We start from the raw sequence: 71,919 nt of genomic DNA, 5'->3' as shown, positions 1-71,919 counted from the left end.
ACTGTATGTATATGTTTTTTTTGCAGAAAAAACCCTGTCATCAGACAAACCCGACTAAACTATATTTGACGTGTACAGTAGGTGATTGTTAGTATGTGTAGGTATATTTAGTAAGGGTGTATGCAGAATAGGGTGAGATCAGGTATGATGTATATTAAAGGGAGCCTCAATCAAAGTCTTAGGTCTTAAAATGAAAAGTCCCATTTTGTGTTTATTAAACATAAACAAGTTTAAATACACCATATGAAAAGCACACACGTCTCAACAAAAAATCTGCATAAACTTCAAACTGCATTTTCTCATTAAAAGTGTCTTGTGGTCCTCTGTAGCTCAGCTGGTAGAGCACGGTGCTTGTAACCCCAAGGTATTGGGTTCGATCCCCGGGACCACCCATACATAAAAATGTATGCACACATGACTAAGTTGCTTTGGATAAAAGCGTCTGCTAAATGGCATATTATTATTATTATTATTATTGTGGAAAAAATTAAGTAGTTGAATGGAAGTAATGAAATAGGCATTTTCTGAACATCATATACAGTGCCTTCAGAAAGTATTTTATACCCCTTGACTTATTCCACATTTTTTTGTTCTATAGCCTGTATTCAAAATGGATTAAATATATATTTTTTCGACACACAAAGGGTTAGAGAGGCTGGTTGGGATTTGGATGGTGTAGTGTGGGGAGGGAAGTAGTGTCTAGGGCTCACACTCCAGTACAGTAGGTGGCAGTGTATGCACCTTAAAAGTTGGACGTGATCCACCAACCCAATCTCAATGAAGAAGAAGTGTATGTCAGAGCATAAACTATAACATGAAGTCCAACGAACTGTCCGTAGAGCTCAGAGTTAGAACTGCGATGAGGCATATATCTGGGGAAGGGTATAAAACAATTTCTAGAGTGTTGAAAGTTTCCAAGAGCATAGTGGTCTCCATCATTGGGAAAATGAAAAAATATGGAACTACCCAGACTCTGCCTAGAGCTGGCTGTCCGACCAAACTGGCAAGAAGCACCTTGGTCAGGGAGGTGACCAAGAATCCAATGACCACTCTGACAGAACTACACTGCTCAAAAAAAGAAAGGGAACACTTAAACAACACAATGTAACTCCAAGTCAATCACACTTCTGTGAAATCAAACTGTCCACTTAGGAAGCAACACTGATTGACAATACATTTCACATGCTGTTGTGCAAATAGAATAGACAACAGGTGGAAATTATAGGCAATTAGCAAGTCACCCCCAATAAAGGACTGGTTTTGCAGGTGGTGACCACAGACCACTTCTTAGTTCCTATGCTTCCTGGCTGATGTTTTGGTCACTTGAATGCTGGCGGTGCTTTCACTCTAGTGGTAGCATGAGACGGAGTCTACAACCCACACAAGTGGCTCAGGTAGTGCAGCTCATCCAGGATGGCACATCAATGCGAGTTGTGGCAAGAAGGTTTGCTGTGTCTGTCAGCGTAGTGTCCAGAGCATGGAGGCACTACCAGGAGACAGGCCAGTACATCAGGAGACGTGGAGGAGGCCGTAGGAGGGCAACAACCCAGCAGCAGGACTGCTACCTCCGCCTTTGTGCAAGGAGGAGCAGGAGGAGCACTGCCAGAGCCCTGCAAAATGACCTCCAGCAGGCCACAAATGTGCATGTGTCTGCTGAAACGGTCAGAAACAGACTCCATGAGGGTGGTATGAGGGCCCGACATCCACAGGTGGGGGTTGTGCTTACAGCCCAACACCGTGCAGGACGTTTGGCATTTGCCAGAGAACACCAAGATTGGCAAATTCGCCACTGGCACCCTGTGCTCTTCACAGATGAAAGCAGGTTCACACTGAGCACATGTGACAGACGTGACAGAGTCTGGAGACGCCGTGGAGAATGTTCTGCTGCCTGCAACATCCTCCAGCATGACCGGTTTGGCGGTGGGTCAGTCATGGTGTGGGGTGGCATTTCTTTGGGGGGCCGCATAGCCCTCCATGTGCTCGCCAGAGGTAGCCTGACTGCCATTAGGTACCGAGATGAGATCCTCAGACCCCTTGTGAGACCATATGCTGGTGCGGTTGGCCCTGGGTTCCTCCTAATGCAAGACAATGCTAGACCTCATGTGGCTGGAGTGTGTCAGCAGTTCCTGCAAGAGGAAGCCATTGATGCTATGGACTGGCCCGCCCGTTCCCAGACCTGAATCCAATTAAGCACATCTGAGACATCATGTCTCGCTCCATCCACCAACACCACGTTGCACCACAGACTGTCCAGGAGTTGGTGGATGCTTTAGTCCAGGTCTGGGAGGAGATCCTCAGGAGACCATCCGCCACCTCATCAGGAGCATGCCCAGGCGTTGTAGGGAGGTCATACAGGCACGTGGAGGCCACACACTACGGAGCCTCATTTTGACTTGTTTTAAGGACATTACATCAAAGCTGGATCAGCCTGTAGTGTGGTTTTCCACTTTAATTTTGAGGGTGACTCCAAATCCAGACCTCCATGGGTTGATAAATTTGATTTCCATTGATAATTTTTGTGTGATTTTGTTGTCAGCACATTCAACTATGTAAAGAAAAAAGTATTTAATAAGATTATTTCATTCATTCAGATCTAGGATGTGTTATTTTAGTGTTCCCTTTAGTTTTTTGAGCAGTGTACATAGTTCCTTGGCTGAGATGGGAGAACCTGCCAGAAGGACAACAATCTCTACAGCACTTAACCAATATTGGCTTTATGGGAGAGTGGCCAGACGGAAGCCACTCCTGAGAACAAGGCACATGACAGACAGCAAGCCTGGAGTTTGCAAAAAGGCACGTGAAAGACTCCGACCATAAGGAAAAAGATTCTGTGGTCTGATGAGACAAACATTTTACTATTTTGCCTGAATGCAAAGCGCTATGTCTGGAGAAAACCATACCTACTGTGAAGCATTGTGGTGGTAGCATCATGCTATGGGGATGCTTTTTAGTGGCAGGGACTGAGAGACAGGTAAGGACAGAGGCAACAATGAATGGAGCCAACAAAGGCTTCAGAGAGAAAACAACCTTAGACTGGGGCAAAGATGTATGTTCCAACAGGACAGTGACCCCAAGCATACAGCCAAACCAACTCTGGAATGGCTTCAGAACAAGAATGTGAAAGTTCTTGAGTGGCCCAGCCAAAGCCCAGACTTGAATCCCATTGAAAATCTGTGGAAAGACCAAGATTGCTGTTCACCGCCGCTTCCCATCTAACTTAACAGAGCGTGAGAAGGAAATGTGCAAAGCTGATAGACATACCCAAGACAACTCAAAGCTGTAATTGCCACCAAGGTTGCTTCTACAAAGTATTGACTCAGGGGTGTGAATACTTATGTAAATTCGATATTTCCGTATTTCATTTTCAATCAATTTGAAAAAATGTCAAAAATATGTTTTCACTTTGTGATTATGGGGTATTGTGTGTAGGTGGGTGAGAAAAAAATGTTTAATCCATTTTGAATTCAGGCTGTAAACACAACAAAATGTGGAATAAATCAAGGGGTATGAATACTTTCTGAAGGCACTGTAGCCTACACAGTACAAACACACTATTTAAGACTTTTTAAGCTTCATATGCCTTATACACTGAGTATACAAAACATTAAGAACATCTGCTCTTTCCATGACAGACTGACCAGGTGAAAGTTATGATCCCTTATTGATGTCACCTGTTAAATCCACTTCAATCAGTGTAGATGAAGGAGAGGAGACAGGTTAAATAAGTATTTTTAAGCCTTTAGACAATTGAGACATGGATTGTATATGTGTGCCATTCAGATGGTGAATGGGCAAAATATTCAAGTGTCGTGCCAGGCGCACCAGTTTGTGTCAAGAACTGCAAAGCTGCTGGGTTTTCCACGCTCAACAGTTTGCTGTGTATCAAGAGTGGTCCACCAACCAAAAGACGTCCAGCCAACTTGACACAACTGTGTGAAGCATTGGAGTCAACATGGGTCAGCATCCCTGTCGAATACTCAGTGTATATCACACAATGCCTGGATGCAATATTCTACCCAGGAACTCTGAAATCTGTTACTCTCGTTATTCCAAATGCATCTTTGGATCTTTTCTGCTCATAACAATGAAAATCAATATTTGTCTTTAATGCAGGGTTTGATCTAAATGTCAAACTATCGAGTGGAATGGTTACTTTCTTTAACCTTTTTCATGTGGAGTAACAATTTCCAATGTATCTTACCATTTCTACCGGTCTGCGTGCAAGTTATGATTTTCATATGCACATTTTCGTGGAACAGTTTAATTTCAAATATAATAACATCTTAAAATCATTGTCATGTGGTTAATCTAAATTATATCTAAATTGAAATTAAAATGATACAAATCTAAAAGTTAAAATGAATCTAACGCAAGAGCGCCTGCCTCTGGCAAATGGACACATTGTATGATACATGTGGGCCATTGACAGCTAAAGAACTTAGCGCGGAATGCAGAGATAGGCCTATATACCAATGCAAGTAACTTCTAATGATAACTAGTTAAAAATAGCCTACATAAAGCCAACAAATAAAAACATTGCAGGTAGAATATATCCTGATAAAAATAAGTATCCTATAAATCACATTGGCTACGGATGGATAGCAGTTTGTTCATGTTCTTTCAATCGCATTAATCTCTCTACTCCGCCTGTCTGCAATGATCTTGAAACATTGTATCAACTATCAACTGGGTCCGGCCCGATGCTCCAGCTTGCAAACTTGCAGCATTGTATCAACTATTCTGGGCCCTCAGTTTCTCGCGCCAGTGAGTTCCGGACAGAGCCAGCTGTATTTGCGAAAGGGATAAGAAGTAATCAGTTATTTGATGACATTGTCACTGGATCAGAGCATGACATTTTTCACTTTCACGCATATGCTCGGTGGTTATCGAAAGGGAGAGCGCTGGAAAGACTTTTCAAATACATTAGCTAGGTTTCCATCCAATTGGTGACAGATTTTCATTTGAATATTCTAAAATCTGCATAAAAACAATATGCAATTTTTTCCACCAGAGGGGAGTTACCAGTTTCCAGTTTTAATGTCACGTGCACAAGTACAGTTAAATGCCTCTTGTTGCAGATAAAAGGCTGTGTGTGATGAGGTAGTGCACATAAAAATAACTTTTGCGGTTAAATTCCCATGTGCCGATAAATTGGTTTCCATCGCATTTTCAACTCTACTAATTGTTTTGTCGTTAACAATGTTGCGTTATATAGCGAATGTGCCCACTCTGGTCTTGGCACGTGCGCTCTAGCCAACAACTCGCAGATACAGTGCGGGTGTATAATCTACGTGATAAGATTATTATGGACAAAAGAGCAAGATTATTTGTATCTGTTAAACGGCAGCCAAGCATTGATCATTATGTCACCAGAATAAGACCCTCAATATTTATTGAAAAGGAGCTTCAAGCTCATCACCGTGAACTTTCACCACCCTGTGAAGTTCATCATAACTTATTTAATCTGTAGCCTAATAAACTGCATGCTTTCCCGAGTTGTAGTGGGAGGACCACACAACATATCATTGCGTGACTCCAAGTTTACTTCAATATGATGATTATTATATCAATAGTTGCGCATAAAAGCGTTTCCACTGCCATTTCTCTCATTATTAATTTTACTGACACAAAGATCCCACCTTGTTTAGCGTATTTGGTTTTGTCGACATTTGGAAAGTCTACCGACAAAATTGCTGTTTCCATCAGGCCTGTGGTGAAAATATTGATCCGTCATAATAATAATAATAAGCCATTTAGCAGACGCTTTTATCCAAAGCGACTTACAGTTATGTGTGCATACATTTTTACGTATGGGTGGTCCCGGGGATCGAACCCACTACCCTGGCGTTACAAGCGCCATGCTCTACCAATTGAGCTACAGAGGACCATGTACTTTACTCACATAAAAAGGTTGGATGGTTATTGAGGAACTACTGTCATTCTCAATGGATGTAAAAACAGACTTTGTTTAGGCTACTTGCTGTTTGAGGTGAAACATTTTTTTTTGTTGAGAAGCTCCACAGCTCATTAGTGGTGGTGAGTTAAGACAATCAGAAATAGTATCAGACATCCCCAAATCGGCACATTTATACATTTTGCGCAGGCCAGGTAGCCTAGGCCTACTTCTACGTGTAATCAGGTGAGCGTCCTTACTCAACATTGACAGAAGCGCTCCAAACAAAACACAATTAATAAATAGCCATTAGTGGAAAACCAATGCAATTTCACTGATTTCCTCCATTTTATCAAATTGCTTGGCGTGCCTTACCTTGCCAATGCCTGGTCTATGTTATAGAGTGGAATGTTTTTTCTGCTGGTGTATCCTGAGGTAGCTCCTCTCTGAGAACCTCTTGCGTACAAACAAACTGCCTTTCTCCATTGTGGACCTTCAGATGCATCTTCAGCTGGTGCTGGTGGGAAAAGCTCTTCTCACACTGGGGGCAGCTGTAGGATTTCTCCCCTGTGTGGACCCTCTGGTGCCTCTTCAGGCTGGATGAGTGGGAGAAGCGCATGTGACACTGGGTACAGCTGAAGGGTTTCACCCCTGTGTGGACCCTCTGGTGCCTCTTCAGGTTGCAAGCCTGGGCAAAGCGCATGTGACACTGGGTACAGCTATAGGGTTTCACCCCTGTGTGGACCCTCTGGTGGATCTCCACCTTCTGGGGGCAGCTGAAGCCTTTGTTACAGAACATACAGAGGAACCGTTTCTCTTTACTACTTCCTGATGTGGCTCCCCGTCCCTGAGCCTGGGCTCTAGCCCGGTCGTTTGAGTTCAATACTTGATTGAAAAGGATGCAGCCGTGTGAATCGGAAGGCCCCATCGACGTGGACACTGCGTCGCGATCCCTGAGTGTGTGTAAAGGGGAGTGGGTCGCGATATTTGGATTTGTCTCTAAGCTTTTCCTGTAATCTAAGAAATCTCTGCCTTGTGAGTGTCCTTCTCCTAAGTGAGTCTCGTCTACATTCCATGTCTGAGGAGCATCGCGCTCCACTTTCACAGTCACCTCATCTACGACTATAACCTCCCCTTTCTTAGCTAGGTAAGCTTCAGAGTATACACTACTACTGTACCGGTTCCAGTCCCCTCTAGATAGATCAGTCTGTGTCTCTAAACCCAAAGGCATGTTGCCAGGGTCCTTCTCTGTAGTGTAAGAACAAGACGGATTATTGCCAGTTTCTAACGCATCACCTGAGTCCCGATTGGAATGAACCGTCCTCGGGCTTAGGTTACCGTAAAGTAAATACTCTGATCCGGGAGCAGGACAGACCAGTGGCCCCAGCTCCAGTCTCTCTGGGTCTGGCCTGTGGTCAGATCCTGTGTGTAAGAGCCTTTGTGTTTCTGTGACTGTCTCTGACTTGAGGACGGCATCCGGCTTTCCACTGACCTCCGTGATGCTAGCATCGGGTCCTGGACTGGAGCGTGGCACCAGTGGCGAGGTCTTCCATGGATACAGGGGGCACCACTCCAGCCGCTGCTCCAGTCTGGATGTCTGTGCTGTGTCGTGGGTCCTCTACTTCAGTCTTCTCCTGCTTGACTCCAGGACCTGCAGCCTCTGCATCTGCAGACTGACACAAGAAGAGGGGACATTACCGGAACATGAGTTGAATTGGATAACAATGTTGTAGGGAAGTCTCACAATCTCCCCTATGGCAGATAATGTAAGCAAATAAATAGGTGAGGATAGTCTTTCTGAAATAAACAGGCCACATTTCACGTAGTTTTGATGTAATACTATTACACTTGCCTCTATCACGATAACATGCTGGGTTGAGGTTCCACTCCCCTCATCAACAGTGATTGGTTGGTCATCTCTCCATGTATTGTGTCCCGCTAGCTTCACAAGGCTCAAGTGGCCTCCAGTGAGATGTCCTTCACCTGAGAGAGTGATTGGGGGAAAAGAGGTGGTTAGGTTTGGTACTGTCAATGCTCAACGGTATATTGTACACTATTTACAGTATAGGAAATGCAGTAAATCAAGAAATTGGTTAGAATATAATGCGTCTTAGTAATCAGGTGAATTATTGCATACTATAGAAAAACTGATTGAGACCGAATTCTGGGTAACACATCTGAACACATGTGCAGAGGGGAACGGAAATGTACCTCTTGCCATTCCTCTGTATCGGTCGAGGATCTTGACACTACTGGGCCGACTGGCGAGGACGCGCTCCCGTGCCACCTTCAGTTCCAGTAGCTGTAGTTTCCTCCGCAATGCCCTGTTTTCTTTCTGGCTTTGAGTTATTTCCAAACGAAACACTGCATAGTCGTCGTCTACGAGTTTACAGATCTCTGCCACGGCCGCATTCGCTAGCACCTCCATGATGGAGGCTATTTGAGTGTGAAAAACCATACAGTTAGCCATTGTTAGCTTTACCTAAATAACATCTATCAACAAAGTCCTGTCTCCAACGCGAATTAAAGTCTACATGGGGTAAGTAAGTGATGCTGTGCAGTTAAATTAGTCATATTTTGAGTTCCATGGTGTTAATGAATGTCTAAATAAAAAGGCTAACGTGAAAATTGTTCTTCTTGGTCATTGTTTACTTCCGTTTACACTGAAGAGAAAGGATGTTATTGGTAGGCGTCATTGTTGGGTGTGGCTAAATGAAACGTTATGCGCGCTGCGCGCTGTTCTTTGAAGTACGGTACTGCTTTTACGTTACACATCAAACCTATTCATGATCAGTATCTTGAAGTGGTCGTCACTAACTCCCACAGTCATAATTATGGCAAAATCCCGCCTATTTAAATAATAAAAAAATTTAAAAAATGTATCTTCTTAACCCTCCCGTTGTCCTAGGGTCAAAATGACCCGCCACTGTGTTGAACCAACTTTATTTAAAGGAAAGGTTCACCCATTTCGAATGTTATATTGTTTTTGTGCATCTCTGAGTGATGTTCTAGCGATTCGCTGGGCCATTTCATGTTTTCGTGTGAATCTGAGTTATTGGCGTTCAAGCAGGCAGAAATCCGGACGGTATGAAGTAGCACCGTGTTAAAATCTCTCTCAATACACTGGAAGTTAATATGAATACGACTTTTAGATCGCGAAAACATCTATCATATATGTCAGATTTCAATACTGTGAGGATGTTTTCCCTCGAATGAGCAATTGATCATATTTTTTGCGATATTCCTACCTCGAGAAATTTGTAATTTAATGGAGGGTCTATCACATTTTTCCTATTTGTCTGCCTCTGTAGTCCAGGGTGCATTGCATGGTGCAGTTGCCAGAGACATTATAGAAAGGAGATCGGAATCCAATGAATGAATGAAGGAACGTATAACGCCCCACCCAGCAGACAGAATGCACCGCATGGCCCATTGACATAGCATAGGGAACGTTTCCCATCTCCTCATAAGTATGTCTGCTATTGCGAATGTTAGACTCCACTCTGTGAGGCACATCGATCTGCAGGTTGAACATGGTGAGATTGTAGACTCGTAAATTGATAGTGCAATTTGTTTAGGCGATTTTACAGCTATCTAGCTACTTTACATATTGATATTGTCTTCGGTATTATTGTGTGTAGCCCTATATTTTCTAGCTAGCTAGCCAGCCCATATAAAGAGCGTTGCATTGTGGATTTTGTAGTCGATTTGAGCTGCAACAGATTTCCACAACGACTTTCCATGTTGCTACCAACCTTATTATAAAGCCAAAATGAAACATTTGTTCACAAAAAATATTGTTCTCACATACTAGTGTTATTTAACACTGTAAATTGAAGGAATGAGTGGTTTTGGGTGGATCTTTCCTTTAACATTTGATTTTAAACCTAACTTTAACCACATGCCTATCCTAACCTTAAATTAAGACCAAAAAGCAACTTTTTACGATATAGCCAATTTTGACTTTGTGGCTGTGGAATCTAGTGGAAACCCTTTTCAAGCTCAGAGCAGATTTGTTTAGAAAGATTACCGTAAATTACCTAAAATATTCCATTGGTGGCATGGACAGAAACATATTAGGTGGTGGGCCGAAGCCGAAAAACCTGAAGTTGATCGATCCCCGTATATGACAGTAAAACATTCTTATAATGACGATAACATTTGTTGGTACTTTCAATTCTTGCACATTTTCTCATAAAAAGTATATTTCAACACTGTCTGCTCACACAAATTTGTCGAACTGCAAAACTTGGAACCAGTCAGAACTCCCATATATACCCCTCGTGATGAAGGTAGCCAATTGCCGGCTTCTATCTAAGATGTAAACAGCCTCCCGTGAAAACTCGAGCTGCTCCCAGTCTCCCAAAAACTGAAATATAAATATCTGTTTTTGAGTGCACTTGAAATATGCAGCATGCAATACGAATTGCCTTGATTGTATTAAACGGTAACTCAGTTGACGATTTAGCCAATTAATTGAAAGCTAACCAATGTTACAGTTTGACTAGCCTAGCCAGCTACTGTTTACATTTTTACATTTTAGTAGACGTTGCAAACGCCATGCTCTACCAACTTAATTTAAAAAAAAATGTAATTAAAAATGTTTTGGGATGATTATGTCTCATTTCAAGTAACTAGCTGCAGGCTTAAAGAAACATTCAATCATATAGAATGGAGGTTTAAAAACTACAGCTGCATATGCATATTAGCCAACACAGCATATCCTACACATACTGTATAGCATACCTTGCAATACAATCTTCTCAAAAAACAGCTGGGCAAAATGTATACAATGTGCTCTAGAATAAGATGACCAGAGATTGATTTCTAAACCAGATGAGTCCTCAAATGTCAGCAGCTGCCCAATGCCATGGTGGGCATGCATAATGTTGGATGCATTGGAATATACCGTATGGAGAATGATAGTCTGCAGGGTTATAGAAAAAGCAGTTGGGAAATTAATGTTTGAGTTTTCTACTAAATGTTCAGTTAATGTGAATATATTTAGGTGGTTTAAATGATTAGCCTAACTTTCCTACTAACCTTTTAAAAGTTGACGGTGCCAAATTCTTGCCAATCCATATTCTACTACTAACTATGATTGAGTGTGAGGAATGTTTTCCATAATGTACATTTCATGCATATACATTCAAATAAAGAACACTATCACATTTACTGTTTCACCATTTATTAAGTACGAAGACAAATAGCAAAAGGTGTCTCAGGCAGTATTTGAAGTATCTAAATATAGTGTAACCTACCAATCAATGTATATATAGAGAGAAGTGCCATAGGAGGCACGATCTTACAATGTTGCAGACCAGAAATGAGAGCTTCACCATCTGTCAAAATCCTGAGCTTCTGATGGAGACTGTAGAACTGTAATCAATGCATGCTTCAGTATTCCCCCTCTCTCTAGGAGCATTTGTGTACCCAGGCCCCATAGGTGTATCAAAAGGATCCCAACCTAGTCACTAATGTAGCCAACCGATGTAGAGCGAGTGAAGTGCCTTAGCGGAATACAATCTTAAGATCGCGTTGTCCAGCAACGAGAACTCTACCATCTACGGCAAAAGCCTGGGCTCCTGACGGGGACAATATAATTCTTATCACTGCATGTTACAATAGTAAAACATAATCTGTCACCACGTCAAACTGATTCTATATTGAATTTAGTCTTTGAGATGCTCTAACAAGCATGTGTATCTGTAATTGGTGCTCTTCAACTCTAAAATGCACAACAGGCAAATGCATATGTGGTCTCAATGTCTAATAGTGATGGCAGGGCTAGTGCAAACTGCAGTAGGATGGTTCTCCTCACAGGTGAGTGAATCAGCTGAGCCCACGCTTGGTGAATAGCACTTGGTTTATTTCTGGGAGCAGGACACATGGGAGGAGAGCTGAATAGATCATGAGAGACAACTGAGATAAGAATGAATCAAATAAATCATCACAGCAAAGGATTGTAGTTTATGAGCTAGAAATGAACATCCTGACAGTCAAAAAAAATTACAACTAGGATAAGGACAGAGGCAGGGTACTCTGCATCCTACTCCAACTTAGCTACAGATTGTACACCAGATAATGTGATATAACCAAAGATTTTTGGTATCCATTACTGGATGTTACAGGTTTGCCTATACAAAACACAGCCATAGATTCTTCAACTAACCTGGTGTTGGCGATACTCTCTTTGTTTTCGATTCTGGAAAACGGTTATCTTATAAATGTCAGTGTCCAGTTGCAGGTGGTTCTACAAACACCAGAGAAAACTCAAAGATGGTAAATCCATGTTTTGTACCACGCGAGGAGGTTCCTCGCCATCATAGCTGCCGCACATCTAGAATTTCCCAGCATCTTTGCTGGAACTAGTCGTTTCTATGCGACGCAGCCGCGGCCACTTTCAGAAGTAGATGACAGCGCGTCACAGTGCTACCAAAATAAAGATCTACACACACATGCAAGAGGCATCTCACTCTATATATTTTTTAAAATATAAGATAACTTTTCCAGAATCAAGAACAAAGAGAGTATCGCCAATACCAGGTTAGTTGAATAATCTATGGCGGTGTTTTTTAATATAGTATAGTGATAATTTTCCACATCAGTTGACAAAACGGTTTATCACTCTGTCATACAGGCTAGGCTACTTGGCTAAAATGCTTGCTCGCTAGCCTAACTTCCATTCATGGGCAACGTTAGCTAGTTAACACTAGCCTTCTACATTTAGCTACATATTGAACTTCCATCTTCTCAGGCCAGGGGCACAACAATGTATGAATTAATGGTTGGATCAGAATCGCCGTTATAATCATTGGCCAGTATGGAGAATTAAGTAAAACAAGAAGTCCAAATCTCTATTTCCATCCATGGCTAATTTAGGAAAGTGACAACAACACAACGAGATGCAACAATTCAAGTGTTTCTGTCAAGGACATATGCTCTCAATGGGATTTGATAGGAGGGACGCCTAAATCCAAGCTGGCTTCACTTGACACTTTTATTTGGAGCACCAGGACCATTCACAGTTGAGCTCGGCCAGTTTAGCACCAAGGCTGATTGGCAAATGTTATACTTTTTTTTTTTTTATCAAGGGAGGCCAAGTGCACGCTGGCTTCCCTTGCCTTCAATGCTACCGGTGGCAACAATGTCATAATCGTTTAGACCAGACAGCATCAGACAGATGACCTACACGTAGAGAGACAGAGGGGTGCTGTTTCGCTTGCTCGGCTGCTTTCTCCTGTGAGATACATTCAGCGTCTTGCGAGTTGAAGGACATTTTTGAAACAGAGAGACATACATTTATTGAAAAAAAAAAGTAAAGTATTGGTAAAAAATTTTTGGAAGCCTGGCTTCCCTTGGCATCCATTAATACACACCACTGTTTGTTAGTATGAATGAAATTAGTGAGTCCTGCCTTGATGACTATTAGCTTCACAATACTTGTCCTATAGATTTTTGTAGTATTAAACTATTACTTGAATAATGATAGCTAAAGCTCCATGTCCCAGAATGACATGCTAGTGATAAAGCTATCTGCTCAGGTCTACTTGTTGGAGCTAGCTAGCTTCATTTCTAAGGTTGCTGTGCTCTAAGTAAAGTTGGTAGTTATTTTACAGCTTGCATTGATGGTATCATGTTTCTATAACTAGCAAGCTAAATATACGTAATATTTTACCCCAGGACACTTCACATGATAACTATAATATTTCAGCTAAAGAATGGTTCCCAGATATCCCCGGTGTACATCTCAAGCCACACTGCTATGATTTCTCCCCATTGTGGACATTCTTAGGTCTCATGAGGTTACTCAGGAAGGAGAAGCTCTTGTAACATAAGCCACGTTTTATACCTGGTTCTAACTTGCGTCCTTTGTCCTGATCTTGTCCACATTCTGATTGTGTCCACATTTTTAGATAGGTGTAGCCATAAAACCATGCGTTCATATAATCATACTGGAGACATCAGATGATACAGGGTCCCATTAAGCGAAATAGGCAGGTACTAAAGTAAACAATCCCAGAAGTCCTTTCACTTGTAATCTTATGGTCTGGACCTGTTGCATTGACATATGGCTTGCTTTTGTACTTTCTGTCCCTGGGACATCAACTAGTCAAAATATGAAACCTGTTGTTTAACAAATCTGCTAGGGCCTGCAAAAAATAGGTGCCGGTTTATCAGCACTTTTTTTCCCCACAACCCTTGTACTAAAAACATTTATTTGAATCTATTTACTTCAATTTTGGACAGTTCCATGGACTGGAAACAGATTACTTTTATATGAAATTACCTTTTTACTTAAATCACTGATGTTATTCAAACTATCGAATTGAGAAATAATAATTGGAAATCGTCATGTCAGATTGACAAAAACTTATCCTATTCAATTATTTAAAACAGAACATTTTCACATATCAACATGGCTGCTTTCCCATCTTGTTTTCCCTACCCAAAACTCCAACCATTCGCCTGGCTGGCCGTTCATGTCCCACCACTCTTTCTACATTTTAGCACGTGTTTAAGAATGTTTAATTTAACCTTGCGTAATACCCTAGATGCAGTAGCACCCCTAAAAACAAAAAACATTTGTCACAAGAAACTAGCTCCTTGGCATACAGAAAATACCAGAGCCCTGAAGCAAGCTTCCAGAAAACTGGAATGGCAATGGCGCTCCACCAAACTGGAAGTCTTCCTACTAGCTTGAAAGAAAGTACAGTGCAATATCGAAGAGCCCTCACTGCTGCTCGATAGTCCTATTTTTCCAACCTAATTGAAGAGAATAAGAACAATCCAAAATGTATATTTGATACTGCCGCAAAGATAACTAAAAAGCAGCATTCCCCAAGAGAGGATGCATTTCACTTCAGCAGTGATCAATTCATTAACCTCTTCGACGAAAAGATCATGATCATTAGAAAGCAAATGATGGACTCCTCTCCAAAGCTCAGCTGTCCTGAGTCTGCACAAAACTGCCAGGACCTAGGATCAATGAGACACTCAAGTTTTTTAATCCTATATCTCTTGACACATTCATGAAAATTGTCATGGCCTCTAAACCTTCAAGCTGCATACTGGACCCTATTCCAACTAAACTACTGAAAGAGCTACTTCCTGTGCTTGGCCCTCCTATGTTGAACATAATACATGGCTCCCTATACACTGGATGTGTACCAAACTCACTAAAAGTGGCAGTAATAAAGCCTCTCTTCAAAAAGCCATACTTTGACCCAGAAAATGTAAACTATCGGCCTATATCGAATCTCCCATTCCTCTCAAAATGTTTAGAAAAAGCTGTTTTGCAGCAACTCACTGCCTTCCTGACAACAAAAAAATTATACGAAACGCTTCAGTCTGGTTTTAGACCCCATCATAGCACTGAGACTGCACTCGTGAAGGTGGTAAATGACCTTTTAATGGCTTCAGACCAAGGCTCTGCATCTGTCCTCGTGCTCCTAGACCTTAGTGCTGCTTTTGACACCACCGATCATCACATTATTTTAGAGAGATTGGAAACCTTAATTGGTCTACACGGACAAGTTCTTGCCTGGTTTAGATCTTATCTGTCGGAAAGATATCAGTTAATCTCTGTGGATGGTTTGTCCTCTGACAAATCAATTGTAAGTTTCGGGGTTCCTCAAGGTTCCATTTTAGGACCACTATTGTTTTCACTATATATTTGACCTCTTGGTGATGTCATTTGGAAACACAATGTTAACTTTCATTGCTATGCAGACGACACACAGCTGTACATTTCGATGAAACATGGTGAAGCCCCAAAATTGCCTACCCTGGAAGCCTGTGTTTCAGACATAAGGAAGTGGATGGCGGCAAATGTTTTACTTTTAAACTCGGACAAAACAGAGATGCTAGTTCTAGATCCCAAGAAACAAAGAGATCTTCTGTTGGATCTGACAATTATAATAATATAATAATATGCCATTTAGCAGACACTTTTATCCAAAGCGACTTACAGTCATGCGTGCATACATTTTTATGTATGGGTGGTCCCGGGGATCGAAGCCACTACCTTGGCGTTACAAGCGCCGTGCTCTACCAGCTGAGCTACAGAGAACCACAATTAATCTTGATGGTTGTACAGTCGTCCCAAAAAAATAACAGTGAAGGACCTCGGCGTTACTCTGGACCCTGATCTCTCTTTTGACGAACATATCAATAATATTTGAAGGACATCATTCGTAACATTGCAAAAATCAGAAACTTTTTGTCCAAAAATGATGCAGAAACGCTAATCCATGCTTTTGTCACTTCTAGATTAGACTACTGCAATGCTCTACTCTCCGGCTACCCGGATAAAGCACTAAATAAACTTCAGTTAGTGCTAAACACGGCTGCTAGAATCTTGACTAGAACCAAAAAATGTGATCATATTACTCCAGTGCTAGCCTCTGGCTTCCTGTTAAGGCTAGGGCTGATTTCAAGGTTTTACTGCTAACCTACAAAGCATTACATTTACATTTACATTTTAGTCATTTAGCAGACGCTCTTATCCAGAGCGACTTACAGTTAGTGAATACATATATATTAATTTTTTTATACTGGCCCCCCGTGGGAATCGAACCCACAACCCTGGCGTTGCAAACGCCATGCTCGATCAACTGAGCTACATCCCTGCCGGCCATTCCCTCCCCTACCCTGGACGACGCTGGGCCAATTGTGCGCCGCCCATGAGTCTCCCGGTCGCGGCCGGCTGCGACAGAGCCTGGATTCGAACCAGGATCTCTAGTGGCAGAGTTAGCACTGCGATGCAGTGCCTTAGACCACTGCGCCACTCAGGAGTACATTTCTCCCTCTCCTTCTCACACACCCACACTAACCCACCCTTCCACCACACACTATATCCCTCTCTTTTCAAAACGTCAACCTCTTGTCAATTCAGTTAACCAAAACCTAAAAAAAAAAAAAAAAAAGCAAATGATGATTACATGGGCTTGCTCCTACCTCTCTCCGATTTGGTCCTGCCGTACATACCTATGCATACGCTATGGTCACAATACACAGGCCTCCTTATTGTCCCTAGAATTTCTAAGCGAACAGCTGGAGGCAGGGCTTTCTCCTATAGAGCTCCATTTTTATGGAATGGTCTGCCTATCCATGTGAGAGACGCAGACTCGGTCTCGACCTTTAAGTCTTTACTGAAGACTCATCTCATCTGTGAATGTCATGGATACATTAGAACTAGTAGATATATGGAGGCTTAAATATACTGATCTAGTGAGATATACATGGCGGAGACTGAATCAAGCTAGTCGTCTTGACTTCTTTCTTATCTCATTCTCGTTGGCACCAAAAGTGAAAAAAAGTGTTGATAGGGGACAGAATGCGGTCGGACCATCATATAATAGGCATATACATTACTCTTACTGAATTTCCACGTGGGCGAGGATACTGGAAATTTAATCAAAGCCTATTGGATGATAATTTATTTATAATTAGAACAAAGGAATTTATAACTGACTTTTTCCAACATAACATAGGTACAGCGAATCCCCTTATTGTATGGGACACCTTTAAATGTGCCTTTAGAGGCCATGCAATTCAGTACTCATCTCGAAAACAAAAGCAATTTAGGTCAAAAGAGTTTATACTAAGAAAGGAAATAGAAAGTCTAACAGAACAGATAGATGGCAATAAAAACTGTAACATAGAGGCTCAGAATAAATTAGAGGAAAAACTAAAAGAAATGGAGAAACTTATTCAAAAAAGATCAAGTGTAATATATTATAAAAATAAAGCAAACTGGATGGAATATGGGGAAAAATGCACAAAATTCTTTTTAATCTTCAACATAGGAATGCTACCAAAAAGAACTTAATGAAACTGGTTACAATTGACGGAGTCACCCATAATTCACCAAATGATATTTTGAAGGAAGAAACAAAGTACTTTAAGCATATGTTTTCTTTTCAGTCGCCTCCATCTCCTCTAACTGAAGCTAATTGTAGAGATGTTTTTTCTATTGATAATGTCAAATTAACAGCCACACAGAAAGACTCATATGAAGGTGAAATTACAGAGGAGGAACTTCTGGATGCAATTAAAGACTTTAAGTCTGGGAAAACTCCAGGGTTGGATGGCATACCAGTCGAGGTATACCAAACCTTTTTTGATATACTAAGAGGACCGTTATTAGCATGTTTTAACCACTCCTATGTAAATGGTAGATTATCTGACACTCAAGAAGAAGGTCTGATCTCATTATTACTGAAACAGGATACAAGTGGAAAATATAAAGATCCAGTCCATTTACAAAATTGGAGGCCCCTTACACTTCAGTGTTGTGATGCAAAAATCCTAGCAAAATGTATAGCGCATAGAATTAAAAAGGTATTGTCGGATATTATTCATTCTAATCAGACAGGTTTTTTACATGGAAGATACATTGGAGATAATATAAGGCAAGTATTGGAAACAATAGAACACTATGGAAAATATGGGAAACCAGGCCTGCTATTCATAGCAGACTTCGAAAAGGCATTTGATAAAGTTCGACTGGGGTTTATATATAAATGCCTGGAGCATTTCAATTTTGGAGAATCTCTTATAAAATGGGTCAAAATCATGTATAGTAACCCTAGGTGTAAAATAGTAAATAATGGCTATTTCTCAGAAAGTTTTAAACTGTCAAGAGGAGTGAAACAAGGTTGTCCACTATCGGCATATCTATTTATTGTGGCCATCGAGATGTTAGCTATTAAAATCAGATCCAATAATAATATCAGAGGATTAGAAATACAGGGCTTAAAAACAAAGGTGTCATTGTACGCTGATGATTCATGTTTTCTTTTAAATCCACAACTAGAATCCCTCCACAGCCTCAGAGGATCTAGATACATTTTCTAACCTCTCTGGATTACAACCAAATTATGACAAATGTACTATATTACGTATTGGATCACTAAAAAATACAATTTTTACATTACCATGTAGTTTACCAATAAAATGGTCTGATGGTGATGTGGATATACTCGGAATACATATCCCAAAGGAAATAAATGATCTCACTTCAATAAATTTTAATAGAAAGTTAGCAAAAATAGATAAGATCTTACTACCATGGAAAGGAAAATACCTGTCAATTTGTGGAAAAATCACCCTGATTAACTCTTTAGTATTATCCCAGTTTACCTATTTGCTTATGGTCTTGCCTACGCCTAGCGAACAGTTTTTTAAATGATATGAGAAAAAAATATTCAATTTTATTTGGAACGGCAAGCCAGACAAAATTAAAAGAGCATATTTATGTAATGAATATGAATTCGGAGGGCAGAAATTATTAAATATTAAAGCATTAGACCTATCACTAAAAGTTTCAGTCATACAAATACTTAAATCCGAACTGGTTCTCAAGCAAATTAGTAAGATTGTCTCACCCAATGTTCAAGAAAGGCCTTTTTCCCTTTATTCAGATTACAACCTCTCACTTTCAGTTATATGAAAAGGAAATAATCTCCCAAATGTCACTATTTCTAAAACAAGCCATAGAAAGTTGGTTGCAATTTCAATTTAATCCTCCAGAAACGACAGAACAAATAATGCAACAAATATTGTGGTTAAATTCAAATATACTAATTGACAAAAAAACTAAATTTTTTGACAGAATGTTTAAAAAAGGTATAATCTTCGTAAATGATATCATCGGTAGGACTGGTGGAGTTATGTCGCACATGCAGCTAACAAAAACATATGGAAATGTCTGCTCTACCCAAAATTACAACCAAATAATTGCAGCCTTACCGCAAAAGTGGAAGAGGAAAGTGGAAGGGGGAGAAAGTAAGGAACTTGTCTGTCGGCCTTGCATTAAAGAACATAATTGGTTAAGGAAAACTGTGATAAATAAAAAGTATATCAGTTTCACTTAAGGACCAAAGGATTGACAGCCGTCCCATATAGATTGCAAAATAGTTGGGAAGAGATAATAATATAATAATAATATGCCATTTAGCAGACGCTTTTATCCAAAGCGACTTACAGTCATGCGTGCATACATTTTTGTGTATGGGTCTTTGACGTACCGATCCTATGGCATAGTGTTTATGAACTGACACGCAAAACGACACCGGATTCAAAAATTTGAATCTTTCAATTTAAATTATTATATACAATTCTTGCTACCAATAGAATGTTATTTATATGGGGGATACAATCTTCCCAGCTCTGCAGATTTTGCTGTGAAGAGACAGAATCATTAGATCATTTGTTTTGGTTCTGTCCATTTGTAGCTTGTTTTTGGACACAGGTCCAGGAATGGCTAAAGGATTGCAATATTTACCTGGAACTAACCTTGCAGATAGCATTACTGGGTGATCTGAAAAGTCATAGTCAATCAATCAATAATATAATAATACTTTTAGCAAAAATGTTTTTTTTAATTCACAATCTGTAGAAGCAATGAGAATAGAAAGGTTCAGAACTTTTGTAAAACATCACAGTACGGTTGAAATATATATGGCAAATAGAAATCCTATATGGATGGTGTTAAGAGATAGATGGGAGGTATTGAATAGAGTTGAAGGATGGGACTAATAACAAATAACAACAAATAATAACAAAGATAGCTAATAATGTAAGCATACTGTGTCCATAATAAGTATATAGGTTGTATGTTGGGAGCTTCTGGGAAAGAGCACAGTTAGAAAGATATGGCATATAGAAGCAAACCGGATGGACATCATGAAAATGATCGGAGAGGTTGAGAGTAGAAGAAGTTCAGGAGCAAAAAAAAATATATATATATATATATATATAATATAATTATTGTAAAATTAACTCTGTCCATAAGGTGTAGATAGTAAGTATAGACCGGAAGTAGAGGCCTGGGCATTGTTGTTCACTAATTTACTCCAAGTAGGGAAAGGATGGTGGGGTTGAAAAGTAATAAAGGGGAGTATATATATATTTTTAAAAACATTTTTAAAAAACATGGGGGACTGGAAGTGATGCAGACAATTACATTGATAGAAGATACAATCTATCTGCAATATTAAGCTGATCCATTCCCCCCCAAAAAAATTAAAATAAAAGAAACAAAAAAAGATTACAAAAAGATTACAAAAAGATTAAAAAATAAAAAAAATAAAAAATAAAGACTCATCTCTTCAGTAGATCCTATGATTGAGTGTAGTCTGGCCCAGGGGTGCGAAGGTGAACGGAACCACCCTTACTGTCTGTGCCTGGCCGGTTCTCGTCTCTCCATTGGGATTCTCTGCCTCTGACCCAATTACGGTGCTTTTCATGCCTTCCCTAGGAGGGGTACGTCACTTGAGTGGGTTGAGTCACTGACGTGATCTTCCTGTCCGGTTTGTCGCCCCCTCGGGCTCGTGCAATTGAGGAGATCTTCATTTATATTTACAACCACTTTTTTATGTGCCGGGGGGGCTAGGGTCAGTCTGTTATATCTGGTGTTATTCTCCTGTCTTATCCGGTGTCCTGTGTGAATTTAAGTATGCTCCCTCTAATTCTCTCTTTCTCCATCTCAGTCCACCTGGTCGTGCTGCTGCTCCAGTTTCAACTCTTCTGCCTGCGGCTATGGAACCCTGACCTGTTCACCGGACGTGCTACCTTGTCCCAGACCTGCTGTTTTCAACTCTCTCTCTCTACCGCACCTGCTATTTCAACCTCTAAATGCCCGGCTATGAAAAGCCAAGTGACATTTACTCCTGATGTACTGACCTGTTGCAACCTCTACAACCACTGTGATTTTTATTTGACCCTGCTGGTCATCTATGAACATTTGAACATCTTGAGAATAATCTGGCCTTAATGGCCATGTACTGTTATAATCTCCCCCGGCACAGCCAGAAGGGGCCACCCCTCAGAGCCTGGTTCCTCTCTAGGTTTCTTCCTAGGTTTCTGCCTTTCTAGGGAGTTTTTCCTAGCCACCGCGCTTCTACATCTACATTGCTTGCTGTTTGGGGTTTTAGGCTGGGTTTCTGTATAGCACTTTGTGACATCTGCTGATGTAAAAAGGGCTTTATAAATACATTTCATTGATTGATTGATTGTCTCGAGAATCGATCCAAATACAACAATACATTACCAAAGAGCCCTTGCCCTTATCCTAAAGCGCTTTGCTTATTTGAAAATAACTAAGTAACTGATTACTTCAGTTGAAAAACGAAGGCGTTAAGTTACTCTTCGACAAAAAAGTAATTTGAGTACTCTACACCGAACACTGCTGAGGAATCACTTCAACATTAGGCTACTGTCTTCACTATAAACTGCAGCACCCAGCTGTCGCAACATGCACTGTTGCCTTCACCATAAATCATATGCACATAGTCAATCACACATTGCCAGCACATGCTTACCCATTTTTATCCTGCTTATATGAAATAATCAGGACAGTGCATCATCATATGGAGTTTCACCAAAAGGTCCTTCCCTCCTGCTCAGTTCATAAAAATGAAAAGTGCCATATCTGTCATTTGGAGTTTCATCTTGCTGAGACTTCAATTTAATCCTTCACTTTAGCTACCGTGATTGTATTGCAATACACTACACCCCAAAAGGTGCCAAAAGAGCTCTGTTGTGACATAAACATACAGAGAACAGACAGTCATGCAGCGTGCGCAACCCAGAAATGTATGAAGGAGACACACTTATCAATGCTTTTCACATTTACACACCAAACAGTTATCAGATTCACTTCATGTCTTTGCAATTTGTTGGGGTCACACACAGAGACAAACGTGGTCAGTACTTTTAACATTAACTTTACAGGTGAGGTGGTGCGACTATATCAAATTCATATAATTCTAAATTAATATGAAAGAGCACTCACCTCTTTTGTCACGTGGCCTCCGGTGATGAGAAGCCCACCCTGCTTGCAGCGCCATTGTTAGGAATTGAAAACTGGTCAAAGTTTGGAGAAATGCTAGATGTAAAATAACTTCTATATTTTAAAGGTCTAATAGACAAAGACAGACATATGGGAAGACAGACATGTTCCTCTAAGAGGTCAGCAGAAAATCTTCTCCCCCTCCAGTGGGGAGGGCTGACCTAAATACTCTTGCCTTATCCGTTCGCTGTTTTACCCTTCTATGCCCGGTGCCAAAGCATTAAATCAAGGTGGAGATCTTGGGGTTGAATAGAATATACATTTGAAACATCTTAATCGCTTAAGGACACCCATGAACGATTTTATAGCTCAGGGGCCCAGATACCAGTTACTGAGACCTGCTTTACGGTGACCTCTGGCCTTACAGAGGGTACCTAGAGGCCAAATTCCTGTGTAACTCAGTTGGTAGAGTACGGCACTTGCAACGCCAGGGTTGTGGGTTCGATTCCCACGGGGGACCAGTATGAAAATGTATGTACTCACTAACTGTAAGTCGCTCTGGATAAGAGCGTCTGCTAAATGACTAAAATGTCAATTCCAATAGGGAATATAACATAATATTATAAAATGTTAACCACAGTCAAGCCCATCTCTAACACAGTGAGTTTTTCCTAGCCACCATGCTTCTAAAGTTGAAGTCGGAAGTTTACATACACCTTAGCCAAATACATTTAAACTCAGTTTTTCACAATTCCTGACATTTAATCCTAGTAAAAATTCCCTGTCTTTGGTCAGTTAGGATCACCACTTTATTTTAAGAATGTGAAATGTCAGAATAATAGTAGAGAGAATGATTTATTTAAGCTTTTATTTATTTCATCACATTCCCAATGGATCAGAAGTTTACAAACACTCAATTAGTATTTGGTAGCATTGCCTATAAATTGTTTAACTTGGGTCAAACGTTTCGGGTAGCCTTCCACAATAAGTTGGGTGAATTTTGGCCCATTCCTCCTGACAGAGCTGGTGTAACTGAGTCAGGTTTGTAGGCCTCCTTGCTCGCACTCGCTTTTTCAGTTCTGCCCACACATTTTCTATAGGATGGTGTTCTTCGGCTTGCAAGCCAACCCCTTTTTCCTCCAAACATAACAATGGTTATTATGGCCAAACAGTTCTATTTTTGTTTCATCAGACCAGAGGACATTTCTCCAAAAAGTACGATCTTTGTCCCCATGTGCAGTTGGAAACCGTAGTCTGCTTTTTTATGGCGGTTTTGGAGCAGTGGCTTCTTCCTTGCTGAGTGGCCTTTCAGGTTATGACGATATAGGACTTGTTTTACTGTGGATATAGATACTTTTGTACCTGTTTCCTCCAGCATCTTCACAAGGTCCTTTGCTGTTGTTCTGGGATTGATTTGCACTTTTCGCACCAAAGTACGTTCATCTCTAGGAGACAGAACGCGTCTCCTTCCTGAGCGGTATGACGGCTACGTGGTCCCATGGTGTTTATACTTGCGTACTATTGTTTGTACAGATGAACGTGGTACCTTCAGGCATTTGGAAATTGCTCCCAAGGCTGGACCAGACTTGTGGAGGTCTACAATTTGTTTTCTGAGGTCTTGGCTGATTTCTTTTGATTTTCCCATGATGTCAAGCAAAGAGGCACTGAGTTTGAAGATAGGCCTTGAAATACATCCACAGGTACACATCCAATTGACTCAAATGATGTAAATTAGCCTATCAGAAGCTTCTAAAGCCATTACATAATTTTCTGGAATTTTCCAAGCTGTTTAAAGGCACAGTCAATTTAGTGTATGTTAATAATAATAATAAATAATATGCCATTTAGCAGACGCTTTTATCCAAAGCGACTTAGTCATGTGTGCATACATTTTTACGTATGGGTGGTCCCGGGGACCCACTGGAATTGTGAAACAGTGAATTATAAGTGAAATAATATGTCTGTAAACAATTGTTGGAAAAATTACTTGTCATGTGTAGTATCTAAACAGTTTATGACTTTGCTGACGTTTGCAAATGGTGTGTTAGAGGAAGTTGACTCAGCTTGCGGAAGCATCTGGAAAGCATTACTATAGGGGCCCCCTAAAACAGAGGAAGTCTGTTATGTGGAGGCCAGGGATTGGTTTATGGGAAAACCACCCATATCATGTTACATATTATAAATACCATGGTTGGAACAAAGGACGGGGAGGATATAACATATTAGAGATTAGGTCAGTTGTTCTCCAGATGTCTGCAGGAGTCTGTAAATTGACGCTGAAATCTTTGATGTAATAAACCATTATAATCAAGGACAGTGTCAGCGGATTTCTTGTCATCACAGCATAATTAGCATCGTTATTTCGATACCACAGAATGGCGACGAGGAACTTTGGGACGTGTTGCGTCTCTCCAGCGTTCCATTCATGAGCTACGAAGTGACTCCCGCTCAAGACGCCGGCACATAAGGTGAGATTTCTCACAATTTTGGGCGCTGGTTGGTTCGTTTGCTTATGTGGGTGTGTGCGCTGAGGAGATGTACCGTTTAAAGACTTATGTGTGCACTTTGCTGTGGGATAAGAATCCGTTCTAAATTTCTAAATTTGTTACAACAACGCAAACGGGGGAGTGTCTATAGGAATTGATAACACTGGGCACAGGGATATTTGGCTTGAATAAAATTGAAAAATAATAGAATGAAGGAATAAGGGTAGGAACTAAGGAAAAATGTATACTAATTAGGACGTCGTTGATCTACGGAAGCCCTCAAACGAGGCGATCATTAGGATGGGCCGAAAATCCTGAAAACTCACTAGGTTGATTTTTAAGGTCAGTTCTGACAAAAATAACCTAGTCAGTCAGCACAGAGTCAATTTTGTATTTAATTTCAACAAAATGGTCATACACTCACATAACATGAAGTACAATAACTTTTCTCAATATGGTAACACTTGAACTTTTCTGTAAATTTGGTACCCTTGCTTTGATCAAATTAATTTTAGAATACTTTGGAAAGTTTACATTACACACATCTTCACTACTTTATGTCAAGTAAACATGAATTAAGGCACTATAATTTCCTCATTATAAAACACCAGCATCAAAGAACAGGACAAGGTTGTCACTTTTCATCAGTGAAGCATTTTGACAGACACAATCACACCAACCATCACCATATCATCTACTCATTCTTTCCTCAGTTCACCTCATCCAGTTCCCTACTACATCCAAAACCAACATATTTATCTACAAACAAACTAACTAGTACTACATTACATGATGTAGTCCCGTGTAGCTCAGTTGGTAGAGCATGGCGTTGCAAATGCCAGGGTTGTGGGTTCGATTCCCACGGGGGGCCAGTATGATAATGTATGCACTCACTAACTGTAAGTCGCTCTGGATAAGAGCGTCTGCTAAATGACTAAAATGTAAAATGTAAATTACGTCACCATACTCTATACATGGGCGGTGTGCATTTTCTGCTGGTGTATCCTGAAGTAGCTCCTCTCTGAGAACCTCTTCCCGCAGTGCGTACAGGTGAACGGCTTCTCTCCAGTGTGGATCTTCATGTGCCTCTTCAGATGGGGCTGGTGGGAGAACCTCTTCTCACACTGGGGGCAGCTGTAGGGTTTCTCCCCTGTGTGGACCCTCTGGTGCCTCTTCAGGTTGGACGAGTCAGAGAAACTGGCCAGGCACAGGTGGCAGCCGAACGGTTTCTCCCCCGTGTGCATCCTCTGGTGGATCGCCACCTGTTTGCGGAAACTGAAGACTTTCCCACAGAACGAACACGGGAAGTGCTTCTCTTTGGCGCTGCCAGCTTTACTGATTCCATCTCTACTATTGTCATTTGTCAATGGACTTGTGTAGCCACTCAGTGTTGAGGCACTGGCATTGTCTGAGGTCTGGTTTAACATTAGGAGATTGTGAGGAGGATGAAGACCAGGGAGTGTCTGTGTTGTCGCAGGGTCCATGTTCCAGCTGATAGATCCTATAGAAGGCAGGCTGAAGGCAGCACCTGTTAGGGGGTTAACCTGAGGCGCCATCAGCCTGTCTGAATCACAACTATAGGAGCAGGACGGAGCATCGCTAGCCGAGTCTGTATCTGTTCTCTCCAGCTGCATATGGACACCTCCCCGTCCCCCCGGACCAAATCTATGTCTCGTCCTGGTCTCAGCCAGTCTGTTGTCATGGAGACTAAATTTGGTTGTTGTTTTGTGTTCAACTGTCTGTTTTTGGTTGTGGTTAACAGTGTTGTTCCCCAGCCCAGAGTTGAGGACGCTGTCCCATCCACTGACCTCCACTATGTCGCCTCTGTTCCTGGCCTGCTCGGTGATGTCATCCCCCGGGCCCTTGGCTTCACCGGTCTGGGAATCCAAGATGGCCGCCCAGTCTCCTCTGTCATCCTCCAGCCAACCACCTGCAGGAAGAGGTTACAAAATAGACTTTACAAACATGGCAGAGAAAACTCTACATATGGAGTTTTTTCTCTCTCAATTATCTGGTCAAGTTCATACATGATGTGTTTCTGTATGTAAACATAAGTTGTATTGATTAAATTTTATGAATGAAGAAAATATAATAGCCAGGCGCATCACTATTCCCATTGATAATCTATTACTGTATGTAGGCTATATGTATTTCTTCCTTACCTTGCTCCCCCATCTTTAGTCCACTCAGCAGATCAATGCTCTCTGGTCCGTCTTCTATTGTCTCCTCTTTGATGAGCAGCAGATCAGGCTTCCCATCCTCCATGTCTACTGACTGTAAGAGATACAGAGCAGGGTTTCTGTTAGGAAAGTGTGGCGCCGGACATTTGACCGGCAACATTTTAATTTAGCAGACATTTGAGAAATATACCGGACCAATATGCATTGGGTGCGTAACCTGAATAGGGCGTCCACCCACAACAGGAGGCTACTGAGGGGAGAACGGCTCATAATAATGGCCGGAATGGAGCAAATGGAATGGCATCAAATGGAAACCATGTGTTTGATGTATTTTATAACATTCCACCTATTCCGCTCCAGCCATTACCACGAGCCCCTTCTCCCCAATTAAGGAGCCACCAACCACGGTGCTCAGAATGAAATAAATCACATTTAGAATATGGTAGTTCATATTAACAGAACATGCAAGTCGAGGATGCAACGATCTGCGGTCCTTCTTACTGAATTCTGATGTGCACTTTGAACATATTAGAATAACTGTCCATATTTACTTTTCCTCAGCCAACAAGACGAGTAACAAACAGCAAATCGCTAGCCTATGTCAATCAACTGAAGTAGAAAAGTTTAGGTTACCTATTCTATTGGTCAGCTTGTCGAGAAAGAAGTAGCCTATTCCAAACAGACCCTGGGACAGTTGTGGGACGATAGATCCCAAATTCATCCAACCAGTAGAACTAGGCTACATCAAAAAAACTTTAAAAAGCAACGAGGCTGATGCAACAGATTAGAACGTTTAGCTTAAAATGTTCATAAACTATTATATCTTCATATTATAAGCGCAGCAAGGAAGTAGTCTACGCATGAATGTTCGTTCCATAATGCAATTAGCGGGAAAACACTGCTCAAAAGGGCACTTCACAAGCGAGCAGTTTCAGGTGACAGAGATGAAAATATCCGTTAGAAATGTAGAAAGAGAGGAGATCTAATATGCTACTTTCAAGCAATGTAAGCTATGCCTCATAATATGTATTAAAACGTTCAGGTTCCAAACAATTAAGTGTATGTTTTCAAAATGCATACTATTCTATTCTATTCTTCTATACTGCCTCCAGCTCATTGCAAAGTGGTGTGTGACGCAGGAAAATAATTTGCTCCAACTGGGAAAATCCATTTTGAACAGTCATCCAACTCGGAATTCCAACTCGGTCCTCTTTCTACATTTACATTTACGTCATTTAGCAGACGCTCTTATCCAGAGCGACTTACAAATTGGTGCATTCACCTTGGCTCCGACCTGAAGTTCCTAGTTGTCAGTTGTCTTGAAAGCACCACAAGATGCTGCCGCAGCAGCTCTTGCACTGTCTAATAGATTTTCCACTCAAAGACTCTGTATCTGAGCACCCTGCTATGGAGCATCTTCTGATTGGGCAATTAGTTGATTTGACACTATGCAAACGTGTTAGTACATTTGATTACTAGACACTCTTTAATGGTTTGATAATGCAAAGGCATGGTCCTACACTTTAATCACGACCTGGGCCATATCCACAAAGCATCTCAGAGTAGAAGTGCTGATTGAGGATCAGGTCACCACCTGTCTACCTACTGTAGTCTTATTCATTATGACCTTAAAGGCAGAACTGATCCTAGATCAGCACTCCTACTCTGAGAGGCTTTGTGGATACGGGCCCTGACCTAATACCATTCAGACAGTAGTTCACAGTGGGCTCACCTCAGTGAGACTGTGTGTGGTCCTGTGCTGCTCAGCTGGTTCCTCTGTGGGTTCAGGAGGAGGTGTAGTCTGGTTGTCCTCCATGATCATGGTCCTCTCAGGGTTGCCCAGACCCTCCTTACAACCCTCCTCCTTCACCAGCAGCACCTCTGGACCCTCCTCCTCCTGGAAGAGAGGGGTGATACAGATTACACAGACATACACTCCCTCAGGTACGTTACACACAGATAATAAACACACTTTAAACATTGCGGGGCCATACTTGCAAACATAAACAACTATTTACATTTAAATAGTTTCTCAGGCTCAAAATGCGTATCAGCCAATTAAAAAAGTTGATTTATTTGCACATGACAGAACGCTAAATTGTAGCACACGTCTGACAAATCCATAAGGCTCTTCAGTTTTTTTTTTCTTACGATGTACGATAAACGTACATATTGTAAGGACCTCATTTACATTTTTTCCAAGCACATGGATGTGTGGGAAAGAGAAACAAAAACGTGGGATGTTGTCTAACAGTAGTAGCTAGTAGCCTTGTCAAGGACGCATCAATACAATATTGGCACACAACATTTTGCTACAGACCATCGGAAGAAAAGCAAACCTTGAATTTGACCTATTTTAAGAAATGCCATTGGTTGGGGCAGAGGCATCATGCCCATAGAGCCCCATTGTGGAGGTGTCATAATACCCAGAAAACCTAGCGGTCAAACTGCGAAATAGTTCGTTTTTCTACTATTCATTTTTCCCATAGGGGATTTTAGAAACACTTAAAATAAGGGCTGTGTTTCGTGTAGGCTTACCCGGCGTGACGTTTTTATAACCATGTAAATCTCTCTCGGACAAGGTGACTTTTATCAATATATTTTACACTATTTACTCTCAGATTCGAAAATGCTAATTAGCATCAAAGTAGACATCATGCAAGACTACAAATCCCTGCAACTCCTGCACGCCATCTCTAGTTGACACCTTTGCTAACAGGTATTGTGTCAATTTACTTGCACGAGACAGTTCACAATTGTCCATTTAAAGAAATTTAGCCAATTTAATCATTACTAAATGTAGCTAACATTAGATAGTTAATCCAGAGAATCTTACATTTGCCTCGACTTGGTAGTCTCGTCCAGATCATCATGGCATTTGTAGTTCTTTATGATAGCCACATTAGCAGCTAATTAGCATTTCATTTTGGGGGGATAAATACAGCACAATATAATTGATAAAAGTCACCTTGTCCTAGAGAGATTTACATGGTTATCAAAGAGTCACGTCAGGTAAGGCTACATGAAACACAGCCCTTATTTTAAGTGTTTCTAAAATCCCCTATGGGAAAAATGAATGGTGGAAAAACGATTGGAACCATTTCCTTTAAAGGACTCTTTGGTCCTTTAAAAACCTGCTGTATATTGTGTGTTATGGAAAATAAATAAATGTGACTCTGGATGAAAACACAATTATGTTTGTTTTCAACATTAGGGCTGTTTTCCTAAAAAATATAAATCCGCTTCGTGTTTTGTTTCCTTGTCACGACACTAAAGAATATCGCGAAACTGGTATCGTTCCGGCCCTATTAGATATACAGAAAAATAGACATACTGTTGTTAAACCCATCATGTGGATAAAAAAAAAAGTCAGCAATGATAAGTCAAAAGTCAGACTAAACTATTTTGGCGTGTACAGTAGGTGTTTGTTAGTGTGTAGGTATATTTAGTAAGTGTATAATGGTTATAAAGCACTGTTGGGTGTATGCAGAATAGGGTGAGATCAGAAGTGATGTATATTAAAGAGAGTCTCAATGAAAGTCTTGGAATGAAAAGTCCCATTTTGTGTTTATTAACCATAAACAAGTTTTAAATACACCATATGCAAACCAGACAAACACGTCTTAACAAAATATCTGCATGAACTTGATGAACTGCATTCATTTTCTCATTAAAAGTGTAATGGGAAAACAATTAACTAGTTGAATGGAAGTAATGAAACAGGCATTTGTGAACATCATATAGCCTACACAGTACAAACACAATATGTAGGCCTAAAATACTTTTTAAGCTTATACTGTACACTGAGTATACAAACATTGATATGACGTGTTTTTTATACAGGATTTGTTAATGTCTTTGATATTGTGCTGCATAGGATTTTGAGGATGAGGACATTCCATGTATTTATATCTGTCACTGGTGGGTGCCAGAAGGTATGCGTGCCAAGGAAGACTGGGGGGCCACTGGTGCTAATCTTAGAAGAAGTATGTGATGGAATTTCATGACTAGGGTGCAAGATGATACCATATAGGGTGATACTATTGTAGTTGGGAGTGTATTCTAATAATGGTTGGAACTGTTGGGTGGAATTAGCTTGCCAAGCAGTACATAAACTGAGAGATTTTGTATGCCTATCATTCGAATAGTGAGATGAAACCCACGTGTATCTTGCTACGTTGAATCCGGTGGGGAGTTCAGATGACAAAGGGCAACGCACGTGCCGTTTGTTATACGAACCCGGTGCCGTACATTAAATACATGTATCAACTCTCCATCTAAGTGTTAAATATATTATTGTATCCTTCATTCCTTGATACCAGAGAAACTCATAACAAACATTAAGAATACCTGCTCTTTCTATGACATAGCTTTCACCTGATCAGTCTATGATCACTTGATGAATCCACTTAAAATCAGTGTAGATGATGGGGAGGAGACATGTTAAAGAAGGATTTGTAAGTCTTGAGACATGGATTGTGTATGTGTGCCATTCAGAGGGTGAATGGGCAAGATAAAATATTTAAGTGCCTTTGAACGGGGTAGTAGGTGCCAGTCGCATTGGTTTGTGTCAAGAACTGCAATGCTGCTTGGTTTTTCACGCTCAACAGTTTCCTGTGTGTATCAAGAATGGTCCACTATCCAAAAGGACATCCAGCCAATTTGACACAACTGTGGGAAGCATTGGAGTCAACATGGCCCAGCATCCCTGTGGAACACTTTCAACGCCTTGTAGAGTCCATAAACCAACGAATTGAGGCTGTTCTGAGGGCAAAGGGGGGGGGGACACACGCAATATTAAGAAGGTGTTTCTAATGTTTGGTATACTCATGCCTTATACAGTGCTTTCAGAAAGTATTCATAGCCCTTGACTTATTCCACGTCGATGACAAGCATACCCATAACATGATGCAGCCACCACCATGCTTGAAAAAAATTTGAAGAGTGGTACTCCGTGATGTTGTGTTGGATTTGCCCCAAACATAACGCTTTGTATTCAGGACATTGTATTTGCCACTTTCTTTGCAGTTTTACTTTAGTGCCTTATTGCAAACAGGATGCATGTTTTGGAATATTTTTATTCTGTACAGGCTTCCTTCTTTTCACTCTGTCATTTAGGTTAGTATTGTGGAGTAACTACAATTGTGCTGATCCATCCTCAGTTTTCTCCCATCACAGCCATTAAACTCTGTGACTGTTTTAAAGTCCCCATTGGACTCATGGTGAAATCCCTGAGCGGTTTCCTTCCTCTCCGGCAACGGAGTTAGGAAGGACACAGTGACTGGGTGTATTGATACACCATCCAAAGTGTAATTAATAACGTCACCATGCTCAAAGAGATATTCAATGCCTGCTTCTTTTTTTTTTACCCATCTACCAATAGGTGCCCTTCTTTGTGAGGTATTGGAAAAACCTCCCTGGTCTTAAAATATATATATATATATATACACACATATATATATATATATATATATATATATATATATACACTACCAGTCAAAAGTTTGGACACACCTACTCATTCAAGGGTTTTTCTTTATTTTTACTATTTTTGACATTGTAGAATAATAGTGAAGACATCAAAACTATGAAATAACACATATGGAATCATATAGCAACCAAAAAAAGTATTAAACAAATCAAAATATATTTTATTTTGAGATTCTTCAAATAGCCACCCTTTGCCTTGATGACAGCTTTGCACACTTTATGGTAGAGTGACCAGACGGAAGCCACTCCTCAGTAAAAGGCACATGACAGCCCTCTTAGAGTTTGCCAAAAGGCACCTAAAGGACTCTCAGACCATGAGAAACAAGATTCTCTGGTCTGATGAAACCAAGATTGAACTCTTTGGAATGAATTATTTCTAAAAACCAGTTTTCGCTTTGCCATTAAGGGGTATTGTTGTGTAGATGGATTAAATATTTATTTTTCTCATCAATTTTTGAATAAGGCTGTAACGTAACAAAATGTGGAAAAAGTCAAGGGGTCTGAATACTTTCCGAATGCACTGTGGGTGTATGCATATATATATATATATATATATATATATATATATATATATAACATTTTCTTTCTTTAAAACAATACAGACAACACAAAATGGCCGCTCCGAGAGGGTGCGCTTGCCCCCACCTGCCCGAGATGCCGGAACGCAAAACATACAATAATCCCATCCCCATCCCCACCCCTGATTGGAGGACCTCAAACATTTACACTGTACATTTGTGTATATATTTATTCCAACACTCATCAATTCCTTCAGACAGCCTCCTGGTCTTTGTGGTTGAATCTGTTCTTAAAATTCACTGCTCGACTGAGGGACCTTACAGATAATTGTATGTGTGGGGTACAGAGATGAGGTAGTCATTCAAAAATCATGTTAAACACTATTATTGCACACAGAGTGACTCCATGCAACTTATTACATGATTTGTTAAGCAGATTTAATTTAGTCATTATGGTGTATTGTGTGTAGGCCGGTGACACAAAATCTCAATTTAATCCATTTTAAATTCAGGCTGTAACACAACAAAATGTGGAAAAAGTAAAAGGGTGTGAATACTTTGTGAAGGCACTGTATATCCCACAATGTCTTGGCCTTGCACTACACCGCTCTTAGTTGTTGTAGAAATTGACCTACTCCTGAGGTTTACTTTGTGCATCTATGTCATCTCGCTGAGTCTAGCTTTCATGCAGGGTTTGATCTAAATGTCAGAAGCTATCAAGTGGAATGGTTACTTTATGTTATAGAGTGGAATGTTTTTTCTGCTGGTGTATCCTGAGGTATCTCCTCTCTGAGAACCTCTTCCCGCAGAGCACACAGGCAAACGGCCTCTCCCCTGTGTGGACCCTCTGATGCCTCTTCAGGTCACCAGCCTGAGCGAAGCGCATGTGACACTGGGTACAGCTGAAGGGTTTCACCCCTGTGTGGACCCTCTGGTGCCTCTTCAGGGTGCCAGCCTGGGTGAAGCGCATGTTACACTGGGTACAGCTGAAGGGTTTCACTCCTGTGTGGACCCTCTGGTGGATCTCCACCTTCTGGAGGCAGCTGAAGCCTTTGTTACAGAACATGCAGAGGAACCGTTTCTCTTTATTGTTGCCAGATGTGTCTCCCCCTCTCTGTGCCTGGGCTCTAGCCCTGTCGTTTGGGTCCAATACCTGATCGAAAAGGACGCGGCCGTGTGAATCGGAAGGCCCCATCGATGTGGACACTGGGTCGCGATCCTTGAACGTGTGTAAAGGTGAGTGGGTCGGGACATTTAGATTTGTCTCTAAGCTTTCCCTGTAGTCTAAGAAGTCATTGGAGTTGCCCTGCGAGTGTCCTTCTCCTAAGTGAGTCTCGTCCGCATTCCATGTCAGAGGAGAGTCACCCTCCACTTTCACAGTCACTTCATCTACGACTATAACCGCCCCTTTCTTATCTAGGCACCCTTCAGAGTATACACTGCTACTGTACTGGTTCCAGTCCCCTCTAGACAGATCACTCTGTGTCTCTAAACCCAAGGGCATGTTGCCAGGGTCCATCTCTGTAGCGTAAGAACAAGACGGATCATCACTGCCAGAGTGTAACGCGTCACCATCACCATGGGAATGAACCGTCCTCTGGCTCTGGTGAAATACGGGTAAATACTCTGAGCCAGGAGCAGGAGGACAGCCCAGTGTCCCCAATCCCAGTCTCTCTGGGTCTGATCTGTGGTCAGATCCTGTGTGTAAGAGGCTGTGTGTTACAGTTAAAGTCTCAGTGTCTGTCTCTGACTTGAGGACGGAGTTCGCCGTTCCACTGACCTCCGTGATGCTGCGTCGGGTCCTGGGCACGGCGGCAGCGGTGTTGAGGTCCTCCGTGGCTTCAGGGGGCGCTCCAGCCGCTCCAGTCTGGATGTCTCTGCTGTGCCGTGGGTCCTCCTCTCCTTCAGTCCTCTCCTGCTTGACCCCAGGACCTGCAGCCTCTGCATCCTGACACAAGAAGAGAGGAGGTTGTTACTGGTATTGAGTTGAATTAGATAACAATGTCATAGGGAAGTCTCACAAGCTCCCCTATGGCAGATAAATAAGGATGTACATGTAAGCAAGTGAATAGCTGAGGGGAGTCTTAATGAAATAAACTGATCACATTTGATGTACTGTAATTTTAATGTAACACTATTACACTAACCTCTATCACAATAACGTGCTGGGTTGTGGTTCCACTCCCCTCATCAACAGTGATTGGTTGGTCATCTCTCCATGTAGTGTGTCCCGCTGGCTTCACAAAACTCCTGTGGCCTCCAGTGTGATGTCCTTCACCTGAGAGAGTGATTGGGGGAAAAGAGGTGGTTAGGTTCGGTACTGTCAATGCTCAACGCTATATTGTACACTATTGACACTGCCTAGCATTGGCAAGAATGTAAGGTAACACAAGCTATTTATTGATCAATACATTATGTTCCATGTATCACATTGTTTTCATTGAGTAAATAATAGGAAATGCAGTAAATCAAGAATTTGGTTAAGTTATATTGTGGCTTTGCGCAAGATAGCTAGCTAAGTAATCAGATGAATTATTGCATACCACCTATCCAAAAACTGACCAAGACCCAATTCTGGTTAAACATATATGTGGTTAACGCATCTAACATGACACATGCGCAGAGAAGAACCGGCGACAGGCCCGGCATTTTTGGCCTTCTTCAAAATGTAGTTACCTCTTGCCATTCCTCTGTATCGGTCGGAGATCTTGACACTTCTTGGACGACTGGCAAGGACGCGCTCTCGCATTGTCCTTTCTGCGCGCTCCCGTGACAATTTCAGTTCAAGTAGCTGTAGATTCCTCCGCAATGCACTGTTTTCTTTCTGGCTTTGAGTTATTTCCAAACGAAACACTGCATAGTCGTCGTCTACGAGTTTACAGACCTCTGCCACGGCGGCATTCGCTAACACCTCCATTATGGAGGCTATTTGAGTGTGAAAAACCATACAGTTAGCAGCCATAACCAATTTAGCAGCTAGGTAGCGTTACCTAGATAGCTAACATATATTAACCAAGTCCTGTCTCCAACGCGGATTAAAGACTACATGGGGTAAGTATGTGATCATGTGCAGTTAAATGAGTCATACTTTGAATTCCAGGGTGTTAATAAACGTCTAAATAACAACAAAAACGCTAACGTAGAAATTATTCTTAGTTACTGTTTACTTCCGTTTATACGGAAGAGAAAGGATGTTGTAGCTCAAAGGGTGTGGCTAAATGAAAAGCGTATGCGCGCTGTTCTTTAAAATACGGTACTGCTGATCTCCTATTCATGATCAGTCTTTCATCTCCTATTCATGATCAGTCTTTCAAGCTTAGATCACTTGTTTAAAGAACAGTGTGTTAGCAGCAATAGAGTAGAATAAAATACATTACAATAGAATGACTTTATTCCATCTACATCACCTCAGTACGGTAAATATTAAACTGTCCTTTTATCTAGCCTATGTTTACTGTGTCTAAATACAGGAATTTACAAGTCTGTTTCAAATGACAAGTTAATGAGGGGTATGTGTTTAATTAGCCTCCTATAAAACCCTTTTTGATTTGAATGAAACTTTCCATACATATCTGCTCATGGTGGAAGTGGTCAGAAAGTGACTTTTTGGAACTTAATGCCAAAACAGGCGCTCAAGGTTGAACCATTTTGCATACCCCACCATGCCATGAGACATCCATGTCTTCATCACTGGAAAAGATAAACGGTTGTGTTTGATGTAATTTAAAAACGTACAAACAGTATTGTCAAACTGTTTGATAATGTCTTAAAAAATTTTTTTTACATTTAACCTTCAACTTCAATTATTTAAAACCTCGTAAACTCTTTTTTTGCATATGTTGTATCTTAGACCCAGTTTAACATAATCTGAGTTGTTTGTGTTGTGCCTGCCATCGGTTGGGACACAGCATGCTCTTGAATACAGGGTGGCTGATAAGGTACTAAAATGGGAATAACATAGAAATTTCAACTTTCAAAACGTACAACAAAGATGGTTGGAGGTCCACACATCAGAGAATGTTGAATGGGAATGGGTCATCTCAAGCCACACTGCTACGATTTCTCCCTATTGTGGACACTCCTATGTCTGATAAGGATACTCAGGAAAAAGAAGCCCTCCTTAGTCATTGAGCTTCCTCCTGGACCTCTAGCCATTGTTTGGGTGTTGTTGGGATTGTGTGCTGTGTTATAGGCTAGGTGCCTCTCGTGGTGAACACCCATCCTGACCCTGTCTGTATTGGTGGGGTAACCCTGAGGTAGCTGAGGAAGGCTAGACCCAGGCCCAGGTATTCTATGAATCCAGTCACCAGGCATTAAACGTGACGCTGAAGGAGAAGACAGACTTCCTGATAAACTACCATCAGGGGGGTCTCCCACCACTCTCTGAAGTCCAAGGTGACCTCTGTTCATCATGGATACTGTGGTGTTTGTATCATAGGAACAGGAGGGTCTATCGCTATCAGCACCAGGCCCTGCTTCATCCCTGCACTGAGACTGTGAAGAGAAGGGTCTGGGCTGCAGACTGGATCCCTGACTGGAGCCTCGGTCTCTCTGATGACCACCAGGAGAGATTGTTCACTCCACCTGTCGTGTTCTATGTTGTGGTGAAGTCTCGGTCCTTCGCGGTTGGGTCCTGGTCCCGACTCAGGAAGGAAGAGCGATGGCTCCTGATCCAGGATCAGGGTTTGTGACTAGCCACCTCAGAGGTCCACTCTCTCCCACCAGTAACACTGGATATCTACAGGTCTTCATGGACTGCAAACAAAGATTGTACAGAAAAGCATAAAGGTTAATAAGAAACTCTTTGCTGTACACACAGAAACATGACATGATGTAAAAAAAAATGCTAACCACAGTCAAGCCTATTATGGAGCCATTATTTATTTTTAAATCCATATGTGTTGATTCAAGAATTAAGTAGAATGTTTTGGTTAGACTGAGATAAGGGAAACTCAGTCCCTGCAACAATAAAAACATATCCAAGCCAGTCAGCACAGTCAATTTTGTATTTTATTTCAACAAAATGGTCATACACTAACATCATTTGAAGTACAGTACTTTTATTGCACAAAACGATACATGTCAAGTAGAATAACTTCTCACTATGTTAACACTTAACATTTTCTGTAAATCTGATACCCTCGCTTTGATCAAATACATTTTTGAATTGTTTGGAAAAGGTTAAACATTACATTACACACCTTCATTTCAAGTAAACATGAATTAAGGCACAATCCTTCTCACTATAAAACACCAGTATCTAAATTTCTTAAGTTCACCTCATCCAGTTCCCTATACATCAAAAACCAACCGAATGAACTACAAACTAACTAGTACTACATTACAATACTCTATACATGGACCGTGTGCATTTTCTGCTGGTGTATCCTGAGGAAGCTCCTCTCTGAGAACCTCTTCCCGCAGTGCGTACAGACGAACAGCCTTTCTCCCGTGTGGACCTTCAGGTGCATTTCAGCTGGTTCTGGTGGGAGAATATCTTCTCACACAAGGGGCAGCCAAACTGTTTATCCCCCGTGTGCATCCTCTAGTGGATCTCCATCTGTTTGCAGAAACTGAAGACTTTCCCACAGAATCGAACATGGGAAGCACTTCTCTTTACCACCGGATCTGCTGATAGCATCACTACCACTGTCATTTGTCAATGGGCTTGTGTAGCCATTTAGTGTTGAGGCACTGGCATTGTCTGAGGTCTGGTTTAACATTAGGAGATTGTGAGGAGCATGAAGGCCAGGGAGTGTCTGTTGTCGCAGGGTCCATGTTCCAGTTGATAGATCCTATAGAAGGCAGGCTGAAGGCAGCACCTGTTAGGGGAGTTAACCTGAGGCACCATCAGTCTCTCTGAATCACAACTATAGGAGCAGGACGGAGCATCACTAGCAGAGTCTGTGTCTGTTCTGTCGAGCCGCGTACAGACACCTCCCCGTCCTTGCAGACCAAATCTACGCCTCGCCCTGGTCTCAACCAGACTGTTATCATGGAGACTGTTTGGTTGTTGTTTTGTGTTCGACTCTCTGTTTCCCAGCACAGAGTTGAGGACCCTGTCCCATCCATTGACCTCCACTATGTCGCCTCTGGTCCTGGCCTGCTCAATGATGTCCCCTGGGCCCTTGGCTGCACCACTCTGGGTCTGGGAATCCAATATGGCTGCTCAGTCTCCTCTGTTAGCTTCCAGCCAACCACCTGCAGGAAGAGGTTACAAAATAAACTTTACAAACATGCCAGAGAACTCTACATGTGGAGTTTTAAAAACTTTGTCAATTACAAGTTCATACATTGTGTTTTTGTATTTAAACAAGTTGTATTGATTTCATTTTATGAATTAAGAAAAAAACAATAGCCAGGTGCATCACTATTCCCATTGAAGTATATCTATTATGTTCTGTATATGTATGTCTCCCTTACCTTGCTCCCCCATCTTTAGTCCACTCAGCAGGTCAATGCTCTCTGGTCCGTCTTCTATTGTCTCCTCTTTGACTAGCAGCAGATCAGGCTTCCCATCCTCCATGTCTACTGGCTGTAAGAGATACAGAGTGAGAGGATATTGGATCAAGAAATCTGATATGAGCACCCTGCTATGGAGCATCTTCTGATTGGGCAATTAGGGATGGCTATGAGTACTATGAAAATAATGTGTAATTTGATTAGTTGACACTCTTTAATGGTTTGATAATTCAAAGGCATGGCCCCACACGTAAGACAAAATGAATCAAGACCTGGGCCCGTATTCACAAAGAGTCGCAGAGTAGGAGTGCTGATCTAGGATATTTCCATATAATCTTATTCATTATGATCTAAAAGGCTAAACCGATCCTAGATCTGCACTCCTACTCTGAGAGGCTTTGTGGATACGGGCCCTGACCTAATACCATTCAGACAGTAGTTCACAGTGGGCTCACCTCAGTGAGACTGTGTGTGGTCCTGTGCTGCTCAGCTGGTTCCTCTGTGGGTTCAGGAGGAGGTGTAGTCTGGTTGTCCTCCATGACCATGGTCCCCTCAGGGTTCCCCAGACCCTCCTCACACCCCTCCTCCTTCACCAGCAGCACCTCTGGACCCTCCTCCTCCTGGAATAGACAGCTTATACTTATTACACAGACATACACTCCCTCAGGTACGTACACACAGATAATAAACACACTTTCAACATGGAGTGTTTACCCATCCCCACTACGTTTGAGTCCTATACTGTAGTTACAGAATGACTTCATTGTTGTTAAACCCATCATGGTGGACATAAATATGATGTGGGTAAAAATAAGTCCGCTATGATAAGTCAAAAGTTATCAGACAAACCTGACTAAACTATTTTGACATGAACAGTAGGTGTTTGTTAGTGTGGGTGTGTAGGTATATTTAGAAAGTCTATATTGGTTATAAAGCGCTGCTGGGTATATGCAGAATAGGGTGAGATCAGATGTATACTAAAGAGTCAATGAAAGTCTTAGAATGAAAAGTCCCATTTTGTGTTCATGAAACAAACAAGTGTTAAATACACCATATGAAAACCACACATACACGTCTCAGCTAAAAATCAGCATGAACTGCATTTATTATCTCATTAAAAGTGTCATGGGAAAAAATAAAATAGTTGAATGGAAGTAATGAAATTGGCATTTGTGAACATCATATATCCTACACAGTACAAACACAATATGTAACAGACTTTTTAGGCTTATATATCACACAATGTCTGGATGCAATATTCTACCCAAGAATATTCAACACTGAAATCTGTTACTCTCGTTATTCCAAATGCATCTGTGGATATTTTCTGCTGACAACAATGAAAATGTATCTTTGTCTTTAATGCAGGGTTTGATCTAAACTTCAGAAGCTATAGAGTGGAATGGTTCCTTTATATGTTATAGGGTGGAATGGTTTTTCTGCTGGTGTATCTTGAGGTAGCTCCTCTCTGAGAATCTCTTCCCGCAGTACGTACAGGCAAACGGCCTTTCTCCTGTGTGGACCTTGAGGTGTGTCTTCAGATGGTGCTGGTGGGAGAACTTCTTCTCACACTGGGGGGCAGCTGTAGGGTTTCTCACCTGTGTGGACCCTCTGGTGCCTCTTCAGGCTGCCAGACTGGGCGAAGCGCATGTGACACTGGGTACAGCTGTAGGGTTTCTCCCCTGTGTGGATCCTCTGGTGGACCTCCACTGTCTGGGGGCAGCTGAAGCCTTTGTTACAGAACATGCAGTGGAACCGTTTCTCTTTACTATTGCCTGATGTTGCTCCCCCTCCCTGAGCCTGGGCTCTAGCCCTGTCATTTGAGTTCAATCCCTGATCGAAAAGGATGTGGCCGTATGAATCGGAAGGCCCCATCGACATGGACACTGGGTCGCGATCCCTGAATGTGTGTAAAAGGGAGTGGGTGGCGACATTTTGATTTGTCTCTAAGCTTTCCCTGTAATCTAAGAAATCTCTTCCCTGTGAGTGTCCGTCTCCTAGGTGACTATCGGCATTCCATGTGGGAGGAACGTCGCCCTCCACTTTCACAGTCACTTCCTCTACGACCAGACCCTCCCCTTTCTTATCTAGGCACCCTTCAGAGTATACACTACTACTGTACTGGTTCCAGTCCCCTCTAGACAGATCAGTCTGTAAACCCAAGGATATATTGCCAGGGTCCATCTCTGTAGCGTAAGAACAAGACGGATCATCACCGCCAGTGTCTAACGCATCACCATCCCCACAGGAATTATCCATCCTCTGGCTCTGGTGAAATACCGGTAAATACTCTGACCCGGGAGAAGGAGGACAGCCCATTGGTCCCACCACCAGTCTCTTTGGGTCCGATATGTGGTCAGATCCTGTTTGTAAGTGCCTGTGGGTTACAGTTAAAGTCTTGGTGTCGGTCTCTGACTTGAGGACGGCGTTTGGCGTTCCACTGACCTCCGTGATGCTGCATTGGGTCCTGGGCTGCGCTGAGGCGGTGGTGGGATCCTCCGTGGCTACAGGGGGCGCTCCAGATGCTCCAGTGTGGATGTCTCTGCTGTGCCGTGGGTCCTCCTCTACTTCAGTCCTTTCGTGCTTGACCCTAGGACCTCCAGCCTGACACAAGAAGAGAGGAGGTTAGGGCTGTGGCGGTCATTACAGTTTGTCAGCCTGTGATTGTCCAGCAAATAACTGCCGGTCTCACGGTCATTGACCGTTAATCAACAAACGCATTAAGCATCTCCTGGCTTCCACGCATAGCCACTGATGCAGACTTAATATAGCCTACACCACAATAAATCCATAATTTATTTTAGACAGGTCTACAGAAACATGATATGAAGAAAATGTAGTCTATTTCAGAAGAACAGAATAGCACATTCTGAGTTGTCCATATGTTAGGTCCTGATCTGGCTATGCCATATGGCTGTGGGCCACACTAGTTCATTTAGCAGACAAGATTTGCTTAGAATTCTTGGCATTATTTAATATTATTTTATAGTATGAATAATACAATTGAACATAGCTGAATAAAATACAAAGGATATTTTCACTAAATAATTTCAGAGGGAGTGCGCACATGCGGCTATTCTGTGTTGAGCGGTTAAGACAGAAACTGGTCCTCCTATATGCTTAATTTTAGAGTTATGTATGCAACTTTAGTTGTGATACAAATGTTGGGCTATATGTTTTGATTTTTAAAAACATTCTAAGGCTGCATGAACAGAGCAAAGTACAGAGAGATCCTTGATGAAAACCTGCTCCAGAGAGCTTAGGACCTCACACTGGGGCGAAGGTTCACCTTCCAACAGGACAACGATCCTAAGCACACAGCCAAGACAACGCAGGAGTGGCTTTGCGACAAGTCTCTGAATGTCCAGCCAGAGCCCGGACTTGAACCCGATCAAACATCTCTGGAGAGACCTGAAAATAGCTGTGCAGCAACGCTCTACATCCAACCTGACAGAGCTTGAGAGCATCTGCAGAGAAGAATGGGAGAAACTCCCCAAATACAGGTGTGCCAAGCTTGTAGCGTCATACCCAAGGCGACTCGATGCTGTAATCACTTCCAAAGGTGCTTCAACAAAGTCCTGAGTAAAGTGTCTGAATACTTATGTAAATGTGATATTTCCGGGGTTTTTAAAAATATATAAATTAGCCCCAAAAAATTACAACCTGTTTTTGCTTGGCATTATGGGGTATTGTGTGTAGATTGATGAGAAAAATAATTTTATCAATTTTAGAATAAGGCTGTAACGTAACAAAATATGGAAAAAGTCAAGGGGTCTGAATACTTGCCGAAGGCACTGTACATGTAAGCAAGTGGATAGCTGAGGGGAGCCTTTCTGAAATGAACGGGCCACATTTGATTTACAAAGTACAGTGCCTTGCAAAAGTATATAGTTATGTACGCTCAAGTTCAGTTTTATTGTCTTATTTCTTGTTTGTTTCACAATAAATATTGATACAAACCCCCCAAAAATCAATTTTAATTCCAGGTTGTAAGGCAACAAAATAGGAAAAATGCCAAGGGGGGTGAATACTTTCGCAAGCCACTGTAACTGTACATTTTTATGTAACACTATTACACTAACCTCTATCATGATAACGTGCTGGGTTGAGGTTCCACTTCCCTCATCAACAGTGATTGGTTGGTCATCTCTCCATGTATTGTGTCCCGCTGGCTTCACAAAGCTCCTGTTGCCTCCAGTGAGATGTCCTTCACCTGAGAGAGTGATTGGGGAAAAAGAGGTGGTTAGGTTAGCCCTCCTGTAGCTCAGTTGGTAGAGCATGGTGCTTGCAACGCCAGGGTTGTGGGTTCGATTCCCACGGGGGTCAGTATGAAAAAATGTATGCACTCACTAACTGTAAGTCGCTCTGGATAAGAGCGTCTGCTAAATGACTAAAATGTAAAAAGTTAGCTACTGTCATGTCAAGGATGTAAGGTAACACTTCACATAACCTCTTGAACTACTATTCAGATAGATTTGATTATTATAATAATTATGTTCCATGCATCACATGGTTTTCAATGAGTAAATAATAGGAAAAGCAGTAAATAAAGAATCTGGTGAGAATATGATAGCACAAAGACACTAAGTAATCAGGGGTATTATGCATACTATCCAAAAACGGACCTAGACCCAATACTGGTTAACCGTATATGTGGTTGACACATCAAAAGTCACACATGAGAAGGGAACGGGGCGCAGCCTCGGCCTTTTGCTAAATGTACCTCTTGCCATTCCTCTGTGTCGATCGAGGATCTTGACACTACTGGGACGACTGGCGAGGACGCGCTCTCGCGTTGTCCTCTCTGCGCGCTCCCGTGCCATCTTCAGTTCCAGTAGCTGTAGTTTCCTCCGCAATCCCCTGTTTTCTTTCTGGCTTTGAGTTATTTCCAAACGAAACACTGCATAGTCGTCGTCTACGAGTTTACAGATGTCTGCCACGGCTGCATTTGCTAGCACCTCCATGATGGACGCTATTTGAGTGTGAAAAACCATACCGTTAGCCATTGTTAGCAGCTAGCTAGCGTTACCTAGATAACATCTATCAACCAAGTATTGTCTTCAACGCGAATTAAACGCTGCCTGGCGTAAGTATATGATGTAGTGCAGTTAAACGAGTAATATTTTGAGTTCCATCGTGTTAATAAACGTCTAAATTTCAACAATAAAAACGCAAACGTGGAAATTGTTCTTGGTCTCAGTTCACTTCCGTTTACACTGAAGAGAAAGGATCTTACTGGTTTGCATCGTAGCTCAAAGGGTGTGCCTAAATGAATAGTGTATGCGCGCTGTTTTTTCAATCACGGTACTGCTTATTACATTATGCATCAAATCTCATGACTTGTTTTAGACTTGTTCAGAATGAACAGTGTGTTAGCAAGAATAGAGTAGAAAATAATATAATTTATTGCATCTACATAACTTTTCTCACTATGGTACCACTTTACCATTTCTGTAAATCTGGTACCCCGCTTTGATCAAATGAATTTTAGAAAAGGTTAAACATTACATTGCACACATCTTCACTACTTTATGTCAAGTAAACATGAATTAAGGATTTTTTTACTGATGATAAAATACCAGCATCTGATCACTTTTCATCAGTGAAGTATTTTTTAGACACCATCACAACAACCATCACCATATCATCTACTCTGCCTCATCATACTCATTCTTTCCTCAGTTCACCTCATCCAGTTCCCTATACATCCAAAACCAACATAATTCATTACTAACTAAAACTACATTACATGTCATTATACATGGGCCGTGTGTATTTTCTGAGGTAGCTGCCCTCTGAGAACCTCTTCCCGCAGTTCGTACAGGCAAACGGCCTCTGTCCTGTGTGAACCGTGAACCTTCAGGTGCCTCTTTAGCTGATGCTGTTGGGAGAACCTCTTCTCACACTGGGGGCAGCTGTAGGATTTCTCCCGTGTGGACCCTCTGGTGCCTCTTCAGGTTGGATGGGTGGGAGAAACTGGCCCAGCAGAGGTGGCAGCCAAACGGTTTTACCCCAGTGTGCATCCTCTGGTGGATCTCCACCTGTTTGGGGAAACTGAAGGCTTTCCCACAGAACAAACACGGGGAGCGCTTCTCTTTGGCGCTGCCACCTAGGCTTGGGCGATTTACTGTTTATACCGTATACCAGGGTATTTCAAAATAGACTGTATTATTTTCATTACTGTTTTTTATGGGGGGGGGCTGTAGGGGTGCGTGTATAACTATAAGACATCCATCAAATAAATGATATCCAGCTCAGGGCTCCAGCTATGCATTTGGTTTGCTAACATGCTAGCTAAGTGACTAGATGTCAAGATCAAGCTTCTTGGTTACAGCAGACATTCAATCCTCTCCTGGATCCCTGTTGCCTAAATTGTTTTGTGCGTCAAAAGAATTGTGCCCCCTTGTGTGTACATCCTGTAATACCGTATACCCCGGTATGGTACAGAAACGGTTTGAAAATCTGGATACCGCCCAACTCTACTGCCACCTTTACCGATTCCGTCTCTACTACTGTCATTTGTCAATGGGCTTGCGTAGCCATTTAGTGTTGAGGTACTTGCATTTACTGAGGTCTGGTTTAACATAAGGAGAGTGTGAGGAGGACGAAGGCCAGGTAGTGTCTGTGTTGTCGCAGGGTCCATGTTCCAGTTGATAGATCCTATAGAAGACATGCTGTGGGCAGCACCTGTTAGGAGGTTAACCTGAGGCGCCATCAGTCTCTCTGAATCACAACTATAGGAGCAGGATGGAGCATCACTAGCCGAGTCTGTGTCTGTTCTCATACCGACACCTCCCCGTCCCTGAAGACCAAATCTACACCTTGCCCTATTCTCAGCCAGTCTTTTGTCATGGAGGCCAAGTTTGGATGTTGTTTTGTGTTCGACTGTCTCTTTCTGGTTGTGGTTAACAGAGTTGTTCCCCAGCTCAGAATTGAGGACGCTGTCCTATCCACTGACCTTCACTCGACCACTCTGACGTCAAAAACGACAGACCAGTATCCCTTGTCTTGTCTTTTCAAAAACACTTGAGTGTGCTGTCTCTGAACAACTCTCTCATTATCTCTAATATATAATAATAATAATAATAATATATGTCATTTAGCAGACGCTTTTATCCAAAGTGACTTAGTTATGCGTGCATACATTTTATGGATGGGTGGTCCGGGTAATCAAAACCACTACCCTGGCGTTACAAGCGCCATGCTCTACCAACTGAATTACAAAGGATCTCTCTCAGAACAATCTTGTCACTAACCAGTTAGGTTTCAAGACGGCTCACTCAACTGAGACCGCTCTTCTCTTTGTCACGGAGGCTTTCCGCTCTGCCAAAGCTGACTCTCTCTCCTCGGTTCTCATCCTCCTAGATCTATCCGCTGCCTTTGACATCGTGAACCATCAGCTCCTACTCTCCACCCTCTCAGGGCTGGGCGTCTCTGCACAGTCCTGGATTGCATCCTAACTGGCAGGTCGCTCCTATCAGGTGAAGTGTCTGCACCACGTGCTCTCACTACTGGTGTCCCCCAGGGCTCGGATCTAGGCCCTCTCCTCTTCTCTCTATACAAAGTCACTCGGCTCCATCATATCCTCACATGGTCTCTCCCATCATTGCTACGCGGATGACACTCTCCTTCCCCCCTTCTGACAACCAGGTGGCGACGCACATCTCTGTGTGCCTGGCAGACATCTGAGCTTGGATGTCGGCCCACCACCTCAAGCTCAACTTCGACAAGATAGAGCTGCTATTTCTCCCGGGGAAGGCCTGCCCGCTCCAAGACCAGTCAACGCTCTTCTCTGGCCTGGCATCCAAATGTTGGAATGAGCAGCTAGGACAGCAGAGTCCCTTGCCCATCTTCCCGAAAACGTCTGAAACCAAACCTCTTCCTGTGGCTGCGAATATGGAGTTTTCCCCCCGCGCCGCCAATCTGGAAACCTCTTTCTTAAAGCTACGGATCCAGGTCACGTTCTGCGCATGTGTTATGTATGTGGTCCTCTGTAGCTCAGCTGGTAGAGCATGGCGCTTGTAATGCCAAGATAGTGGGTTCGATCCCCGGGACCACCCATACACAAAAATGTATGCACGCATGACTGTAAGTCGCTTTGGATAAAAGCGTCTGCTAAATGGCATATTATTATATTATTATTATTATTATTATACCCACCTGAACCATGATGATGTAGCCTATGTCTCTGACTGAAAATAAAAACCCTGCAGTGATTTGAACGAGCGTTTCAAGGCCATTATGAAATGTTGTAACAGATATTGCAGTTGCAAAAGCAGGACGCAGTCCCTACACATTGCATTGGAGCAAAGAAATCTGCGTTTTGTAGGCTAATCTTTGTAGTCGCTGCCATATCTTAGCCACTAGCCAGAGTTGTTGAAAAAGAACGCTAATACTTTGACTGCCTGTCCGCATCCTAATTAGACAATGTTTGTAATGATGATTAAAAAAAGACATTAAATCGCTAATTAGACGGCATGTCTGTGTGTTGCTTGTGTTTGATATGCTGCCTTGATAGCTGCATGTAACTCCCCACTTGAGTTTTGCATTGGGGCAAAAAACTATCTGCGAGTTTGTATGAACATGTTGATCATGTCTTTTGTGTACAACATGTAAATAGCTGCATGTAGCCCAACTCCCCTCCTGAAAAAAGAACATGAAATCATCCTTATGCTTAATAGCCTATTGAGGCATGGAAAGCAAATGTCCTTTTGTGTACAACATGAAGTGTGTAAGTTACACAAGACAAAGGCGTTAATCGCTGATCAAAGCGGCAGCATAGCACTGAGCAGCAGCTACGTAGGCAGTGTAGTGAGCAGCCGCTAAAAGAATCCTGCACATACGCAGAAATCTCTATTTTTGGCCAAGGCAAATAGGGTTTCCAGAAAATACGGAATCACAGCCACTACAAAAAAATATTTGTAAAAGTTTGCGGGGAGGTGAGCATATTCTCACGTCAAATTCCATTTTTATAAATGCCAACTTTTGCGTGAAAACTGGCACACACACATTTTGTGGTATATTTTGTATATACACGGTTTATAAATGAGGCCCCTGGCCAACAGCCTGGAAGGATGAGGCCCCTTCTCTTTAAACCCCCTGTAGCTCTTCTGTTCTAAAATCTCTTACACCCCAAAATGTATCTGCTGCTGCCACTACCACATCTACAGGTAACTGCTACCTCATCTACAGGTAACTGCCAAAATAAAGGAAACACCAACACGAGCCAGAACAGCTTCAATGCACCTTGGCATAGATTCTACAAATGTCTGGAACGCTATTGGAGGGATGCGACATTCATTCATCCACAAGACATTCCATCATTTGGTGCTTTGTTGATAGTGGTGGAAAAAGTCTCCGTTGCCACTCCAGAATCTCCCATAAGTGTTCAAGTTGGTTGATATCTGGTGACTGAGATGGCCATGGCATATGGGTTACCTCATTTTCATGCTCATCAAACCATTCAGTGACCACTCGTGCCCTGTGGATAGGGGCATTGTCATCATATGGGGGCATAGCCATGGTAGCTAAAATAATGACCCTAAGTATGATGGGATGTTAATTGCTTAATTAACTCAGGAACCACACCTGTGTGGAAGCATCTGCTTTCAAAATACTTTGCATCCCTCATTTACTCAATTAGTTTGGCAGTTATCTTTATTTTCTGGGATTTACGCTCCATCAGTGCAGGACAGTTAATAACCATAGCAATACATGCAAGAAATCCTACCTTACTAACACTCATCCTCTCTGGATCTCTCTCTTCAGGCCTACTCACTCACCCTTGGGCTGTCCTCTATTCTCTTCACTTCCTCAGCATAGGACGCTTTCTGCCCCACTCGAATTCTGTCAATCTCAACCTGTCTCTCTCTCACAGGGCACACAGTTGACAGTGATTTCTCTATCCCAACTCCCAACACTCCCTCTGACTATGCCCTCCTGCACATTTCTCACATTGTGGGATCTCCCTTCTAGACACTCCTGCAACATGTCTGAATCCTTGGCACCTAAAGCACCATAGCGGGTTCGGAACATAGGCCCTCACAGAACAGCAAATATAACCTAACCTGACCTTATCATGTATAAACTCTGTGTCATACTTCAACAAGACAGATAGGGTATTCTCAGTCTTGCCATTAACACCGGGTCTACGTCTCAACAAACGGCGGGCGTCACAAACACCAGAAATAATCATTTTCATTTGATCCACTTCTACACTCAACGCTACCCCATTGATCACTCTGTTGAGCGGCGCCCTGCTCCAGAGAGCAAAGCACGACACAGGTCGATCCCAAGGCGGGTGACACAGAGCGCCGTTTCCTCTGGTCTGACGATGCACAAAAAAATCTAAGAACATTTGGCTTCTCGAAACGTACAATACAACTTTAATAATCCCAGAGAGGCAATTCATTCAGACACGACAAACACACCAAAAAGTAAGAGACAAAAAAACAACCTATTAAGGCATCAGTTAAAAGTGCATGGTGACATTTAAGTCCATGGTAGCCACAGTTCTTAATTAATGGCAGGGCTAAACTATCTCTAGAATAGTCCCTAGGTCTTCATTAATGGTCCTGTTAACCAGGCGATTCGCCTCAGGTACAAACAAGGCCCTGCGCCTAATGGTGGAACACTTGAGAAAGCACAGGCGGCGTCCCAAAGAGGAGCAGTTATAACTGCGGGTTGAGGACATGGTGCTGTCCCCCACGATGTCATAGGTTTTCCTCCTGGCCTGCTGCTCAAAGAATGAGGCCAGACTTCTGAGAGGCAGCCCGGTGATCTTTGAGCAGGTGTTCACAATGGCTTGAAGGCGGTATCTGCTCTTGACAGAGAGGGATGTATACCAGCATACGAAGGACAACACAGAATGCTCTCGATGAAAGAACTGTAAAAGGTTTGCAATATTGATTTGTTGAGACTTAATGAGTTCAGTTTCTTGAGGAAGTATTGTGTCTGCTATTTTGATGATGGCGTCTGTGTTTTGCTCAAACTTCAGGGTGTTATCAAAGATGGTACGAAGCTATTTATACTGGTCCACATTGTCCACCTCCTCTCCATGAATGAACATCGTACTGGTGGGCTTCCTCCTGAAGACGACAATAATTGTATTTCGTCTTAAAGACATTCAACTCCAGCAGCGTACTGTCACACCAGTCAATTAAGTCCTGGGTGGCTGGGCCATGGTCCAGCTCCTGAGAGGAGTGACAGGAGGACTGAGTCATCTGCAAACTTCACAAAATGGTGGTTGGCATGGGCACTCAGTCATTGGTGTAGAGAATAAAAAGGAGGGGTGACACCCTTGTGGTGAACCTGTGCAAGTGAGTAGGGTGTCTGATTGGCAACATTAGCATAGACTCTCCATAATCCACAAGATAAAGCCGTGGTCGAGATTAAACTGTCAGTCAAGTTTTTTTGGCGAGGATGGCAGGCTGCATGGTGTTAAATGCAGACGAGAGGTCCACAAATAGGAGCCTGACAGAGGCCAGATGTCTGTGGATGTGTCCATCAAGAACAGCTTGGCATCGTCCGTGAACTGGAAGGGATCCAGCATAGCACCTGACACAGATGTGATGTGGGCCTTGACCAGTTTCTCCAGGGCCTTCATCACAAGAGAGGTCAGTGCAATAGACCTATGGTCGTTGAGAAAGTGAGGCTTATCTTTCTTGGAAACGGGGATAATGTTGGACGTTTTCCATGGCTGCGGGACCAGGCACCGGTCCAGCGAGAATTATAAATGCTGGAGTAGGACTCCCTGAGCTGCTCAGCACAGTACCTGAGGGTCCTGCCACAGATACCATCTGGTCCCAGGGCTTTGTTGATTGGTGTGGATTTGAGCAGTTTCATCACATCATTTGCTTGAGGGGTGAACGTGGCACATGGCGTGAAACTCTGCTTGAGCTCCACCGCATCTCAAGAGTGAGGTCGGGCCTCTCGAAGCGAGTGTAGAACTTGTTCAGCTCGTTGAGCAGAGAGGAGTCACTGACCCCCTCCACACTCACATGCCTCTCCTTTGTGACTGTGTGTTTACAGCGGCCATGTTTTTAATACCCTGCCAGGCTGCCCTCTAGTTCCCCTGCTCGAACTTCTGCTCGTGTGATGGCTTGCTTGACTTTCTTATTAACCTATTTTCTTTACACTGTACCTGTGAAAATACCATTTTTTCCTCATTAAGAATGCCCTTGAGCTTGTCGGTCACCCAGGGTGACAAATATTAATCTGTTTCAACACAAAAAGTAATGTATTTTGATGTTAGTACTTGTTCATTTAAGCTGGATAATGACTCAAAGAACAATTCCCAATTGGTGCAGTCAAAACAGCCTTGCAGTGCATCAATACTGGGGCAGTCCGTGTTTGAACGTTTCTCACCTCCCTCTCTACACCACTGGAGTGTAGTTGGGGCGAGTAGAATGCTAATGTTATCAGCTGATCTGAGGGGGGAGTGACCTATAGGCTCCTGGAACTGTCCTTGTTCTAGCCTAGGTTTACTCTCTCTCTAAAAACAGGTATTAACCCAAGCCTGATTCAAATGACAAGTTAACAAAGGGTTAATGAGGGGTATGTGGTTAATTACCCTCTTACCCCAAGACACTTCACATGATAACTATAATATGTCAGCTAAAGAATGGTTCCCTGACATCCCCTGTGTACATCTGAAGACACACTGCTATGACGATTTCTCCCCGTTGTGGACACTCCTATGTCTGATAAGCTCTTGTAGTTTAGTTTGCACTTGAAGGGTGTGAACGGTCTGGTGCATCTTCACATAATTCACCTCAGCAAAGCACTTTCCACACGTGGGGCAGGCGTATGGCTTGTCTGTGTCCATCCTAACGCTCGGCTTCCCATGTTGTGACCCAATGACACCAGAGGAGGTAGAAGCAGGAGCCACCATCCTCAGGTGGTTAGTCTTTGTGCTCCCTCCTTGACCTCTAGCTATTGTTTGGGTGTTGTTGGGATTGTGTGCTGTGTTATAGGCTAGGTGAACGCCCATCCTGACCCTGTCTGTATTGGTGGGGTAACCATGAGACAGCTGAGGAAGGCTAGACCCAGGACCAGGCCTTCTATGAACCCAGTCACTAGGCATTAGACAAGACCCTGAAGGAGAAGACAGACTTCCTGTTAGACTCCCACCAGGGGGGTCTCCCACCACTCTCTGTGAAGGCTGAAGCCCAGGTTGACCTGCTCTGTTCATCATAGATACTGTGGTGTTTGTATCATAGGAACAGGAGGGTCTATCTCTATCAGCCCCAGGCCCTGCTTCATCCCTGCACTGAGACTGTGAAGAGAAGGGTCTGGGCTGCAGACTGGATCCCTGACTGGAGTCTCTGTCTCTCTGATGACCACCAGGACTGAGGTTGTTCAGTCCACCAGTCCACTGGTTGTGTTCTATGTAGTGGTTGTGGTGGAGTCTTTGTCCCTCGCAGTTGGGTCCTGGTTCTGACTCGGGAAGGAAGAGCGACGGCTCCTGATCCAGGGTCCTGATCCGGGGCCAGGGTTTGTGACCAGCCGCCTCAGAGGTCCAGTCTCTCCCGCCAGTAACACCAGATATCAGCAGGTCTTCATGGACTGCAGACTGCAAACAATGTTTGTACAGAAAAGCATAAATGTTTATTTAAGAAAATCTTTGCTGTACACACAAACATTACATTATATTATTAAATGTTAACCACAGTCAAGCCCATCTCTAACACTGTGATTCAAGTACCTAACAATATGGAGCCATTGGAGTTTTTTGTTGTTGATGTCCAAACTCAGTCTTTGCAATGATACAAAAATAACCAAGTCAGTCAGCACAGAGTCAATTTAGTATTTAATTTAAACAAAATGGCATTATAATCACATGTATTGCACAGAACGATACATGACAAGAATATTTTTTCTCACTATGGTACACTTTAAATTTTCTGTTAATCTGATACCCTCGCTTTGATAAAATGAATTTTAGAATACATTGGAAAAGGTTCAACAAAACATTACACACAGCTTCACTACTTCCTGTCAAGTAAACATGAATTAAGGCACTATCATTATCTCACTATAAAACACCACTGAAATATATGTTCCTTTCTAGAGGACGACGGAGTGAAGAAAAAACTGTTGGAACATTGAGTGCCTTCGACCACTTCGCACGCTATTCTCAGAATCCCTCAAGAATACCGATTGGGACACCTCTCGACCAAAATTCTGTCTGCATGGTGTTGGTCCAGTTGACGACACCCGACATTGACTCTTAGACGATCATGCCTTCACTCAACCGAGCTCGGCCCGAAAGGTGAACTCCCGAGTGGCGCAGTGGTCTAAGGCACTGCATCGCAGTGCTAGCTGTGCCACTAGAGATCCTGGTTCGAGTCCAGGCTCTGTCGCAGCCGGCCGCGACCGGGAGACCCATGTGCGGCGCACAATTGGTCCAGCGTCGTCCAAGGTAGGGGAGGGTTTGGCCGGCAGCGATGTGGGTTTGTTTCCCACGGGGGGCCAGTATGAAAAAACTAAAAGAACTAAAAAATACATGTATGCATTCACTAACTGTAAGTCGCTCTGGATAAGAGCGTCTGCTAAATGACTAAAATGTAAATGTGAACAATGGCTGACAATAAAGAGGTAAGTTCAATAGTTTTTCAGTAGAGAAACTAACCAACTACCTACCTAATCAACTATGATTTCAATATTGAAGTAGATCGTTTTTTGGTCTTCTGTTATTAAAGCAGGCTATTGATTAGGCAAACTAGGTTAAATGTCAGCTAGCTAGAATGCTAACGTTAGCTAACTATGTAGCTAGCTAACGTTTAACCAAAGATTTTTTATAACTAACCCAAGATGGACACAGACTGTCGTTTCCAATGGGAGCAGATTAATCATAGTGGGCAGAACAAGCAAGGAGGTGGGCAGAGACAAGCACGAGGTTGCGAGATCCTATTGACGCTTTCTAGTATGTATTCGCATATTTCCGTTTGGGTCCGTCTACTCTGTGAAGTGCACGTGTGCAATAGCTCAATTCGCCCTTGCACTCCTTCTAAACACCACCATTTTTAACAACTTTTTCAAAGGTAAAGTCTACAAAACTTAGTCCACTCTGTTCGTAACAGATTGTAGTTTTGGGAACAGAAACTGTATTGAGATCAAATGTTTCATCGATGAGAAAATTAGCAGAATGAATACCCAAATCCATCTTGTTCCATCTTCTCGCACTGCCGGCCACTGGGCTTCCTCTCATCACCATATTTGGTGGTGAGTGGAAATGCCAGCTGGATGCTTCAGATTTATACATCCGGTGAAACATCTGGCTCATTGTTCCATCTGTGGTTTAACCCTGTGGATTAACCAAAGATGGTTTCGTTTTATATACCGTCTCTGGTTTAACTAAGAGCATTGTAGCTAAGTCAACAACGGGTTTAGTAGAAGTGGAGGGCTAGGAAGACCAGCATAACTGGGAGGGAGTGGTAGAAGAGGGGGGAGGGGAAGGGTGAAAACAGACAGGGAAGAACCGGCCTCACTGGGGAAGAGGGCCGTGATTGAGGAGGGGGAGCCAAGAGAGGTCAGGCGCCAAACCAAATAATAGCCAATATTGTAAACCACTAACTGCATACTTTGAGATACAGTCTGATTGAAATACAGATTTGATAACTTTTACAGTCAGTTTTTGTGCAGTTACAATAAATGAGAATGAAAACCATTTCTCTCTCTCTCCATCCCTCTTTCCATGCAGGTCCACTGTCACTAATATGTGTTGGTGAAGTTGTTCTCTGCACAGTTGACAGAGACAGGAGATACAGGAGTCCATTCTGTTCCAAGTAGGTTGCCTTGGCTCTCCTCTATGCACAGCACTTTGGGGGCTTCCTGCAAGTAACCATGACATCCACCAATCAACCCCGTAACTTAATCATTAGTGGTACTGAGAGTTCCTCTAATGTCTTTGACGCTGTATGGAGGCATTGTGCATGGGACATTTGTCACGTAGAGAGGATGATGACCAGCTGCTGTTTATTGGTTAGAAACATGGTTCAATACAGAAGATGGTTCTATACTAAATGTAGGTGATAGTTATTGCTAAACAATATGAGTGGTGTAGGTAAGGGATGAAGTTAAAACCTATAGGAGGTAGCTGTCTACGAGGAGGGTTGGGCATGAAATGACAGCAAGCTGTTCAATACTGAGCCATGCGTGGATTTGTACAGCTCGGCTCAGTCCAGTCCCACATTGTGTGTTATTACTTATTTGGCTAAATGATTATCCATAGTTGCCTCCAGCCACAGGAGTCTTAAAATGGACTGTTACTTTGATTACAACATGAAGATGTTAAAACATTTAAACAGACATTTCCTGACATCTTACTTTCCTCTCTCTCTCACTCCAGTTGTTGTCAGGAGACAGGTCGGTGTGTGTAGAGAACACACGCTTAACCAGGTGGAGTCGGGCTTTTACTTCATCGCCCTGGAACACTACACAGGCAGAGGACGCCAAGTTTGGACCAGTGAGTCGCCAACTCATCTTATGCCTTACACAACTTAGTACGTCTCGCTCCACCTTCCTCCAACTCCAGTGCCCTACTTTTGTTGACCTTTTAACCAATGTCTATGGATTGTACAAGGATTTTAAGTTGGTACTTCGACTCCATACTAAAGTCCATCTCCTGTATCGTTCTGCCCTCTATAGACTCTGCTGCTGCCCTGTAAGAACCTGGAGATCTTCACTGAGGGAGGTGACGTGGCCACAAACAGTGCCTGGGACACGTTGCAGTGCTACTGCTGTCTGGAGAACAGCCAGGGGGTGGTCAAAACATCTGCCACAACTTCATCTTTAGTGTACCTGGGAGCTAAAGGTATGTCACCGCACTCCCAACAGTCATGTATGATAAAACATACTTTTATGCTAATGTATGTGTTTCTTAAAGCGACAATCAGCAGTTGAAACAATATAAAAGCAAACTCCCCGCCCACGTTTCGGTAGAAAGCTGAGGGATGGGGCTGGAGAAATCACTCTCAAATTCATAGACAGAGCTATGTATGCAAGGACTGACCATCGCACCTCCTAAAACCCCATTGGAGGAGACGACCCAAGGTTCCTTGCCTCAGACCTCCTTCAATGGGTTTTGAGAAGGATGCGAGTAGAGGAAGTGAGGAGTTGAGCAGAGATGAATTGGGACAGAGGTCATGTCATTGTTTTAGGTGGAATCTTATGTTGAATGATACATTTATTATCTGTTTGCACTTAAACCTTTGTTGTACGCATCGCCGACCCCTTCCACCCTCTCTTCCAAAGACTCCCCTCTGGCAAACGGTTCAGGTCAATCACGACCAAAACCTCCCGCCACCTGAACAGTTTCTTCCCCCGCTCCGTGGCCCTCACCAACCGGCCACCTGGTCCACGATGATCCTCACATCCATGGAATTTGCACTCTGCACTATTCATCCACAGACTATGCAGCCTGCACTATCATCCCAGAACTGCACATTTCTCTTTGCACTCTCTGCACATCTCTTACATGCATAATTTATCCTGTAGCTTATAGTTTAGTCTATAGTTTTTAGCTTCCTGCCATCCAGGATCTCTATACCAGGCGGTGTCAGAGGAAGGCCCTAAAAATTGACAAAGACTCCAACCACCCTAGTCATAGACTGTTCTCTCTGCTACCGCAAAGCAAGCGGTGCCGGAGCGCCAAGTCTAGGTCCAAAAGGCTCCTTAACAGCTTCTACCCCCAGGCCATAAGACTGCTGAACAGCTAATCAAATGGCTACCCGGACTATTTGCATTGACCCCCCCCTCCCTTTGTTTTTACGCTGCTGCTACTCGCTGTTTATGATCTATTCATAGTCACTTTACCCCTACCTACATGTAGAAATTACCTCGACTAACCTGTACCACCACACATTGACTCGGTACCGGTACCCCCCTTTAGTTTATTTAGTAAATATTTTCTTAACTCTTATTTTTCTTAAAACGGCATTGTTGGTTAAGGGCTTGTAAGTAAGCATTTCTGTTGTATTCGGGCATGTGACAAATAAAATGTGATTTGATTTGAGCTTACAGTGTTCATAGTGTACAGTCGTGGTCAAAAGTTTTGAGAATGACACAAGTATTGGTCTTCACAAAGTTCGCTGCTTCAGTGTTATGATATATTTTTGTCAGATGTTACTATGGTATACTGAAGTATAATTACAAGCATTCCAAGTGTCAAAGGCTTTTATTGACAATTACATTAAGTTTATGCAACGAGTCAATATTTGCAGTGTTGACCCTTCTTTTTCAAGACCTCTGCAATCCGCCCTGGCATGCTGTCAATTAACTTCTGGGCCACATCCTGACTGATGGCAGCCCATTCTTGCATAATCAATGCTTGGAGTTTGTCAGAATTTGTGGGTTTTTGTTTGTCCACCCGCCTCTTGAAGATCGACCACAAGTTTTCAATGGGATTAAGGTCTGGGGAGTTTCCTGGCCATGGACCCAAAATGTCGATGTTTTGTTCCCCGAGCCACTTAGTTATCAATTTTGCCTTATGGCAAGGTGCTCCATCATGCTGGCAAAGGCATTGGTCGTCACCAAACTGTTCTTGGATGGTTGGGAGAAGTTGCTCTCGGAGGATATGTTGGTACCATTCTTTATTCATGGCTGTGTTCTCTTAATTTTGAGTGAGCCCACTCCATTGGCTGAGAAGCAACCCCACACATGAATGGTCTCAGGATGCTTTCCTGTTGGCATGACACAGGACTGATGGTAGCGCTCACCTTGTCTTCTCCGGACAAGGTGTTTTCCAGATGCCCCAAACAATCGGAAAGGGGATTCATCAGAGAAAATTACTTTACCCCAGTCCTCAGCAGTCCAATCCCTGTACCTTTTGCAGAATATCAGTCTGTCCCTGATGTTTTTCCTGGAGAGAAGTGGCTTCTTTGCTGCCCTTCTTGACACCAGGCCATCCTCCAAAAGTATTTGCCTCACTGTGCGTGCAGATGCACTCACACCTGCCTGCTGCCATTCCTGAGCAAGCTCTGCACTGGTGGTGCCCCGATCCCGCAGCTGAATCAACTTTAGGAGACGGTCCTGGCGCTTGCTGGACTTTCTTGGGCGCCCTGACGCCTTCTTCATAACAATTGAACCTCTCTCCTTGAAGTTCTTGATGATCCGATAAATGGTTGATTTAGGTGCAATCTTACTAGCAGCAATATCCTTGCCTGTGAAGCCCTTTTTGTGCAAAGCAATGATGATGGCACGTGTTTCCTTGCAGGTAACCATGGTTAACAGAGGAAGAATAATGATTTCAAGCACCACCCTCCTTTTAAAGCTTCCAGTCTGTTATTCTAACTCAATCAGCATGACAGAGTGATCTCCAGCCTTGTCCTCGTCAACACTCTCACCTGTGTTAACGAGAGAATCACTGACATGATGGCAGCTGGTCCTTTTGTGGCAGGGCTGAAATGCAGTGGAAATGTTTTTTGGGGATTAAGTTCATTTTCATGGCAAAGAGGGACTGCAATTCATTGCTATTCATTTGATCACTCTTCATGACATTCTGGAGTATATGCAAATTGCCATCATCAAAACTGAGGCAGCAGACTTTGTGAAAATTAGTATTTGTGTCATTCTCAAAACTTTTTACCACGACTGTACATACTGTATGTGGATCTGTGGAAACTTTGGATCTATATATTTTGTCTGTATATTCTGTTTATTGTGGCAACACCATTTCACAGAGTCAAATTTCTGTACATGCAAATGTATTTGGCGAATAAAGCTGATTTTGACATGTTAACCTGAGTTAAGCTGGTTTATCATATTCATGTCAATTTACATTCTACTATTTCGGACTGGTTATGTACTGTATGAACCTGTAGCAGATTGTCTCTTTTGTGTCTTCATATAATTCAAAATCCCCATGTGCTGTGTGTGTGTACCCTTGGGCTTAATACCCTAAATATTAGGGGTGTAACGATCCATCTACTACATCGATGTATCGATTTATATTCCTATGATCCAACTACATCGATCTGTGCTCGGCGAGTTGGCCTTTTGGACAACATATATCAATCTAACATCGTTTTAAAATGTAATAAATCGATTGTATCGATACTAGGAAATAACCCATTGGATTTAAGCACGTCAGACTTTATATGGATGTTTTTTCTTAGCACTTTTAATGATAAAGGCTTTAAACATTACTCGATTCAGTCTGCCTATCCGTGACGTCATCGCCCGTGCACAGCAGCAGCGCAAAGGCGCAAAGACAACAAAACATAGCATGGCGGACGACAGAGGAGAAGCCGACGAGCAAGAAATTATCAAGCCACCATTGCGGTCCTTACAAGAAACAGGAATCTAGGAAACTTCACCTGCACTGTCCAGTATCCAGGTATTTATTTCAGTCACACTGGTTGAATTTTTGGCTAAAAGGTTACTGAATCGATTTCAAGTCACTGAATCGTTTCGGATCGTATCGTTCTAAATGAACCAATATCGTCCTTGAATCGTATCGACAACCACGAATCGTGATACAAATCGAATCGTTGTTAAAACGAATCGTTACACCCCTACTAAATATTGGATCCTGCCTTGAATTAGTGGACTCGTTTTATGGTGTTTGCTAGAGCTGACTGCTTTTCCTTTTACAGACGAACATTGCTGGTTAACAATTAGCTAGCTAACTTTAGCGAGTAGATTCCACTCAACTTAAGATATAGTATACCTATTTGAATTTATTTCCCAATTAATTTGGTTATCAAGCAGCTGGGTTTCCAAGTCATTTGGTGCTTACTTCTCAAGCTGTCAAGTTAGCTAAACAGACGGCGATGCAGTGCATCTCTTTGAAGGCATGCAAACAGAAGACTCAAGCTATCACGCGACAAGTTGCGTAATAGCCAATCACAACACTGGACTGGCCCAGGGCAGGAATTTGTTAGTTCGGCCATCACCCTAGTGAAAGTGACCAATCTCAAGTTTAAGCCCGCTCCCCATGAGACTGAAATCCAAACCCAAAGATGCCAAGACTTTAGAGAAAGTAATTTGAGAAATTGAGTGAAAACTTGACCATGTGTGACGATCCCGGCTGTCTGAGTCGGGTCCTGTCTGGTGACTAGTGTTCCTGCTCGTATTCTCCAGTTTCCCGAGGGTTCGGGAACGCTCCGGGGAGCGCTCTGGTTTTCCGCACCTGCATCCCATCAGCAATCTGCACACCTGGTCCTGATCATCACCCTTCTTAGGCTCTGGCCCAACATCCAGTTCCTGCCGGATCGTTAGCCATGAACAGTATGTTTGTCAGCGTATCAGCCTTTGAGTTCTAGCGTTAGTTTTGTTGTTTTGCACCTTGTTGATTTGCTGTGTACTCACCTCCGTTTTGTTCTGTCTGCAGTCTCTCACCCGGAACCTTCACCCAACCTCTGCCTGATGGTCGGCGGCTGCCGAGCCAGTACCGACCAACCACTGCACCCTCAACAACCCATCCACGCCACCCGCTCTGTTCCCTGGATTATTCAGCTTCACTCGGACTCTATAAATAAACACTCACCTTTGTCTCACGTACCGTGTCCTGGTCTGCTTCTGGGTTCTGGCTTAGTTAACCGTGACAGAACGATCCGGCCAGTAATGAACCCAGCGGACCTGGACTCTGTTCGCCATGCTATTACCCAGCAGGAGAAGATGTTGGGCTATCATAGCACGGTACTACAGGAGATCGCGTTGTCAGTTCGGAACCTTTCTACCGGTCTGACGGAGGTCCAGAACCAACGCAAGTGTCCGGTGGAGGATCCACTACCGGGTTTCACCCATCTCGCCTGCCGCTTCTGAAGCTGTGTCCATCCGTGAGCCCAAGGTTCCGACGCCGGATAAGTATGAGGGAGAGCTGGGAAGATGCCGTTCCTTCCTTATGCAGTGTGGACTAGTGTTCGATCTACAGCCCTACTCTTATGCCACAGACAAGGCTAGGATAGCCTTTGTGATTGAGTTGCTGCGTGGTCGAGCGCTGGAGTGGGCTTCAGCCGTTTGGGAACGACAGGATCCCTGCATGGCTTCATACCAGGGGTTCACGGCCGAGATGAGGAAGCTCTTCGACCATTCCGTCCGAGGGAGGGACGCAGCTAGGCGCCTGTTTTCGCCGCCAAGGAACTCGCAGCGTGGCCGACTTCGTGATCGAGTTCAAGACGTTGGCTGTGGAGAGTGGGTGGAACGAGGAGTCTCTGCAAGCGGCCTTTTACCAGGGTCTGTCGGGGCAGCTCAAGGATGAGTTGATCTCCTATCCGAGCCTAGTGACCTGGACAGCTTGGTAGCTTTGTCTATTCGGGTGGATAATCGAGTCCGAGAGCGAAGGAGGGAGAAGCAATGGGTTCCGTCCAACCGATCAGCTTCTCAGGATCCAGTCGGGTACGTCAAACTGCGCGGCTCGCTAAAGTTGGGAGGACTTTTAGCGAGCCAGTTTCGACCTCTCAATACCTCTGTCAGACCCCGTTTCCCGGCTACCCTTATGAACAGGAATCAGAGCTTAGCGATTAACGCTTTATCGATTCAGGTGCCGATGGAAGCTTTCTAGATGCCGAGTTGGTGGAACAGCTGGGGCTTTCCAAGGAGCAATTGCCGGAAGCCATTGAAGCTACCACTCTGAACGGCAGTAGTCTGGCACGTATCACGATGAGGACTGAACCGGTTAAGATGCGGTTGTCGGGGAATCATTCTGAGATGATTTCATTCTTCATTCTGCCGTCTTCCCATGTTCCTCTGGTCCTTGGATACCCCTGGCTGAAGGAACACAATCCCACGTTCGATTGGGTGACGGGCAAGGTAACGAGTTGGAGCCTTGATTGTCATGCTAACTGTCTCAAGACTGCCTGCCCCCATTCGGTTCCCAGTCAGGTGATTGAGGCTAAACCCCCAGATTTGTCCCTGGTTCCCGAGACATATCACGATTTGGGGGAAGTTTTCAGTAAGCAGAAGGCTCTGTCACTCCCCTCCCCCACCGACCATATGATTGTGCCATCAACCTGGTCCCTGGAGCTGTCTACCCCAAGGGAAGGTTATACAGTATCTCCCGACCTGAACGTGAGGCGTTGGAGACCTACATCAAGGAGTCCCTAGCTGCTGGTCTCGTTCGTCCCTCGTCATCACCCCTGGGGGCAGGATTCTTCTTTGTGGGTAAGAAGGATGGCTCTCTTCGACCGTGTATTGATTATCGGGGGTTGAATGACATCACGGTCAAGAACAAGTATCCCCTGCCCTTGATGAGTTCTGCCTTCGACTCCTTACAGGGTGCTACGGTGTTCACTAAGCTAGACCTACGCAATGCGTATCACCTGGTCCGGATCAGAGAGGGGGACGAGTGGTTGACGGGTTTCAATACACCGATGGGTCACTTCGAGTATCAGGTGATGCCGTTTGGACTGACCAATGCTCCAGCGGTATTCCAGAGTATGGTGAACGACGTCCTGAGAGATATGATCGGTCTCTTTGTGTTTGTTTACCTGGATGACATTCTGATCTTCTCGAAGGAACCTTCCGACCACGTCCAGCATGTCCGGCAGGTTCTGCAGCGCATTGTTGGAGAATCGCCTGTTTGTGAAGGCCGAGAAGTGCGAGTTTCACGCCCACACGACATCCTTTCTCGGGTACATCATCTCCAGGGGAGAGATTAGGATGGACCAGGAGAAGGTTAGAGCGGTTCTGGAATGGGCCCAGCCCGGTACGAGATTGCAGCTCCAGAGATTTTTGGGGTTTGCGAATTTCTACCGCAGATTCATCCGGGATTACAGCCGTGTGGCCGCTCCGTTAACTGCCTTGACTTCCAGCATCAGGACCTTCGAGTGGAATCCGGAGGCGGATCGAGCGTTTCTGGATTTGAAGAGGCGATTCACCAACGCACCGATTCTCTCTCAACCGACACGGCCCGTCAGTTCGATCGCTGAAGTGGACGCGTCTGATGTGGGAGTTGGCGCCATCCTGTCGCAGCGATGCTCCACGGACAGTAAACTCCATCCCTGCGCCTACTACTCGCCGCCTTTCGCCTGCGGAGAGGAATTACGATGTGGGTAACCGGGAGCTTCTCGCGGTGAAACTTGCCTTGGAGGAGTGGCGCCACTGGTTGGAGGGGCGGAGCAACCGTTTATGGTCTGGACGGACCACAAGAATCTTGCTTACGTGCAATCGGCTAAACGTCTCAACTCCCCGCCAGGCCAGGTGGGCGTTGTTTTTCGGACGATTCAAGTTTGCCCTGACGTTCCGACCTGGATCTAAGAACGGCAAGGCGGACGCCTTGTCCCGGATGTTCTCCAAGACGGAGGAGAGTGGGTCCAAGACCGAGACAATCCTCCCCCGGAACTGCGTCGTGGGAGCAGTTATGTGGAAGATTGAGGAGGAGGTGCTGGCGGCCCTTCGGACTCAGCCCGGTCCCGGTAACGGTCCACCCGGTCGGTTGTTTGTGCCTGAGTCGGTTCGTCCTGCTGTCCTCAAATGGTCCCACGCCAGCAAGATGGCTTGTCACCCTGGCGTGGCTCGGACTATGGCGTTTCTTCGCAGACGCTTTTTGGTGGCCTGCCATGGCCGAGGATACTCGGGGTTTTGTTGCTGCCTGTCCAGTGTGTGCGCAGAATAAGAGTACCAATCGGCCCAGCTCTGGACTACTTCACCCCCTTCCTATTCCCCGGCGACCATGGTCGCATCTGGCCCTGGACTTCGTCACGGGGTTGCCCGCTTCTGAGGGGAACACGGTCATTCTGACTATCGTGGACAGATTCAGCAAGTTCGCCACTTTGTGCCAATTGCCAAGCTTCCCTCTGCCTCGGAGACGTCCGAGATCCTGGTTAGGGAGGTTTTCAGGGTCCACGGGTTGCCCAGTGATATCGTTTCCGACCGTGGCCCTCAGTTTACCTCTGCTGTCTGGAAGTCCTTCTGTTTGGCCATTGGAGCTACGGTCAGTCTCACATCTGGTTTTCACCCCCAATCCAATGGTCAGGCGGAGAGAGCCAACCAGAAGATGGAATCAACGCTACGCTGTCTGGTCTCTTCCAACCCCACCTCCTGGGTCTCTCAGTTGCCTTGGGTTGAGTATGCCCACAATACTCTTCCTACATCTGCCACTGGGATGTCTCCCTTCCAGTGCCTGTATGGCTACCAACCTCCCCTGTTTCCTTCTCAGGAGAAGGAGCTCTCAGTGCCTTCTGTTCAGGCCCATATTCGGCGTTGCCACCGGACCTGGCATCGGGCCAGAAAGGCACTCCTTAGAGTTTCGGACCGGTATCAGCTCCAGGCGAATCGTCGCCGGATTCCCCGCTCCCACCTATACCATCGGAGATAGGGTTTGGTTGGCCACACGGGATCTTCCGTTACGGACTGAGTCTAGGAAGTTGTTGCCGAAGTTCATTGGTCCGTTTGTGGTGGAGAAGGTGATCAATCCAGTGGCAGTTCGACTCAAACTACCGAGGACGCTCAGAGTCCATCCCACCTTTCATGTCTCCTGCCTCAAGCCTGTCTTCCTCAGTCCTCTGTTGCCTCCTCCGCCTCCTCCTCCTCCTCCTCGGATGATCGGAGGTGGTCCTGCCTACACGGTGCGTCGCATCATGGATTCCAGACGGCGGGGCCGGGGTTTCCAGTATCTCGTGGACTGGGAGGGTATGGCCCTGAAGAGAGGAGTTGGATTCCGCGGCGACAGGTCCTAGACGCAGACCTCATCAGTGACTTCTACCGCCTCCATCCTGGCGCTCCGGGAAGTCCGCCCGGTGGCGTTCGCCGGAGGGGGGTACTGTGACGATCCCGGCTGTCTGAGTCGGGTCCTGTCTGGTGACTAGTGTTCCTGCTCGTATTCTCCAGTTTCCCGAGGGTTCGGGAACGCTCCCGGGGAGCGCTCTGGTTTTCCGCACCTGCATCCCATCAGCAATCTGCACACCTGGTCCTGATCATCACCCTTCTTAGGCTCTGGCCCAACATCCAGTTCCTGCCGGATCGTTAGCCATGAACAGTATGTTTGTCAGCGTATCAGCCTTTGAGTTCTAGCGTTAGTTTTGTTGTTTTGCACCTTGTTGATTTGCTGTGTACTCACCTCCGTTTTGTTCTGTCTGCAGTCTCTCACCCGGAACCTTCACCCAACCTCTGCCTGATGGTCGGCGGCTGCCGAGCCAGTACCGGACCAACCACTGCACCCTCAACAACCCATCCACGCCACCCGCTCTGTTCCCTGGATTATTCAGCTTCACTCGGACTCTATAAATAAACACTCACCTTTGTCTCACGTACCGTGTCCTGGTCTGCTTCTGGGTTCTGGCTTAGTTAACCGTGACACCATGACAAGTTACTATTGCTGGTGGACAATTTAATGCGTTCAAATGTATTTTTTACATGTTTGAATCACGTTTCTTTGCTTACAGATCGATATGTATTATTTAAGACATTTTTCTTTTTGATCTGTTCTGCTCGTAGGACTTGAACTTAGCTGGATACCCGATAAGCTTGCTGTTAGGTGACAACTTCATATTTAACCTAGCTAGTCAGGTATATTTGGGAAGCAAAGTAGTAAGCTACGGCCATTGCATACTGCATACTTTTTACTGAACATTACATCAAATCTACGCTTCACCCTGCTCTCAGCCAGTCTGTTGTCATGGAGACTAAGTTTGGTTGTTGTTTTGTGTTCGACTGTCTGTTTCTGGTTGTGGATATCAGTGTTGTTCCCCAGATCAGAGGTGAGGACACTGTCCCATCCACTGACCTCTATGTCGCCTCTGTTCCTGGCCTGCTCAGTGATATCGTCCTGCGGAACCTTGGCTGCACCGATCTGGGTCTGGGAATCCAAGATGGCCGCCCAGTCTCCTCTGTTAGGCTCCTGCCAACCACCTGCAGGAAGAGGTTACAAAATAGACTTTACAAACACTGCATGAGTTAATTACCTGGTCAAGTTCATACATTATAATGTGTGTTTTAGTATGTAAACATAAGTTGTATTGATTTCATTTTATGAATGAAGAGAAAATAATAGCCAGGTGCATCACTATTCCTATTGAAGTATATCTATTATGTTCTGTATATGTATTTCTCCCTTACCTTGCTCCCCCATCTTTAGTCTCTCTGGTCCGTCTTCTATTGTCTCCTCTTTGACCAGCAGCAGATCAGGCTTCCCATCCTCCATGTCTAGTGACTGTAAGAGGTAAAGAGTGAGAGGATGTTGGATCAAGAAATCTGATATGAGCACCCGCTATGAAGCATCTTCTGATTGGGCAATGAGGGATTGCTATGAGCACTATGCAAACATGTTAGTTGATTTGACTACTTGACACTCTTTAATGGTTTGATAATTGAAAGGCATGGTCCCACACTTAATCAAGACCTGGGCCTGTATCCACAAAGAATCTCAGAGTAGAAGTGCTGATCGAGGATCAGGTCCCCACCTGTCTATATAGTCTTATTCATTATTATCTAAAAGGCTAAACTGATCCTAGATCAGCACTCCTACTCTGAGACTCTTTGTGGATATGGACCCTGACCTAATACCATTCAGACAGTAGTTCACAGTGGGCTCACCTCAGTGAGACTGTGTGTGGTCCTGTGCTGCTCAGCTGGTTCCTCTGTGGGTTCAGGAGGTGGTGTAGTCTGGTTGTCCTCCATGACCATGGTCCCCTCAGGGTTCCCCAGACCCTCCTCACACCCCTCCTCATTCACCAGCAGCACCTCTGGACCCTCCTCCTCCTGGAAGAGAGAGGTGATACAAATTACACAGACATACACTCCCTCAGGTACGTACACACACAGAGATAATAAACAGTTTCAACATGGAGTGTTTACCCATCCCAATTACATTTGAGTCCTATACTGTAGTTACAGAATGACTTCGTTGTTAAACCCATCATGGTGGACATAAATATGATGATGTGGGGCCGGAGAAGATGGCTGCCGTTTTACAGCCCTCTAACCAATTGTACTATTATGTGTGTTTTTTCGCGTTATTTGTAATTTATTCTGTACATAATGTTTCTGCCACCGTCTCTTATGACCAAAAAGAGCTTCTGGATATCAGGACAGCGATTACTCACCTCGTATTGGACAAATATGTTTTTTCTTCAACGAGTCGGACGCGAAGGATATCCTACCGACAAGGCCCAAATCCCCGTCATTCGCATGAGAAAGAGACGGAGATATCGTGGGCGTAGGTCGGGCTGCCTTGTAAGGATCTGACGGCGAGCGAGAAAACTGCCTCTTCCATCAATCCTATTAGCCAATGTTCAATCATTTGAGAACAAATTGGACAACCTAAGATTACGGTTATCCTACCATTGGGACATTAAAAACTGTAATATCTTATGTTTCACAGAGTCGTGGCTGAACGACGACATGGACAGCATACAGCTGACGGGATATACGCTACATCGGCAGGATAGAACGGCTGACTCCGGTAAGACAAGGCGTGGCGGTCTGGGTATATTTGTAAACAACAGCTGGTGCACAAAATCTAATACTAAGGAAGTCTCTAGGTTTTGCTCGCCTGAGGTAGAGTATCATGATAAGCTGTAGACCACACTATTTACCAAGATACTTTTCATCTGGCATTAAGATTGCACTCAATGAGCTGTATAAGGCCATAAGTAAACAGGACAACGCTCTTCCAGAGGCAGCGCTCCTAGTGGCCGGGGACTTTAATGCAGGGAAACTTAAATCCGTTCTACCTAATTTCTACCAGCATGTTAAATGCGCAACCAGAGGGAAAAAAACTCTAGACCACCTTTACTAGACACACAGAGACGCATACAAAGCTCTCCCTCGCCCTCCATTTGGCAAATCTGACCATAACTCTATCCTCCTGATTCCTGCTTATGAGCAAAAACTAAAGCAGGAGGCACCAGTGACTCGGTTAATAAAAAAAGTGGTCAGATGATGCAGATGCTAAGCTACAGGACTGTTTTGCTAGCACACACTGGAATATGTTCCGGGATTCTTCAGATAGCATTGAGGAGTACACCACATCAGTCACTGCCTTCATCAATAAGTGCATTGATGACGTCGTCCCCACAGTGACCATACGTACATACCCCAACCAGAAGCCATGGATTACAGGCAACATCCGCACTGAGCTAAAGGGCAGAGCTGCCGCTTTCAAAGAGCGGGACTCTAACCCGGACGCTTATAAGAAATCCTGCTATGCCCTCCGACGAACCTCAAACAAGCAAAGAGTCAATACCGGACTAAGATTGAATCGTACTACACCGGCTCTGACGCTCATCGGATGTGTCAGGGCTTGAAAACTATTACAGACTACAAAGGGAAGCACAGCCGCGAGCTGCCCAGTGACACAAGCCTACCAGACGAGCTAAATCACTTCTATGCTCGCTTCGAGGCAAGCAACACTGAAGCATGCATGAGAGCACCAGCTGTTCCGGATGACTATGTGATCACGCTCTCCGTAGCCAATGTGAGTAAGACTTTTAAGCAGGTCAACATTCACAAGGCCGCGGGCCAGACGGATTACTAGGACGTGTACTCCGAGCATGTGCTGACCAACTGGCAAGTGTCTTCACTGACATTTTCAACATGTCCCTGACTGAGTCTGTAATACCAACATGTTTCAAGCAGACCGCCATCGTCCCTGTGCCCAAGGACACTAAGATAACCTGCCTAAATGACTACCGACCCGTAGCACTCACGTCTGTAGCCATGAAGTGCTTTGAAAGGCTGGTCATGGCTCACATCAACACCATTATCCCAGAAACCCTAGACCCACTTCAATTTGCATAACGCCCCAACAGATCCACAGATGATGCAATCTCTATTGCACTCCACACTGCCCTTTCCCACCTGGACAAGAGGAACACCTACGTGAGAATGCTGTTCATTGACTACAGCTCAGCGTTCAACACCATAGTGCCCTCAAAGTTCATCACTAAACTAAGGATCCTGGGACTAAACACCTCCCTCTGCAACTGGATCCTGGACTTCCTGACGGGCTGCCCCCAGGTGGTAAGGGTAGGTAACAACACATCTGCCACGCTGCTCCTCAACACAGGTCCCCTCAGGGGTGCGTGCTCAGTCCCCTCCTGTACTCCCTGTTCACCCATGACTGCATGGCCAGGCACGACTCCAACACCATAATTAAGTTTGCTGACGACACAACAGTGGTAGGCCTGATCACCGACAACGATGAGACAGCCTATAGGGAGGAGGTCAGAGACCTGGCCGTGTGGTGCCAGGATAACAACCTCTCCTTCAACGTGATCAAGACAAAGGAGATGATTGTGGACTACAGGGAAAAAAAGAGGACTGAGCACGCCCCCATTCTCATTGACGGGCTGTAGTGGAACAGGTTGAGAGCTTCAAGTTCCTTGGTGTCCACATCACCAACGAACTATCATGGTCCAAACACATCAAGACAGTCGTGAAGAGGGCACGACAAAGCCTATTCCCCCTCAGGAGACTGAAAAGATTTGGCATGGGTCCTCAGATCCTCAAAACATTCTACAGCTGCACAATCGAGAGCATCCTGACTGGTTGCATCACCGCCTGGTATGGCAACTGCTCAGCCTCTGACCGCAAGGCACTACAGAGGGTAGTGTATACGGCCCAGTAAATCACTGGGGCCAAGCTTCCTGCCATCCAGGACCTCTATACCAGGCGGTGTCAGAGGAAGGCCCTCAAAATTGTCAAAGACTCCAGCCACCCTAGTCATAGACTGTTCTCTCTGCTACCGCACGGCAAGCGGTACCGGAGCACCAAGTCTAGGTCCAAAAGGCTTCTCAACAGCTTCTACCCCCAAGCCATAAGACTCCTGAACAGCTAATCATGGCTACCCGGACTATTTGCACTGCCCCCCCACCCCCTCTTTTACGCTGCTGCTACTCTGTTTATTATTTATGCATAGTCACTTTAACTCTACCCACATGTACATATTACCTCAATTACCTCGACTAGCCGGTGCCCCCCGCACATTGACTCTGCACCAGTACCCCCCTGTATATAGCCTCCCTACTGTTCTTTTATTTTACTGCTACTCTTTAGATATTTGCCTTAATTTTTTTACTTAACGCTTTTTATTTTTTAAATGTTTTTATGCATTGTTGGTTAAGGGCTTGTAAGTAAGCATTTCACTGTAATGTCTACACCTGTTGTATTCAGCGCATGTGGCAAATACATTTTGATTTGAAATAAGTCAGCTATGATAAGTCAAAAGTCATCATCAGACAAACCTGACTAAACTATTCTGAGGTGTACAGTAGGTGTTGGTTAGTGTGCGGGTCTAAAGACTGTCTCAATGAAAGTCTTAGAATGAAAAGTCCCATTTTGTGTTTATTAAACATAAACAAGTGTTAAATACACCATATGAAAACCCCACGTCATGTCTCAACAAAAAAATCAGCATGAACATGATAAACTGCATTAATTTCCTAATTAAAGGGGTCTTGGGAATTTTTGTGTTACAAAATGAACACAAAAAAGACAAACGGACATTGTTACAAAAAATATATATATACACACTAATGTAATTTGTAGTACAATACTGAGTGCGTTAGTTTCTTAGTTTTCCGTTTACACAGCACAAACGCAATATGAAACAGACTTTTTAGGCGATCGATCGATAGATAGATAGATATCACACAATCTGGATATTTTCTGCTGACAACAATGAAATTAATCTTTGTCTTTAATGCAGGGTTTGATTTAACCGACAGAAGCTATCGTGTGGAATGGTAACTTTCTATTTTATAGAGTGGAATGTTTTTTCTGCTGGTATCCTTAGGTAGCTCCTCTCTGAGAAGCTCTTCCTACAGTGCGTACAGGCAAATGGCCTTTCTCCCGTGTGAACCTTCAGGTGAATCTTCAGGTGACCAGCCTGGGCGAAGCGCATGTGACAGCTGTAGGATTTTTCCCATGTGGACCCTCTGGTGACTCTTCAAGTTTTAATGTCGCCTGCACAAGTACAGTGAAATGCCTTTCTTGTAAGCTCTAAACCCAGCAAAGCAGTAATCAATAACAATGTAATACTAAAAATAACATAAGGAAAAAGTAAATAAGCATACTATATACAGGGTCAGTCAGTTCCAGTACCATATTACAATTTGAAGTGATACTGGAGCAATGGTGGTAGATGTATAGGGGTAAGGTGACAAGGCATCAGGATATATGATAAACAGAGTAGCAGCAGCGTATATGA

At 43.6% G+C, this 71,919-nt stretch overlaps 4 protein-coding genes, 1 long non-coding RNA gene, 1 other non-coding gene and 1 pseudogene across 7 annotated transcripts; 1 reads left to right on the top strand and 6 right to left on the bottom strand.

The window, feature by feature from the left end:
• Positions 1–6,005: 6,005 nt before the first annotated feature.
• On the bottom strand, positions 6,006–7,385 carry LOC123486191 (zinc finger protein 271-like). The gene has a single exon (XM_045217414.1). It carries the CDS (start codon positions 7,122–7,124, stop codon positions 6,285–6,287), a length of 840 nt encoding a protein of 279 aa, XP_045073349.1. The 5' UTR covers positions 7,125–7,385; the 3' UTR covers positions 6,006–6,284.
• Positions 7,386–25,974: 18,589 nt separating this feature from the next.
• trnac-aca lies at positions 25,975–26,048 on the top strand. Its single transcript has one exon. It is a non-coding gene; the product is annotated as a tRNA-Cys (tRNA).
• A 10-nt stretch (positions 26,049–26,058) lies between these two features.
• LOC121566623 (oocyte zinc finger protein XlCOF8.4-like) lies at positions 26,059–27,364 on the bottom strand. Its single transcript, XM_041876592.2, has 2 exons — positions 27,340–27,364; positions 26,059–27,107 (listed from the first exon to the last, which is right to left on the bottom strand). The coding sequence occupies exons 1-2, from the start codon at positions 27,350–27,352 to the stop codon at positions 26,146–26,148; spliced, it is 975 nt and encodes a 324-aa protein (XP_041732526.1). The 5' UTR covers positions 27,353–27,364; the 3' UTR covers positions 26,059–26,145.
• A 6,350-nt stretch (positions 27,365–33,714) lies between these two features.
• On the bottom strand, positions 33,715–36,928 carry LOC121564988 (zinc finger and BTB domain-containing protein 18-like). The gene is made up of 3 exons (XM_041875954.2): positions 36,042–36,928; positions 35,513–35,643; positions 33,715–35,313 (listed from the first exon to the last, which is right to left on the bottom strand). The coding sequence occupies exons 1-3, from the start codon at positions 36,325–36,327 to the stop codon at positions 34,105–34,107; spliced, it is 1,626 nt and encodes a 541-aa protein (XP_041731888.1). The 5' UTR covers positions 36,328–36,928; the 3' UTR covers positions 33,715–34,104.
• Positions 36,929–38,357: 1,429 nt separating this feature from the next.
• On the bottom strand, positions 38,358–39,830 carry LOC123486192. The gene is made up of 2 exons (XR_006659276.1): positions 39,789–39,830; positions 38,358–39,566 (listed from the first exon to the last, which is right to left on the bottom strand). It is a non-coding gene; the product is annotated as an uncharacterized LOC123486192 (long non-coding RNA).
• A 692-nt stretch (positions 39,831–40,522) lies between these two features.
• LOC121564989 lies at positions 40,523–43,945 on the bottom strand (annotated as a pseudogene).
• Positions 43,946–51,980: 8,035 nt separating this feature from the next.
• Positions 51,981–66,863, bottom strand: LOC123486187 (B-cell CLL/lymphoma 6 member B protein-like). Of its 2 annotated transcripts, none has more exons than XM_045217411.1 (3): positions 66,828–66,863; positions 66,496–66,620; positions 51,981–53,400 (listed from the first exon to the last, which is right to left on the bottom strand). In XM_045217411.1, the coding sequence occupies exons 1-3, from the start codon at positions 66,838–66,840 to the stop codon at positions 52,492–52,494; spliced, it is 1,047 nt and encodes a 348-aa protein (XP_045073346.1). In that variant the 5' UTR covers positions 66,841–66,863; the 3' UTR covers positions 51,981–52,491. The 2 variants fall into 2 exon arrangements, with proteins under 2 accessions (XP_045073346.1, XP_045073347.1); XM_045217412.1 differs by lacking the exon at positions 51,981–53,400 and adding an exon at positions 54,641–55,661.
• Positions 66,864–71,919: the final 5,056 nt, after the last annotated feature.

This window comes from Coregonus clupeaformis, unplaced genomic scaffold (assembly GCF_020615455.1).
Source record: "Coregonus clupeaformis isolate EN_2021a unplaced genomic scaffold, ASM2061545v1 scaf1053, whole genome shotgun sequence".
NCBI classification, from domain to species: domain Eukaryota; kingdom Metazoa; phylum Chordata; class Actinopteri; order Salmoniformes; family Salmonidae; genus Coregonus; species Coregonus clupeaformis.
Note: the sequence above shows the minus strand (reverse complement) of the source record. Positions and strands in the feature narration are given on the sequence as shown.

Coding starts and splice junctions, on each gene's coding strand:
- LOC123486191 (XM_045217414.1), bottom strand. CDS start 7,124: ATGCCTTTGGGTTTAGAGACACAGACTGATCTATCTAGAGGGGACTGG.
- LOC121564988 (XM_041875954.2), bottom strand. CDS start 36,327: ATGGCTGCTAACTGTATGGTTTTTCACACTCAAATAGCCTCCATAATG. Junction 35,644..36,041: donor ATACAGAGGAATGGCAAGAG/GTAACTACATTT, acceptor TCACTCTCTCAG/GTGAAGGACATCACACTGGA. Junction 35,314..35,512: donor AGCACGTTATTGTGATAGAG/GTTAGTGTAATA, acceptor TTCTTGTGTCAG/GATGCAGAGGCTGCAGGTCC.
- LOC123486187 (XM_045217411.1), bottom strand. Junction 53,401..66,495: donor GGAACAGAGGCGACATAGAG/GTCAGTGGATGG, acceptor CATTGTTTGCAG/TCTGCAGTCCATGAAGACCT.